General features: G+C 48.0%; 1 pseudogene; it reads right to left on the bottom strand.

Annotated features, from left to right (window-relative positions):
* Positions 1 to 24,214: 24,214 nt before the first annotated feature.
* On the bottom strand, positions 24,215 to 46,530 carry LOC142871539 (histone-lysine N-methyltransferase SETMAR-like; annotated as a pseudogene).
* Between the last annotated feature and the right edge of the window lie 14,679 nt (positions 46,531 to 61,209).

The following is a 61,209-nucleotide window of genomic DNA, read 5'->3' as shown; positions in this document are numbered from 1 at the left end:
CCCGCAAGGGCCTCAGACTCAACGTGTCCAAACCTTCCCTAAGTCCCCGCCTCCATATCCCCACCACCACCAAAAAAAAAAAAAAGCCTATCAAGTTGATAGAAGAAAGCACCATAACATTTTATTTTTATTACTTTATTAGCGATAGCAAGATTTTTCTTCATATTTTAGTAATTAATTGTGCATGTGTGTGTGTAAATCCTTTCACCACTTGACATTCATTATACCCCTTCCTCCCTCCCCTTTCTCTCTGTCTTGCACCTTAGTTTGGGTCCCCAACACTCCCCAACGACACTTTTCCAAGTGCACCTTCTGCCCCCAGTCTGCTGGTTTGTGCACTCAGACTCAATTCTTCAGTCGTGTGAAATGTTCATTGACAAGTCTGATCATGTCATTCCCTTGCTTATAATATTTCGGTGGCTTCCTATTGCCTTCAGGGTGAAAACCAAGCGGCTGGCGTGGCCCACACAGAGCCCTTCACACCCCTGCCCCTGCCTCCTCTCTTGCCCTATTTCTCCCATTCCACCTCCACGTTCCTTCTGCCGGCTTCTGGGAAGGGCCTGCTCCCTCCTTGCTCCAGCTCCTGCAGCTCCGCCTGTTTTCTGCTTCTCCTCTTTTGTCACTGGCTAACTTTGATTCTTCAGAACACACCTCTGATATCGCATCTGAGACGCCCTCCTGCCTCTACCTCCCCAGGAGTGTTGGCTGCCCCGACTGTGTGTGTGCCCCCACTGTCACTGTGTTCAGCCAACCTGGAGTACACCCCATCCTTTCATCATTGTCTTTGTATCTCTCTGCCTCCCTGCCAGGCTGTGGGCTCCTTGAGGCAGGCCTGCATCTTGCTCATCTAATTATATTCCCAGTACTTAATGCGTACCTGGAACATGGCAGACATTCAGTACTCATTTTTGAATGAGTGACTATGTGATAAAATGAAATGCCCTTGCTACAGATTCTTTCTGAGGCCTCCTTTCCTGACTACAGGGTTTTCTCACTGCAGGGGGAGTAATCAGTTTCATGCCAGCAGCCCCCTCTGCCCGGTGAGAGATGATGCTCCCCTCGGGAACTTTCTCCCTCCCGGTAGTATTTGAAGGGGGCTCCCTGTATCTGTTTATCTTGCAAAACTTCCCTCTGTCTTTGGCTCTGGCCTTGCTGAGCTTCCCATTACATTTCTTGTGGGTGGGGGGGGGTACAACTAACACCAATGTCTTCCCCAAAAGGCTGTCCCTGTTTCCTAAGAGGCCCCAGACGCTACAAAAGGGCAGAAGTCCCAGGGCCAGTCAACTCTCAGAGGGTGACCTGTTGACACTTTCTTCCCCTTTCTGTTTCCCATTGCCTGGTTCTTGCTGAGTTTGGGGTGGGCTCCCTATGCTGAAACTGCAGCCTCCTGATAGAGTGCTCCAGGTTGTTTTAGAGGAGGGCCAAAGGCTAGAATGGCCGAGAGCCCAGTGCCCCAGAGCCAGTGACCAGAGGCGGGACGCAGGCCGGGGCAAGGACATGGCTCAGACTCGTGTGGGAGTGTATTAGTCAGGGTTCTTCAGGGAAACAGAAGCAATAGGGTGTATATATAAAGAGATTTATTATAAGGAGTTGGCTCACACAGTTATGTGGGCTGATAAGTCCCAAGATCTGCAGGGTGAGTTGGCAAGCCGGAGACCCAGGAGAGTGTTGCTCCAGTCCGGGTTCCAGCAGCCTCAAGACCGAGGAAGAGCCCATGTTTCAGTTTGAATCCAAAGGCTGGACATCCCCACTCGAAGGTAGCCAGGCAGGAGGCATTCTCTCTTACTTGGGGAAGGGTCAGCCCATTTGTTCTATTCAGGCCTTCAACTGACTTTATGAGGCCCACCCACATTAGGGAGAGCAATCTGCAATACTCAGTCTACCAATTTAAATGTTAATCTCATCCAGAAACACTCTCACAAACACCCCCAGAGTAACGTTTGACCAAATATCTGGGCACCCCATGGCCCAGTCAAGTTGACATAAAATTGACCGGAACAGGGAGCAATGAGGTGGTCAGATGAGGTGACTCTTAACTACACCTGTTGGAAGACTGGAAGACACACCTAACACACACACACGCACCTGCCCTCTCAGGATTCCTAGTGAGGGTGATTTCACCCTCTCAGAGGCACTTTTGGAAATTTATGAAGGCATTTGTCACAACGACCCCGATGATAGAAGTGGGTTGCCACTGACATTGAGTGGGCAGGGGCAGGGATGTCAGATGCTCTGCAGTGGTCGGGACAGTCCACACCACGAGGGACTTTCCTGCCTGACTTTCCAACATCCCCCTGGATGTTCATGTCTGTGGAAACCTGTCCATACTTAGCTGGGCCTAGCATCTAACTCCATTTCACACATAAACACAAAGGATTTTTTGAAGTCTTACCATACACTGAAATTTTTAGGAATGCAACATTGAGCAAAGGTGGTACATTTTTGTTCGGGACTTGACTGAGGTTTGGTCACCATTCTGGGAACCGTGTAATGAATGGCAATGCCAATCACAGTATCTGAGCCATCCTTAAGACACAGGTGAATCTGCGTGCATTTATATCTATTGCTTTCACAGCGATTCTACACACAGGTGCAGACATCTAACTGCCTGTTAGGTCCTCCAGGGTAGCTGTGTACAAGTTTTTTCATGAATTGAAATACTTATTTTTCTATAAAATTGCTTTTCTTTGTTCCTTGATTATAACACAATAAGCGTCTTATATTCATTTTTTTTATATTATGAATTTTTGGGGAAAATTTTGTGTATAGGTAGATCAAATTATCTATGGGTTTCACTGAGGCATAACAAAGAGAGAGTTGCAAATTATTTATTATAAAAAGGGGCACTGGGCCTGATGTGGCTGAGAGCCACTATTCTGACTAAACCGGTGCCTGTCAGGGGACATTCATTTGTGTGTTGGGCTGGATCCTGGCCCCAAGGAGCCTCGGTACAGTGAGGGTCCTGGGTCCCCGATAACCTAATCTTTCAGTTTGGGGAAACTTCAGAAATTAACAAATTCCCAGGCAACTGGCTGGCGCGTGCTACTCCTCGTTGTAACTGAGATGTTTCTCTGTTCGACCAAGGAGTGAAAGGGTCAAGAGGCTTCACACCTAGGTCCTCCCAGGAGCTTGTAGGCTCTGTCTCCTCCACGAAGGCCTCCCTGATCAGCTCTGTCTTGAGGAACCCATCTCCCTCTCCTCTGTTCTGCCTACACTGGCTCCACCTTAACAATTTTCATGAGTTCATTTCTTATCTCTTTAAATGGACTATATTCTCCTTGAGGGGAGAAATTGATTTGTTCTCTGTCCAAATGGATAGGTGGATGGACGGATGGATGGATGCATGCATGCATGCATGACTTAGGGGAATAGTAGATCGATCCACTAGTTTAATCCCAGTGTCTGTGGAAATCAAATAGAGGGGACCACTTTGTGCTTTCTACCCAGCCAGCTCGCCAGCTGAGCCCCTTGCAGTGCCTTGGGCTTTAATCAGGAGTTTAATTAGCCCTGGCGCTTGATTCTGGAAGAAACGGAGAACAGCGATGAACACAAGCAGGAGAGATCTGGGCTGTCACCAGCCCGACATAAGGGATCACCCACTGGCTTCGTTTAGGGCTGGACTGAGTCCTAGGTAACTTTACTTCTAAATGTTACATGTGATTATTCTTTCAAAATGTTAGATGATTAAGACCTTTTATTGACTGTCCAAAACCAAAAATATGGCTGTTTTGGGATGATTAATAGTGTATACAAAGTAATTGGGGATGAGCTGGGTGTAGAGGAAAAAGTTCTGGGCTTGGGTCTGGAGTTGACCCCTGACTTTTCCACCAACCAGCTGTATGGCCACTGACAAACCAGTTCATACTTCCCGGTTTAAGAGTCTGTGATTCACTGAAATGCAGGTAAACTGTTTAAAGGAACTACCTAACGACGTGTTCGTGGTAGATACCCCGTGAAGGTAAAAATGCTGAAACTTCCAGGCTCCTCATTGCACTGGCCCCTTCCAAGGTCCTGTGCCTCATTTTGTCAGATGACATCACTACCCTAAACCTGTGACTCATATTAAGGTTTCTTCTGGGTTCAAAATTCTATTCTGGCCAATGGGCTTGGGAAAGGGCATTTTTTTTTTGTTTGTTTTGTTTTTGAGACAGAGTCTCACTTTGTTGCCCAGGCTAGAGTGAGTGCCATGGCGTCAGCCTAGCTCACAGCAACCTCAAACTCCTGGGCTCAAGCAATCCTTCTATCTCAGCCTCCCGAGTAGCTGGGACTACAGGCATATGCCACCATGCCCGGCTAATTTTTTCTATATATATTAGTTGACCAATTCATTTCTTTCTGTTTATAGTAGAGACGGGGTCTCGCTCTTGCTCAGGCTGGTTTTGAACTCCTGACCTCGAGCAATCCGCCCGCCTCGGCCTCACAGAGAGCTAGGATTACAGGCGTGAGCCACCACGCCCAGCCGGGAAAGGGCATTTTTAATGATACAACTCTATTTTGTAACTTGTGATTTTTGAGTTTCAAGGACACCATTGTGTCATATATACATTGTTCCTTTCTTTCAGCACTTAACATTATTTTGGGCAAATCTGATAAAGAAAACTGAAAGTCTAGATCCCTGGGATTCCACTAGCATAATATTCAAAGTTGAGCCGCATTCTACACTTTATTGTAGTTGAAAATCCTACAGCAAGAATTGACTGCAAGCTCCATGTTGGGTTACTATAAGTTTTGTTCCAGACTCATTTCCCACTGTCCAGGAGTTCCGGACATTTGATGCTGCAGATGCACTTCTCTTCATTCTCCTGGAAGAGTTTTGGAAGTCGAGCCTTGGGAGGTACAGGAATAAACTATGCATTTAGCTGACAGTTCTCAGTAAGACAAGTCCTTACTCTGTAGTCACCTGGTTTGGACACCTGCCCTAATCAAATGGGGATAACTGGGCGGTTGGGGTGGGGGACTCAGAAATTCTCAATTACAGAAGTCCCTGACTTACAATGTTTCAACTTACCATTTTTCAACTTTATGATGGTCGAAAGTACACTTTGAGTAGAAATTATGCTTCAAGTACCCATCCGATCATTCTCTTTTTCACTTTCAGTACAGTATTCAGTAAATTACATGAGAAGCTCAACAATTTATCATACAATAGGCTTTGTGGAAGATGACATTGCCCAATTGTAGGCTAACGTAAGTGTTCTGAGCATGTTTAAGGCAGGCTAGGCTAAGCTATGGTGTTCATTAGGTTAGGTGTATTAAATGTATTTTTGACTTACAAAATTTTCAGCTTACAATGGGTTTATCAGGACGTAGCCCCATGGTAAGTTGAGAAGCACCTGTACTTGGTAGGTAAGTACAAGGCATGATCTCCGTGGTTAGTGTCATACTCTGCTAGCCCAAGAGGACAGAGCAGAGAAGGCAGAGGGTGGAGGAGGCAAATATCTTTAGGCTGCAGTCCTTACAATGGAATCTTTCTTCCCAGCCTTCTTGGTGCTCACAAACCCTACACGCTGCCAGCACAGGGCATCTGTCTTCAGCTTGCTTTTCAGAGCCACTACAAGGGCCTACCCCTGTGACAGCTTGGTTTGGATACCTAGCCTAGGCAAACCAGGAAACTTTATCTGGGCTCAGGAATTCTCTTAAGTACTTTGTTTTTCTTGTAACTGGCACTTTGTTCCCTTTTGTGGAGAGAAGAGAAGGAGGGATTTTCTTTCTCCATGGATTCTTCTTGGTCGTTTTCACCAAAAACGAGGTTATAGTTCTAACTTCTGACTTCAATTTGCATCAAACACAAAACCCAGAATTTTGTTATATATATATATATATATATATTGCCTCTGACTTTCGTTTTCCCAATATAGAATCACTTCCACCTCAGAATCATAAAATGCTGGGATCCCTACATCTGATAGTAAAAACCCCAGATGAGTGGACAGCTTGGATGGATTTCCAGTAAACATTTACCCCACCTGTCTGAAATTCGCATTTTCCATTTATGCTTTTTCTCATTTAAGTTTAAGTTCCATGCGTTTGCTTGTTAATTGGATTTAAATCGACATTTCGTTTTTAACCAGTTTTGAAGCTGACTTTTATTTGTTGACTTGTAGTTAAGTTTTAGTTTGTGTCATTTTATTGCCATTTCATTCTCAACCATCCAAGATCTGGATTAGAAGAATTGGGTTCTAAGCCAACTCTGACCAATGTGTGATCTTGTCACACAGATGCCTTAATTCGTCAGACTGGGGCTTAATAAACGTGTCAATGCCTCTCTTTATAATGTCCTAGTAGCCTATGAATTGACTTTGTTTTATTCACTCTTATATCTATGTTAGCATCTAGAAAAACCGTATTCAAAAATAAATTCCCAAACGTATTAAAAAATAAATGTTATCATACGAGCCTAATGACAACTAGGAATATCTAGAATTATTTCCAGGAAGCTATGGCTTTATAAAATATTAATTTTTGGAAGTTGCCAGAAGAGTCTACACTTAAATAAATCAGCGTGTCTACACTCGCAAAGGCTGGCAGACTGTCTTCTGACTGGCCTCTGTGTGTGGGAATAGCCCCGTTCCAGGTGCTGCCTGGCTGTAAAATAGGGGCTGTCATCATGCTGCCCAGTCCCCAACGGGGCTGAGGGATGCTGTGAATATCATCAGAAGGGGGATACATCCTTGTGTAGTTTAAAAGAAAACCAAAAGCAGGATCCATGTCCCTAATTCAATCCTTGACGTAGAAAAGCTCCACACAGACCCTCCTCCCTTCTGCCCTGGCCGTGTCCTGTTGTCCTGCTACAGGCCGCGTCGTCGGAAACCCTGTGGTGAAATTCAGCCTGCGAGATTCCAGAAATTTGGAGTGTTTCCTGGGTTGGGGGATGGGGGGAATCCGCATACACAAAACAACATTTGGAATCCCTGTGGTGAGTTAGGAGGTGGGGAGGGGACGCAGCGTGGGGAAGGCTGGCAGGGAAAGCTGTCGGTGGGGTGGCGTGTGTCCCTCCCTTGTCTCAGCAGGGCTCTGCGTGTCAGAGCTGGGATGGGGAAGCGTGGGGACACGGGGAGTGGGCACTGCGGACGCCCTGGTGGAGGAGGGGGGTGCTGGCGGGGGAGCTTCACGGTCGGCACTTTCACCTCATCTCCCGGGAGTAGGTCAGTGGCTCCATGGCTGTGTTACAGTTACAGAAACTGAATTTCAGAGTGGTCAAATAAATTCTCCAAGACCACATGATTAAACAAAAAGTAGGGACACACCCAAATCCAAAAATTGGTGTTGGAAGCCTTCTAGGCCATAAAACATTTCCCTCTCCATTCATCTTTGACGTCTCAAGTTCTACTATTTAAAATTAAGTTCTTTGGGAACTTCATTGGTTTTTGTTCTCCTAGACTACATCTGCACTTAAATTCTTCGGGAAGCCTCGTGCTGGGCACGGCTGCTCCCTACCTGAGAGCAGCTTCGTACAGAAGAGCTTCCCGGCAGGCAGGGAGAGGGCTGGAGAAAGGCCAGGCGGGGAGGGCACCCGTGGGCCTGGCCCCTCAGGGTGGGGAGGACAGTGTGGGAAGGGTTTGGGGAGAGGTCCAGAGACAACAGCCCTGGAGGCCACTGGAAGGGAAAGCAGGAAGAAGGTAGAAGGTCAACTTCCTGTCCAGGGCCCTTGTAGCTCCAGCATTCATTTGGGGCAGAAGAAAAAAAATTCCTTGGAGCCATTACTGAAGCCTGACAGTCTGGAACCTCTGTGTTAGCAGCAGTTTAGTGACAGTTCAGCCAGAAGTGGATGTGTTTCCTGAAGACCTCAAATTCTGGAAGATGCATTGTTTCCTAATGGGATCACTAGTTATGGACTCACGGAGCTGAAAGGGACTCCACGGCGGGAGAGAAACTTAGAGGTCCTGCATTCAGCTGGTGAGACCCAGAGGGACCGGGTAGGGACTGGCCCAAGGCCACAAGGTGAGTTAGTGTCACCCACCCAAGGTTGTTGCAATCAAATGCACCTTCAAATCCCTTTGGGGAGGTTGGGCGTGGAAGGCTGGAAAACATTTTGTCAAGCATCAGATTATGACAAGGATTCTTCCAGAAATTTAAAAATGTGATGACTGAAAGGGGCCTAGGATATATTTTAAAGCTATTTGGTTGGTGTTACTGGCATTTGAGTTTGCTTTTATTGTTTGGGAGATTAGCAACAGCAACAAACTCTTACATAAAATTCATCTCTAAATGCCAAAGCACTTCCTTTCTCTAAATGTAGTATACAAAAAGAGAGAGGCATCTACATAAAGAAACTCTCTATGGATGTTCCCTTGTGCTTCCAAAACAGGTGAGGGCTGCTCAGTTCAGAGCAAAGCCTGCTTGTTGCTTGTCCTCTGCTCAGCTCTTCCATCAGATCCAGGCAAGATCATCTGCTTTGCCTTGGGATTAGGACACCTTCCCAGAAGAGGGCAGAGGTCTCCAAACTCCAACAGGCTTCTTTAGCCCGACACAGTGAGGAGGGAAGGGACTAACAGGTTTTCACTCAGTTTCAAGTGCTGGAAAAGCAGCCCCTTTGTCCGGAGAGTCCAGGTCCCACCTGTGGCCCGAGGCCCATGGCAGGAAGGCCACACTGGACAGGGAAGTGGGGACAGAGCTGGGACTCCACCTTGCCATTCTCTTGCAGAAGGGGATGTGCATTCTCCCTGACTTAGCTGCTGTGCTCAGAAATTTCGTGAACTGTGTTTCTTTGCTAAACAGTGTTTCTCTCAATTTGGTTCACAGTATGTCAGTGGGTTTCTCTTTGAGCTCTTTCCCTCTCAATGAGGGCTTAGGCCTTCCCTCTTCCCAGGACATGGTCCAGCCTCCCTGGACACTCTTTCATGAGCCACTTGGGCCAGATGATGAGTCCCTCATGGTGTCCGTCTGCTCTGTTTATGTCTGCTCAATTCAGCAGACCTTAATTTTGCAGAGCGACTCTGGGAGGGATCCAGACTAGGCCTGGAGGATGTAGCAGTGGATGTGTCCCATGTCTGACCTTGTGGAGCCTGTAGACCAGTGAGGGAGGCAAATGGGCTCATTAAAAAATCATATATATATATATATATATATATATATATATAAAATTAGCCGGGCATGGTGGCGCATGCCTGTAGTCCCAGCTACTCGGGAGGCTGAGGCAGGAGGATTGCTTGAGCCCAGGAGTTTGAGGTTGCTGTGAGCTAGGCTGACGCCAACAGCACTCTAGTCCGGGCAACAGAGTGTAAAAAGAAATCATCCACGATACTCTCATGATTTTCTGAAATTAAAAGAAAAATCATCCATGAGAAAGAAAGAGATGTGACCAAGTTGGGGAGGACTTTCTGAAAGACCCAGAGATCACCTGCCCACTTGATCTATGGAAGAAATGAGGTTCAGAGGGGACAGATGTACTGCTTTGGGAACTCTGAGGATGGTACAATCAATTTCAAATCAGACAATGGGGGAAGGAGGTCTCGGAGAAGGTGGCTGCTGGGCAGGGCATCGTGGGGTGCATAGGATTCTGGCAAATAAAGGCATAGTGTTCCATGCAGAGCGGCCAGATGAACAGAGGCTGGGATGAAGGAAGCCTGAGTGGGCTGCAGGAACCACAGCCAGTCATAGGGGTTCGGGGTGTGGCTGATGGATGGATAGAGATGCTTGTAGGGTCCATCAGGGCCAGTTGAGAAGTTGCTTTTTATGGGAGGCTTGGCTGACAGGGTGGAGGGTGGATTGGAAAAGAAAGAGCAGGAACAGGTTCAAAGGCTATTGCTTGAGTGTGAGCAAGAGACAAGCAGGGTGGCTAGAATGGGGGGGAGGGATGGGCTGAAGGCACAGGCTGGAGAGAAGCAACCACTGGGTTACAGCTGCACCGTCCAACAGTGACCAGGAGCCACAGCGGCTGCAGGCCCTTGAGTGTGGCTCATCTGAGTTGAGATTTGCTCTAAGTGTAAAACACACACGAGACTTTGAGGGCCTAGTGTGAATAACGTAAAATTCTCAATCTTTTTTTATATTGATTACATGATAAAACAATAAAATTTAGGATATATTGGGTTAAATTAAATATATTATTAAAATTAATTTCACCTTCTTTTAACGTGTGTGCTAGAACATTTCAAGTGATAAATGTGGCTCACATGCTGTCTCTGTTGGACAGCACTGGGTTGGAGGGGATGGGAGGAGACGAGGTAGCTTTGGGGACAGGAAGGGACAGGGCTGAGAGAGGGACCTTCAAAGCAGGGTTGAGGGAGGAGGGGTGATAATGCAGATTTGGTGTTTCCCCAAGCTGAGGAGGCTCTTGGGCCTCGTGGAGCCACGGGGAGCTTCAGAAATTGCCAGCGTCTCCATGAAGACCACCTGGAATGTCCCTCTGGCCTTGTCACTCGTCTGTAACCGGACCATGTGCTGCTTTGTGCTTGACTGATGCTTACCTGTGTCTCTGAGTCCTTGCTGCAGCCAGATGGGAAGCCTCTTCAGGACAGTGCCATTGAGTCCTGGCTGCTTCCCCCAGGGCTTGCTCAACCCAGAGCTGTTGGTGGCAGGTGCTCCCAAGGTACTGGCAAACATGCTTTTGTTGAAAGGCTGCAGGTAGGGTGGGCTCAAGGCCAGTGGAGACCTCGGGGACTTGGATGGGTTTCCTCTATCCACCTCTTCCCAGTGTGTGGCTTTTGACAACTGATTTGACTCCGGATGTACGCCCCAGGGCTCTGTGATGTGATGCTCAGTGTAGGCAGACGACACAGCTGTGTGCAGAGATGGGAGCCGCGGACTGTGCCCCAGCACAGAGGGGAAGAGTATCGGATGGGGAGACCTGAGTTTGCACCTCAGGTCCTCAAGTGCTTACTCACTTGAGCCTCCACCTCTGTGAAAGTAGATGCTGGTATCTATCCATCTCAGAGGTTGTGGAAATTAAGAGTTCATGTATGGGGGAAAAATAATGGCTGACGTTTGAGTGTTGCATTATGGCCTGCAGAGGGCTTCACATCCATGATCTCATCTGAATTTTGTGCATTGTTATAATTTCCACTTTACGGATGGAAAGTCTGAGGTGCAGAGAGTGCAAATGACCTAATAGAGATCCCATGACTGTTAAGAGGTAGAGCTGGAATGGAAAAACAAGCACCACATATACTCACCAGCAAACTGGTATTGACTGAGCAGCACCTAAGTGGACACATAGGCACTACAGTAATAGGGTATTGGGCAGGTGGGAGGGGGAAGGGGGGCGAGTATATACATACATAACCAGTGAGATGTGCACCATCTGGGGGATGGTCATGCTGGAGACTCAGGCTTGAGGGGGGAGGGGGGGAGTGGGCATCTATTGAAACCTTAAAATCTGTACCCCCATAATATGCCGAAATAAAAAAATTGATTGAGCTTTCAGTAAAAAAAAAAAAAAAAAAAGAGGTAGAGCTGGGTCTGGAGCCCAGCCTCACTTTTGCCACTGTCCTTTGCTGCCTGTCTAAAAGAACGGCCTGCACGCGTACAGTGATAGGGCTTCACAGTTCTTCAACTGCTGGTTCTTGCTAGGAGGATGTGTAAACCCAAAGCGCTGCTATATATGCACGCTTAAGGCACGATATTCACAAGATTGCGGCAGCCAATGAAGAAGCCTTCGTTAATCATGTGGCTCCAATGGTTTAACTGACTGTCACGTAGGGGTGACAGGTTATGGGTTATGAGGATTGAGTAAGAACTGTTTATAAGAATGTCTATCAGGTATAATGACAAAGCTCTGGTTAGACATTTTGGCCACGCCGCAATGCATGAAAGTGTTCGTAAGAATTGTATGGGCTTCTGTAGCTGACCGAATCTGCTTGTGTCTTCAGAAAACTTTGTCATGAACAAATCTAGATGACTCTTTTGTGTCTGATCTTCAGATGCTTTAAGTAGTGCTTCTGAGAATGAGAATGTTGATTACACTGTTTATAGGGAAACGGATCAAAAACTGTTAAAATCTGCTAGAGCTTGGGCTTAAGCCTAATATAGTCAGTCAGTTGTAATAAAATTGGGTTCCAACTTCAGCCTGATTAGGGGGGGAGAACGTAGGGTGAGAGACTCGGGCTGAGTTTGAAAAGGAATGGAGGGAGTTTGGCCAGTGGGAAGGGAGGCTGTGCCAGACAGAAATGGTGGGGACTGGTGACGACCCAGGGCAAAGCCTGGCGAGGGGCCTGGCCCCTCAGAGCTGGGCAATGAATGAAGAGAGGCTGAGGTCCATCTGTCGCCTTCGGCGCTGCAGCCTGCATCTCAGGGTGTTTCCTGTGGGAGCTCCGGAAGAAAGCGGGTGGCCAGCTTGGGGGGCTATGTGGCTCATGCTGGAACACGGGACATACCACATTATTAAAAAGATATACCCTGGATGACCGATGAAATGAAACCTAACTTTCCAAAATGTTGGCAGCAGTTGCAGATTCAGTTCCGATGACCAGTTGTTTCCTGAAAGAATGTCAGCTCGAATCACAAATGCATTCTAACCATGACAGCCACAGGCAGGACACAAAGAACGGAGTGTCCCAGATCCCATGAAACAGCCTACTGGAATCTGTGAACTCTAGAACCTAGACTGGGAGGGCTCCGACACCCCTTGCCCCCTGCCCAGCCAAGGCTAAGAGCCCTGGGAGGACCGAAGTCGGGTGTCTGAGGACCCACGTGGGGTCATGGACAGGGCGTGGGTGATGTGATTCCAGAACGTGCACAGCTGGACACTGGCAGGAGGTCCCCAGCACTCATCGGCCCATCAGACTAGGTAAGTCCTTGGAGCCTGAGCGGGGACAGGAGCCTGTTCTATGCTCTGGCAGGGGCCGGGACCACGTTAGAAGGTGGTGCTAAGAACTTGTCTTTGGAGTTGAACAAACAGGGCTTTGTACCTCAACTTTGCCATCAACTCACTCACCTTGGGTAGGTACCTTCATTTCCTAGACCCTCAGTTTCTTCATCTCTATCTGCAAACCATGAGTATATCCTCCCTTTTTTAGGCTCTTGAAGACAGTACATTGGATAAGGTGTGTAAATCACCCAGCACCGTGCCTGACACATTGGCACTTATGACATAGTAACAGTAAGATAGCACCCTGGCTGTTACAGCCTGGTGCTGGTGTCTGAGTAAGGGCCCAGGAAAAGTCCTCTGAGTTAAAGACAGATCTAGATCCTAGACTTCTGGAAACTCCCCAAAGCCTCCTCTTGGAGGTATGGGGGTGTGATGGGAGATGGGGGACCATTCCCTGGCTGTGCCAAAGTGCAAGTCCTCCATCCTTACTCCTTCTGCTCCAGGCTCTTTCAAAAGCAGTGCAGAATTGTAAGATGGCACAGGACCAAGTGGCAGGAGAATTGAGATCGGTTCTGCCACTATGTGTCTGGGTGACCCGGGGCAAGTCCTGTAACCTGCTGAGGCTGGGCTTCTTCATTTGCACTTTGGGGGCAAGGTTATCTGCTCTGTTTGTCTGCGACAGGATGAAGTCCAGCCTCATTAGCCTGGCATTCAAGCCCTTTTCCATCATATTTATTCCCTTGTTGCCTGTCCCGTAACTCCCCTTCCCTGCTTAGTCAAACTCTTCATGGCGCTTCCTTCAACCCCAGACAGAACCTTGTTGCCCAAGTCTTTGTGAATCCAAATCCTACATACCTTTGCCTCCCCTGCAGCATCTAGCACAGGGTCTTGCATAAAGCAGATGATTGTTTTGTCAGTTTGGGATTGGATTTAGTTACATTTGATGGGAAAACAGAAATAATAGTAGTTTAACAGGATAGAATTGATTTCTCTTTCATGCCAAAGAAGCCCAAAAGGATAGCCCAGGATGGAGATGGTGGCACCTGGCGCTGGGGACCCACGCTCTTTCTTTCTTGCTGCGTCACCATTCTTGGTACGTCACCTCATGGGCCAGGACGGCTGCCCGGGTTTCACATCTCTTGTTCTCTCATTCGGTCCAGCAGAAAGCATGAAGAGGGCAAAGTATGTATTGTTCTGCCTTGAGGGAGGCTTTCTGAATGCCACACATGACACTTCTGCTTCTATCTTATTGGCTAGAACTTAGTCATATGGTCATATCTAGCTGCAAGGGAGGCTGGGGAATGTAGTTTTTAACTGGGCATATCACCATTTCTAATAAACTTGACAGGGAAGAGGGGGAGAATGGATATTGGCATACCCATATAGTTGCTTCTGCCACAGTAATTAAAAGAATAAAAAATATGAAGACTCACTGCAAAGTTTAATGCCCCGTATAATGTATGAGATTATTATCATAAAACGTGTAACTCACTTCTAAGGAGTTAATTATCCTGATTTTCAGGTTGAAAACAGTTCAATTCGTCTTTACTTCTGGTGGAATGTGGTGACATGTTTTTTCATAGAATAACAACTCAGAGTTGTAAGTGAAGACAAATGACTGATCCTTTCCCTTACCGTATTTTGCTAATGAGGAAAATGAACTCCAGAGAGGCTAAACGATTTGCCCACAATCATTTAGCTGGATGGTGAAGGGACCGGGACTGGAACTCGAGTTCCTGGCTTTCCTGCTACTCCTGGATGAGTGGCCCACTGAAGTTCTACTAAATGTCACATAGGTCAGAGCCAGTGTCAGACCAAAACAACCCAAATGCAAAAGCCTTGAATTCTGTGGGTCTCTCAGCCCTGATTGGGGACCCCGCTCGGCCAGCACCCTGGAAGCAGATCTAGGTCGCTGTGGTGCCAGCCACATTCCCGCTAGCATGTAGTTCAAAAGCCTTCAGTCTGAGCACAGGGAAACATCAAGAAATAGATAAGCATGCTGTTAAAATGATGAGGCCTCTGTGCTAAGAGCAAATAGTAGCTATTTCCTTTGCACCTAGAATCCACAGGGCCCTGAGTTAGGCACTAAAGGGAGATAGAGAGAAGCACCTAGATCCTCAAGCACCTAGATCCTCAAATGCCTTTGAGGATTTGGATGTACAGATTCATTCTTTTTGACATTCAGTCATTCAAAAATTATTTCTTAAGCATCTACTAGACAGAGGCAGACACTGGGCCTGGCTCTGGGGTACGACATTCCACTGCGCAGATATAGTTCCTGCTCTGAAATCACGTGTATTCTGGGTGGACAGAGGCAAGTAAACAGGCGACTACAAAAACGGGAACAAGAAGTGCAGTGGTGGGGAGCGGACAGGGTACTCCGAGTATGTCAAGGCCTAGGGGGTTGAGATAACGGAGTGGACACCTGAGGACCGAGGACATGTGGGCCACACACGCACTGTGTGGGGGCGGGGCTGGGACGGAAGCCTACTCCAGGTGGAGAGAACGTGCAGGTGCTCGTGCACGTAGGTGTGTGACGTGCTCAGAGGGGCTCCTCTTGGCCAGAGCGTGGCAGGCCTCGTGACACTGGTGGAGCAGGTGGGGAATGTTGAGAGACGAGATGGAAAGGTGGGCAGAGGCCAAGGGGTGAAAGATTTCGAAAGGCCTGCTGGGGAGTATACTTGAGTTGTAGCTCAAGTCCAGCGGGATAAAGTGCTTGAAGCAGATTTGCAGGTTAGAAAGAGTCTTCTGGCCTCAGGGCAGAGAGTGGGTGGGAGGGGGCAGGACCCTATCCGGGGAGGCCGGTTAGGAGGCTGCTGCAGTGACGGTGGCTGGAACTAGGAAACAGTCCCGAAAGGTGGGGAGAAAGTTGATGGATTTGGGAGATCTCTGAGAGGTCCAACCAAGGGGCTTTGGTGATTGGTCAGAAACAAGAAATGAGAAAGGTGGAGGAAACCAACATTTTTGAAGGAAAAAATGAAAATAACAAAGACAGAGGCCGACAAACAAAGCAATAGAGTAAGAGTTACCCAGGAAGAACAATGGTAGTATGACCATGTGTGTGTCTTGGGGAAGGGACAGTTGCGGTGGTCGATAGAGGTTTGGGAGGGCTTCCTGGAGCTGGACTGGGATTGGAGCTATATTGGATTTTGAAGGGTAGAGAGGACATTCCAGGCTGAACAGTGATGCAAGTTAGCATACCAAGGCAGAACAGTATGTGATGTGTTTAGCAGTTGCTTTTGTCATGGTTCTGTTGGGAAACCACAACAGGAGCCCCAAAGAGCTGATCCTCCAGGGGGAATTTCTTGTGGAGAGGAGGGAGTGGGTAGATGAATCCCGTCGGCTCTCCCTGAATGGTACAGAGTTAGTTCTTGGTGTACCCCCAGGCCACCTGCAAGGGAACAACGAGAAACCGAGTAAGATTAAATGACTTTGTCCCAGGCTAGATAGCATGACTGAAACCCCGCAGATACTGGCTTCCAACATGAGAAAGACAAAAAGTTCTTCTTTCCCAAAAGGAATGCGTTCATGCTCCTAGGCTTCGTGCTGTGACCTCGTCCCACGTTGACAGCTGTTGTCCCAGGAAGTTGCTTCACTGCTTCCAGGCCCCTGCAGAGCGCTGCCTGGCAGCCTGCATTGGTGAGTGAGGCCCGCACACCCGCCCGGGAGGCTGCGGGAAACCGGGCGGTGGAGAGCACGGCTGCGTAACTGGGTGTGTGGAGCAGCGACTCCAGTCCTGAGGGACGAGTCTCCCACCAGGTGCTGTGCCCTGCCTGCCTGGGCACCCTGCCCCACACCTCTGGGTGCTGGGCTTGGCCTGGATTCTGGATGGTGGCCTGGATGGTGTCTTGGTCCTACATTTATTTTCTGGCTCATAACCCACTGGTGTCTCCTGCTTTGGCCCAGCCCCTCCAGGCTCTGACGCTGGCTCTGACCTAAAGACTTCTGCTGTTTTCTGGGGACTCTTTTCTAGGGGCACTAGCGCCCGCTGGTGACCTCTGAGTTAAGCAAAATTATAGCCATGGCACCTCTAGAGGACCCACCATTGCCCAATGCTATGATGGAGTCTTTACTATGTTCACAATGCTCTTGTAAAAGCACATGTTATTATTCCCACTTCACCAGTGGAGAAACTGGATAAGATTAAATGACGTTGTCCGAGGCTGCCCAGCCTACCTGTCCACTCTCCTACTCATCTTATATGTGAGTTGGGGGCAATAATATTGATCGTGGCAGGCATTGTGCTAGGTGCTTCACAGATGTTATAGTTTATCCTCGCAAGGCCCTTGACCCCTTAACCAAGGATAAGTACTACTATTCCCTTTTGACAAATCAGAAAACCAAGACTCAGAGAGGTTAAGTAATTATTCCAAGGTCACACAGCCAAGAAGTGGCAGTGGTGGGATCTAAACCTAAGTCTGTCTAACACCTAAGCCAGGGGAGGGTTGGACTTCCTTTCCTGAATCCAGGTTCTCATTCTTAAGTAGGAAAACACCATGATTCAGGGAAACAGGTACAGTGAGGTCATCGTCCCAGTCCTTTCCCTGCCTGCTCTAGTGTGATTCTTTTGGGGTTTTCATAGATGGGAAAACCAAGGTCCAGACATGAGCGGGGGCGCCACCTGCTGTCACGCTACCTCTCTATTTCCTCAGTCCCTTTCTGCACACTCCCTGCCACCTGAACATGGCTCCTGGGGTTCAGGCCCAGGCCCCAGTTTTGGGGGTGCTTACTCTGCTCCCCCTACATCCCCCCAGCCTCCTACTTGAAGGCCAAGACCACTCAGCTTTGATTCAGGTTGAGTGAGTCACCAAGGGGAAAACAAAGAAGAGAAGGCCTATTCCCTTGTAGATGAAATGAACCCACCCACCTTTTGACTTCTTTTTGTTCTGAAATGATGACAGTGTGTGGTGACTCAGAATTATCACACTCAAAGAGACTACTTTGCAGTTCTCTTGCAAATGAGGAGGCAATGTGTGAATAAATGAGCTGAAAATGGCTGGAGAAGGGAGGGGAGGATGGCCCCCAGAGCATCCGTGCAGAGTGGGGCCGAGGGTGTGCGAGAATGGGAGGGAACAGCGACGCCTTGGCAGGGAGGAGTGCCAAGGGCAAGGGGAGGTCGAGGCCAAGCCCCAAAACCTGAAGGAGTACCATCAACCCCGAGGCCCTCTTGACTTAAGGCCCAGCACGTTCACAAGCAGCCGGAGGGAGAGGAGGAAAGACGTTTTCAGAAGAGCCGTCATCTGCAGGGCGTGGGGATCAAAACCTTTCTGCGTCTAACCCCAGAGAGCCTCTCCGAGCCAAGCGGCCTGGCTAGGAGCAAGTGAGCCAACGGCAGAGGGACCCAAGAGTCTTGGCGCTGGCTCGCAATGCCGTGTTCCCCTCCGGAGGAATGAGCCCGGAGGACCTGGATCCCTTCTACAGCCCCGTCCTTCCCATGTGGGGTAATTGGTCCCTCGACCGATGGCAGCAGCTCACAGTCCTCGCATTGCCCAGGACTCTGGGTCTTGGCGGTGGGAAGAGAGGACAAAGCTGGAAGCCTGAAGAGCAGGCTCTTGCTCCAGCTTAGTGCTGGGTGGTCTGGTGTAACCCCCCCCCCCACACACACACACACAACAACTCTCAGACAGATGACTGCTACCACCTACCTCAGAGGAGGATGGCGGGGAGACCGGGTGATGCAGGTGGAACTCCTCTGCAAACAGCAAGACGCTACACAAACGGCAGTGACTAACGTGTTTACAGACACAGGCAAGTTAACGTATTCTGACCGGACCTGAAGTCAAACTCAGCGTCTGAGGCAGCTGGGAGCATTGTGTTCCATTCCTTGGCATCTGGAAAGCATGATGAGACTGGGCGCGAATTTAGTGAGAGTGAGAAGGTTGCTACAGAGCTTCCTGTCCTTTCCAGGGAATCCCAGGATTCCCACGGTGCCTGCTGGGCTCTGTAGAAAGCTGCCGGGGAGAGCTGACTTCCACTGAGGCTGCCGTGAAACTCCATTTTTAGTTCTGTCCTGCGGCCGTCTTCATTTGAGTCACGCCTGCACCATCATGAAGGTTGAAAAGACCCTTGGCAGAAAAGTAGTTTCTTGCATTGGGTTCTGATGTTACCGGTTTTGAGCAGAAAACGTTCACATGGGAGCTCATAAAGGATGATATTTTAGAGCTGAAAGGGACTTAGAGGAGGCCACCTAGTTCAACTCTGAAATTCTTTTAGAGGAGGAACTGAGGCCCAGGCAAGGGAACTGGTTTTCTCTGGGTCTCACACTTGAGTCATGGAGCCAGGATTATTCCCGGGGCCTGGGGTCTGACTCCTATTCCTGTGCTCTTGTCCCTTCCCCAGGGGCAAAGCTCAGAAGCCTTGGCAGTCCAGGCAGCTGAGGATAAGTGTAGGTAACAATATAGGGAGTGGGGGAGAGGTTCATTTTCATTTTCTTTTAAGTTTATCCTATTTGGGATTTGCTGAGATACTTGAATTTGTAAATTTATGTCTTTCACCAAATTTGGGAAGTTTTCAGCCATTGATTTTTCAAATACTTTTCCCTATACAAATCCCTTTCTCCTCTCTGTCAAAGGCTCCAATGACGTGCATGTTAGACCACTTCATATTATCCCATAAATCCCCGAGACTCTATTCACTATTTTCCGAACATTTTTCTTGCTATTCTCCAGACTGGATAATATCTATTGCTCTAACTTCCAGTTCTAGGTTATGCCCAGTTTGGGGACCACATCTGGCTTTGGGGATGAACTGAGAGAGGGAAAAAAGCCCAAGATTTTCCCCACGCTCTCTATATTGCAGGGAGTCCCCTTTCTGGGTCATCTGACCAGGAAGATGGGCTGTTTCTTGGGGTTGTTGCTGTTCATGACTTCTGGGCAATTTCACAATTCAGCTTATCCTTGAGTCAAAGCCAGGAGAAAACAAATTCCAGGAAACTCACTCCTGCGATACCTGTCATTCATCAGATTTTGACTTCACTCCCCAATCCAGCTGCTTTTTTTTTTTTTTACTTTTCAGAGTCTTCAGTTAATTGCTTTTTAATATTTTGTTCAGAATATTTAGTTGTAATCAGTGAGAGAGATAGAGCAATAATACAATGCATATCCTCATTTGGTTGGAAATGGAAGTCTAGCGACATACTTGGACTCCATCTCTTCTGGTTTGTGTTCCCCTAGGACTTTGGCCGACAGAGTGCCGCTGATAAGACCTCCATTTGGGAATCCCATATTCCCTGGCCTGGGAGTACCAGGTCTCAGGAGTTTATGGCTCCAAGTTTTCTACTTTATTTGGATAGACGCTTAAAATAGACGTTCACTCCACAAAGATGTAGTAGTGGGTGCCCGCCATGTGCTATATCCTGGAGACACAAAAATGACTTAAACACGGCCCCCACCCCCAAGGAGCTCACAGGCTAGTGGAATAAGAGGGGTTTAAAGTAAAAATGTAGGATCCAAGCTTGAAAGCTTCTTTCCAAAGGCATGTTCTGCGGCCCGAACGACAACACATCCGTCAGAGATCATTTCCTAGCCTAAATTTGGGGCTTTGCATTTCCACAAACATCTTTGATCGCCTTTCTCCTCTGAGGGGAACCAACAGAAAAGCTCTTCTACAAGACAGTATGTAAAGATCTACTTTCATTTTATTATTTTATTTTATTCACTTTTATTTTTGTGAACTCCACAAAATGCCTAGATTATTAAGTGTCGCAGCCTTCTTGCCTGCTAAACATAGCCTTGGAGAACGAGTCTGGTTTGGTGCTCCAGAACTCAAAAGGGGAGTGAAGACATTGGAGAGTGTCCAGAGTAGCACTTGAAGTGGGAAAAGGATTGAATCTGATATTTTTAAAAAAATTAGAGTGGGGGAAGCTAGGGCCATCTGCCAAGGAGATAATCCTTCATAAAGCAGATTAACTATCTCCCTGTCCTAGTCGTCTCAGACTTCTGTCACAGCTACCATGGGGACCGGGTGGCTTAACCAACACACATTTATTGCCCACAGTTCTGGAGGCTAGACGTCCCGGGTCAGGGTGCCGGCAGGGTCAGGTTCTGGTGAGGGCCCCTTCTGGGTTACAGAGTGCCGACTCTCTGCCGTGTTCTCGCATGGCAGAAAGAGCGCTCACGAGCCCTCTGGGGCCTCTTCTAACAGGGGCACTAATCCCGTTCCCGAGACCTCTGCCCTTGTGACCGAATCACCTCCCAAAGGCCCGCCCCTAACACCGTCACACTGGGGGTTCCATCTCAACATACGAATTTTGAAGGGACACAGACATTCAGTCCCTAACGCTTCCCGGGCCCCTGCTTTTCCTCTTTGAAAGCGCTTGCCTTCTCTTTCTGCGCTGAAGTCGTGCCAGAGCGTTGAGCTGGGAAAGGGGGTAGGAGGCGGGAGGGGAGACGAGGGGTCCTTCACGTCAGCAAGGGCGCTCCGTGCGCCAGTCACCTTACTCTCCCCACCACCACCCAGCAAGCCCGTGTGGTGGGCGCTGCGGTTCCCACCTGGAAGAAGAGGAGACCGAGAGACCCAGAGGGGACGTGCTTTCCCCAAGGCGCTAACCAGCCAATCGTAGACGGGGATCCAGGCCTCCCTGCGTGTGGGTCCTGCTGACCCACTGTGCCAGCCTCGAAGGCCGTGGGGTCTGGGTGTGCCCCCTTCTCACACCACCAGAGCCACAGCCGTCGTCGTAGGGACACGTGGGTCCTATCGGGGAGGACTTTGGGGGAAAGAGACCATACCAGCAGCAATGGGGTCTCAAGAGAGGAAGACGCCCACTGAAAAGCCAGATCCCAGGTTCTCTGGACCGATGTCTCCTGGGAGTGTATCCAAGCGTGTGCTTATCCCCCTTTGTGAAACAAAGCGAAACAAAACAAAGAACAAGAAACAAAACACAAAGGAAGTGATCATGACACAAAGGAAGGAAAAGTGAGGGAAGGCAGGGATCGGATCGTTTCCCCGAACATTTTCCTCTGACCAGGGCAGTGAGCTGGGGACAGAGGGCTGACTGCTCGGTGGAGATCAGGGGCAGCCCCAGGGTGGCAGGATCATCCTTCCCAGTTTCCCACCTGCCCGTAGCGCCGGCTCTGGCTCAGGGGAGGGCTGGGGGCATTGACGTGGGAGGTTTCTCCGCTTCCTGAGTGCTCAACGTGGGGCAGGTGGGCAGGTGCATTCATTCGTTTCTAGCGGAAGGCCTGGTATACTGTAGGTGCTCAATAGATGCTAGCTCTTACCTGTCGTGTCTCCATCTCCTTTATTTCCATACTCTCCGGGCACAAAGCAGAGGGTGATCACTCAGCTTCACAGCTGCTGCAGAGAGGAGGCAAGAATGGTGTCGGGATGGTGACGGGGCCGGGGGGGGGGGAGGGGGGGGACACATTAACTAGCATTAGGGCTGGCCACACGCATTCTCAGGCTGCTCCCCTTTTGCAGCACTATCTCCATGAGGAGTGAACTTGAGGCAACTTGGACACTGGCAGCTTAGCTGGGGACCAAACAAGGAGACATGTGGAAGCCTATGGAAACCCAGGACTCAGCAGTGTAGTTTGGCCCCAATTTGCACCCAGAGGGCATCTTTAAAGGGTGGCTCCTACGTGCCCGGGAGCAGCTTTTTTACACCTTGCAAAGCTCTATGCCAGGTGTGACTAATTTTTAAATCTCTGACATTCTCATTAGTCATGAGCTAATTCTATGAGAATGTCAGAGTAAGCCCACTGCAATTTTTCAGTATATTATATTTTAAATACGACTTTCTCCTCTCCTTTCCACTGCCACTGCCCTGGCTGGGTCCCCTTCACTCTGCCAGAAACTCTCACCAGGCTCTCTGCCACCAACCCAAACCAAACACTGCTGATCATGGATCTTCCTCAAACATTTGCTGTTGTTGGATCCAAAAGCCTTCAGCAGCTTTCCACTAGATGCTGGAAAGATCTAGAGCCAGCAATCAAAACTTCCACCATCGGTTGTTTTACCAAAGATTTCCCTGTGATGAATCCAACCTTTGACCCAACTGTTTTGCTTATTATTGCTACGCACAAATGCCTGGACCCTTCCCACCTTCCCGACTTAACCTGCCCCTTTGCAGCCCTCCCCTCGTTCCTCACCGCTGACGGGTTTCACCCTTCCTTCCAACATGGGCTTAGGTCTGGTCAGCTGGGCTCTAGGCAGCTCCTGCTTGGCAATGACACCTTTGATGGCCTGGACTCCTGCCAAATACAATCATCCTGTATTGTTAATTGTCTTGAGATGTCCCTAATTTCCTTCCATGTGTAGACAGGACAGCAGCACCGTACCATGCTTTTCACACACAATAGGTGCTTAATATTCTGTTGCTCAATCTACTAGAGCTTTGCAATTTCCTAAAAATAGCTTTGTCATTTAAAATGTCTTGTTATTTCCAGAGGGGAATTTAGGGCCCTTGGAGTGGTGGAAGAAAAAAAGACAGAGGGTTTTCTTTTTAAAGCCATTTGTCCTTCTTATGCATATTATATAACCTCTAATTATTTCTAACATTAAAGAAATAGTCCCTCTGAACCCTTTTAAATGATTCAGACATTGAAATGATTCACCAGTTCAAAGAAAATAACTGCTGCAACTCTTCCAAAACTATAAAAAAGAAAGAAAACCCAAATATTGGCTCTTTTGGAGGAAAAATAAACTGGCTGTTCTTTTATTTTCTTTTATTTTTTTTCAATATGCTGAAGAAACTGAGAATGCACCACAAAATGGGAGAGCTTATTTTTGTGCCTTTGGGAGCAAGTAGTAAGATGCAAGCAAGTTCTAGAGGCCGGGCGCGGTGGCTCACACCTGTAATCCTAGCACTCTGGGAGGCCGAGGTGGGCGGATCGTTTGCGCTCAGGAGTTCGAGATCAGCCTGAGCAAGAGCAAGACACTGTCTCTACTAAAAAAGTAGAAGGAAATTAGCTGGACAACTAAAAATATATAGAGAAAAAATTAGCCAGGCATGGTGGCGCATGCCTGTAGTCCCAGCTACTCAGGAGGATTGCTTGAGCCCAGGAGTTTGAGGTTGCTGTGAGCTCAGCTGATGCCACAGCACTCTAGCCAGGGCAACAGAATGAGACTCTGTCTCAAAAAAAAAAAAAAAAAAAAGAAAGAAATAAAGCAAGTTCTAGGAAACAACTACATTCTGAAATTCAAAGTGTCAGGGGGCAGAAGTGAAGCATTTGCCTCTGACGGGAACGCACTGTTGAAGGCTCCCTGCGTGTTCACTCCATCTCCACCTGGATCCCATTCTCTCTGCCAACTTCTTGCTCATCAGGAGACGTTATGGAGCTACCCCTGGTACCACTCACCTCCGCATTCCTCTCCCGAGGAAAGACCGTGGGTTTGGACTCAAGCGCTGCTCCCCTGTGGAGGACGACAGGGTTTCTTAATTACCTTTATGTCAGATTGGTGCAAAAGTAATTGCAGTTTGGGATCTTGAATTTTAAATCATTACAATTAGGCTCAAACATATCTTTATTAATCAAAATAGGAACCATTACAATCAACACATTTTTGCCAACGAGAAATAAGTTTGTTTATTCCCGTAGCGTGAAAATCCATGCTTTGGGATTCGATGAATGCGTGGAAAGCATTTTCTGCATCCTGCTGGTTGTGGAAGTGTTTTCCCCTGCGGAAAGTTGTCAAGATTCTTGAAGAAGTGGTGGCCCGGTGGCGGGAGGTCAGGGGAATAGGGCGGACGAGATGACACTTGGGTAGCCCAATTCACCGCGTTGTCGTGGAAAAGAATTGGGCCCTTTCCGTTGACCAGTGCTGCAGGCGTTGCAGTTCTCTGTGCATCTCGTCGATTTGCTGAGCGTACTTCTCAGATGTAACGGTTTCGCCGGGATTCAGAAAACGGTGGTGGATCAGACCAGCAGCAGACTACCCGACAGTGACCATGACCTTTTTTTCTTGGTGCAAGTTTGGCTTTGGGAAATGCTTTGGAACTTCTTCTCGGTCCAACCACTGAGCTGGTCGTCGCTGGTTGTCGTCACATGTCACAATCTGATGGAGAAATGGTTCGTCGTTGTTGCATATGGTAAGAGAAAACGCTTCAAATGACGATTTTTTGTTTGATTTTCGGTCAGCTCATGAGGCACCCACTTATCCAGCTTTTTCACCTTTCCAATTTGCTTCAAACGCTGAACAACCGTAGAATGGTCGACGTTGAGTTCTTCGGCAACTTCTTGTGTAGTTGTGAGAGGATCAGCTTTGACGATCGTTCTCAATTTGTTGTTGTCAACTTCCGATGGCCGGCCACTGCGGTCCTCATCTTCAAGGCTCTTGTCCCCTTTGCACAACTTCTTGAACCACCGCTGCACTGTACACGCAGTAGCAGCTCCTGGGCCACAGGCGTTGTTGATGTTGTGGGTTGTCTCTGCTGTTTTATGATCCCTTTTGAACTCAAATAAGAAAATCGCTCGACAGTGGCTCACATCTGTAATCCTAGCACTCTAGGAGGCCGAGGTGGGAGGATTGCTAGAGCCCAGGAGTTCAAGACCAGCCTGAGCAAGAGCGAGACCCCCATCTCTACTAAAAATAGAAAGAAATTAATTGGCCAACTAAAAATATATAGAAAAAATTAGCCGGGTGCCGTGGCTCATGCCTGTAATCCCAGCACTTTGGGAGGATCGCTCGAGCCCAGGAGTTCAAGGCTGCAGTGAGGCTACGATGATGCCACTTCTGTCCAGCCTGGGCAACAGAGAAAGATCTTGTTTCTTAAAAAAAAAAAAGAAGAAGAAGAAGAAGAAAAAAATTTACAGTCTTCTTTACCCACTGTATTCTTTTATGTTGCTATGTAATTAATTTCCACAAACTTGGTAGCTTAAAACATGAATTTATTATCTCACATGGACCAGGAATCCAGGTCTGGGTCAGCCGTCTCCTCTGCTCAGCATCTCACCAGGCTGAAATCAAGGTGTCGGCCGGGGCTGCAATCTCCCCTGAGGCTTGGGGTTCTCTTTCAAGCTCACTGCTCATCCACAGAGTTCAGTTCCGGCTTCTACAGGCTACCTGCTGTACCCTGTCACGTGGTCTTCTCCATGACATGGCAGGTTGCTTCTTCGAGGACATCTCTGGAGATGCTCCAAAACACTCTGACTCACTTCTGGGAAGGCCTGGGGCCTCTGAAAGGCCAGGCTCATGCAGATATCTATGAAATCCTTTTCCCCATATAAGGCAAGTGACAGAATTGCAGGAGTGAAATCATACTTGCAAGTGCTGCCCACACACAGGCGTGTGCACCTGGGCAGGCATCTTGGGGGCCACCTTAGAATTCTGCCTACCACATCTACTCCCCGCATGCCCTAGGTCGAAGCGCTCGGGCTTCTGTTCAGTGTTTTTTGCAGAATAGACCCCGGATAACCCCCTTCATCCATCCTGAGCCTTTCTCTTGACGTGGTTCCCTGGCTTTCTTCTACGGCTCTCCCACCCCCACTAGCTGACCTGGTAAATCAGTGCAAGGGCTCTCTCCTTTGGAACCCTTTTCCTTTGCTCCTTTCCTCACCGCCCTGTCCCCAGAGCAGAATTAGGAGCTCTCTGTGCTCCCTCGAACTCCTTGTGTGTGGCTCTGTGCCAGCAGTAATCTGCTGACGGTGACACAGATGTGGGTCCCCTCCTCTTAGCTCAGAAGGCTCTTTGGTGGTGGGGAGGCTTCTGCCACACCAATTTCTGTCATCTCAGAGCCAAAGCACCATGCAGGCCACGTGCCAGGTGCTCAGGAAGGGTTGGATCAGTGAATGGAAGTTCTGGCAGCAGGTGCGCGGAGAGCGTGGGGTACACAGGGAGAAATCATCTGGCCCAGAGTGTGGAGGTGAGCAGTGGAAGTGTGTGAGCTGCACTTTGTGTTGCACAGGTCAAGTTCATATTGTTGGCGTTTGGTTCTGTGGCAATCGTGACCTTACAACTTCTTTCTCCATGCTTCCGTGCTAGCTGAGTTTCTCCTAGGCACATGACATAGGCCACACTCTTGACAGTTCTATTCCCAGGCATCTTCCAAAATCACATTTTCCTGTAATGCATTGAAGAGCTGGTGCTCGTGAGTGACACCCTACGTGGAAAGTTAAGAGATGTGGCCATTTGGGGGACAGTACATGATCTATTTTGAACACAATCCTAAAGCTCACCTTGTAGAGCTTCTTGTCATGCATATTTTAAAAAATAAATAAGAAATCTTGAATATTATGTTGAGGATTTTCTCTTGCAAGAGACATAGAGGCACTGTCGAGTCACTGGGAGTTTTGTGGCTTAGGAGTATTGTCTTAGAAGACTTTCTGAAAGTAATAACTCCAATAATCTACAATATGCTTCTCTTTCTTTGAAACAAACAAAATTAAATATGGAAGTAATATTCGGACAATGCAGAAATTGTTAAGGAAATGAACATTCCCTATCATCTCACCACCCACTGAAAACCTTTGTTAACATGGCCTGAGAGTGGGCTTGTGTTGGGACAAAAAAAATAGAGAGTTTTACTTCTGGAAAGTCTTGCTGGCTCCCTTCTAAACTTTACAGTAAATGTTAACTTAGTGACATGGGTGGGGGGGGACAAGAAGCACAAGTCATGTAAAGATGACTTTATTTGGCAAGATTTACTGCCTGGCTGGCAGATAAAGGGAGAAGAATGGGGAGAAAGCAATGGTTTCCACAATCCCCCAGAGACAAGGGGTGCCACTGTGTAAAGCCAGTACCAGGAAGAGGGGCTAAGTGGGAACTTCAACATAGAGCCCTCAATGTATCTCCCAACCCAGAAAAATAATACAAATGCTAATTTCTGGAATCACTAAATAAACATAATGGCAACATTTCTTTTAAACAAAGTTGTCCTTGGAGCATAAAGTTTCTAATGACTTCCTCCTCTCCCATTCTATATTTTTCTTGCTGGCCTTATCTTTCCTGACTCTTTTACTGCAACTGGTGAGCTTGGAAGAGCTGAAACCTCTATTGCCACTATCATCATCCTTTGAATACTCCACTGCATCCTGCACCTTGCCTTTTCCTTTGCACTTGCTGCTTTGGATGATCTCCTCATATCCTGTGGCCACAGGTCCCACCTCTCACCCTCAGCTTGGGATTTTCAGGCTTCTGGAAGACATTTCCTCTTAATGACCCACCAACACATGCAATTGCAGCCCAAAGTTCAATGTATAATTTTTTTTTATTTTTTTATTTATTTTTTTTTGAGACAGAGTCTCACTTTGTTGTCCAGGCTAGAGTGAGTGCCGAGGCGTCAGCCTAGCTCATAGCAACCTCAAACTCCTGGGCTCAAGTGATCCTTCTGCGTCAGCCTCCTGAGTAGCTGGGACTACAGGCATGCACCACTGTGCCCGGCTAATTTTTTCTATATATATTAGTTGACCAATTAATTTCTTTCTGTTTATAGTAGAGACGGGGTCTCGCTCTTGCTCAGGCTGGTTTTGAACTCCTGATTTCGAGCAATCCGCCTGCCTCGGCCTCCCAGAGTGCTAGGATTACAGGCGTGAGCCACTGCACCCAGCCCTGCAACGTACAATTAAGTTCAATTAAATGTCCCTTCAAGTGGGCTCTTGTCTCCCTTCCGACTGCCTCCTGCATGTCGTTCTCCTAGACGGCCCATCTCTGCAGTCATTAGCCAGCCCTGTGCACACACAACCTGCTGGTTTTCACCTTGCCTTTGCTTTCAGACTGTTTCTACCACCAGAGAGGCAGATGCCTCAAAACCCAGATGGACACTGCCTTGCAGAACCTCTGCCTAACAAAACCCACCTACATCTCCTACTTGGCATCTCCAAGTACTCACGAGTTTAGGACAAACTATGTATGTTTTCCCCTGTTCATGTCCTTGACGTTATAGTCATGACAATAACAAGAACAATTACTATTTACTTAAGTACTACCATGTGCTGGGACATACAGCTTTTTAGGAAGGGCCTAGGCAGGCTAGGCGCAGTGGCTCACACCTGTAATCCTAGCACTCTGGGAGGCTGAGGTGGGCGGATCGTTTGGGCTCAGGAGTTTGAGACCAGTCTGAGCAAGACCCCATCTCTACCAAAAATACAAAAAATTAGCCAGGCATGGTGGTGCATGCCTGTAGTCCCAGCTACTCAGGAGGCTGAGGCATAAGGATCACTTGAACTCAGGAGTTTGAGGTCTCTGTGAGTTAGGCTGGTGCCATGGCACTCTAGCTGGGCAACAGAGTGAGACTCTGTCTCAAAAAAAAAAAAAAAAGGAAGGAAGGGAGAGAGAGGGAGGGAGGAAGGAAGGAAGGAAGGAAGGAAGGAAGGAAGGAAGGAAGAAAGAAAGAAAGAAAGAAAGAAAGAAAGAAAGAAAGAAAGAAAGAAAGAAAGAAAGAAAGCAAGCAAGCAAGCGGACCTAGGCAGAAGAAGAAAAGCCATTCAGAGTACTAAGCATCTATGAAGGGCTGTTCAAGGACCAGCTCTCTCTCCCTCCAAGTGCTTCTTGCCCAGCCTGTTCTGCCTAAATCCTCTAATAGGAGCACATATCGTTTCAACCCTCCCCCGACCATCTCCACCATCCGGTGCAAAGACTCCTGGGAACTGCAACATTCTAAGCTGTTAACAGCTGAAGCCTTTCCAGAGGACTCTGTCCCCCAGTGACAGTTGGCTGAAGACAGTGTCAGAGAAGAGGTCCTTTAGAAATGGGTTGGGGGTGAGAAGGAGAGGGAAGGGAAATGAACAGCCGTAGGAAGAGGTAGACTCCCCGCCCAAGTGCCTTCCAGCCTAACTGGCCCAGTTAGAGCCTCGCTCCTCCCAGCCATTCCTGTGTACCTCTGAGGAGGCCTTGGTGGGGCTCAGCCCCGGGGGATCCAGAGATGAATCAGACATGGATCCTGCCCTTGAGGAGCTTACTGTCTAGTGGTAAAAAGTGCCAAGTATAGAGCAGAGGCAATTCTAATTTAGCCACGGACTTCAGAAGAGAGAAAGATGCAGGCCGGATGTCAAAGAAGGCCTGCAAGACGAGGTCGCATTTGAGCTGGACCCCGAGAGATGACAGGGAACTCTGCACAGGCAGAGATATCAGAGGTGGTTCCAGTTATGGCATCAGACACCTTCAGTCGGAGGCTGTGATCTGTGAGGGGGGCTAGCTGGAGAAAGTCAGAGGCTAAGGAGACCCCGGCACCTTCTCTAGGAAGAGGACACCATGGATAATACTTTGCATTAGCGTTTTGCCCGGGGTTGCCGTGATGAAAATAGGCTGCTGTTTATGGGAAGCAAGGTCTAAAAGTTGAGAGCCCAGACTTAGATTTGACAAGTGCCCTGTGACCAACCCTCGGCCCCACTCTTCTATGAGTTTGTGATTCACAGGTGCAGCCAAGGACACACCCGAGGGCCTAGGCAAGGTCTCTCGGTCAGTGAACTCCTCCCTCAAGTGAATAATGCTCCTGCCGAGTTCAGGACTGCTCAGTTAAATTGGCTATAGTTTCAGATCAGTGTTCAGTTCATGTCTGCCAGAGGAACCAGTATGGTCACATATTTTGAACAGTATGTGGGCAGGTAGAGGTGAAAAAGAGGACTGGAGGTGACACTGAGTGGGGAGGAGATGGCAACAAATTATTTGATAAGAACCAAAAAAAAAAAAAATTCAAAAAGGGGTGATAAAATGGGAAACTTTTAAGAAGCCTACATTCCATTGTATCCAGTTCTTCCTTTGCCTCTTTTTACGAGGTTAGAAATGTAGCTCTACCATTTTGTGCAGATTACAGAAGGGATCTTGTGAAATTTTTTCTCTAGTAGGGAAATCATTAGGGAAATCTTAACTTTTTTGATAACAGGTGCGCCACTTTCAAGAAAAATATTTGTTTAATCTTTGGTGGCATCACACCCTTTGGACTCTTAAGTCCCGGCATAACCAGTATTTTTCCTGGGGTTCTCGTCATTCCCAATGGGCTGAATTTGGGCTGCAATAAAAATATGCTTCCAAAGAAAAAGCAACCAAATGATACTTTATGGAAAAGAAGCTGACAGACAAATCAGGTCTAGTCAATCAAAGGAGGAAGAGCAGAAGACTCGGGCCAGAGAGAGCAGTAGCATGTCTTGGGTGGTAGATGAAGAAGGGAAGGAGGCATGGGGGGGTAGGGGTAAGCCAGACGGCGGTCAGTGTTCAGGGCTGCAGCCCCCGACCCTAAGGAGGAGGGAAAGGGCTTTCATTCTCTGCTTGACCTTTTATACAACTGGCTTGGCAGAAGGCACCTTGGCCTTGGAGGTGTAGCCCCTGCATCCAAAGTGAGGTGGAGCCTGCCTCTGGTCAAGTCAGGACCAGAAAGGCATAACAATTAACCTAATTTGGAAAGGAAGCTTTGTGCCATCTCATATTTATGCTCAGTGTCTGCCCTTGTGGGGCAAGAGCAAGCCTAGATGGGTACAAATAATCTCAGGGTATCAGAGAGAGGAGGAAAGTTACAAGGGGCAACATGGCCAGGTCCAGTGTGAGAAACTGCTATCTAGGGGTTTCAACTCAGTGTTCCCAGCTTCTGTCTGCCGCCAGTAGGTAGCCTCAGAAGTCTAGCTTTCTTTCCTATGCCCATTCCGAGAACAAGCAAAACACCTCTTTAACGCTCAAGTGGCAGTTTCCTTTGGATCTGATTTCTCTTCTGACAGCTTCCCCACCACCCTGAACTGGCTGCATTGTCTTCCCTGGGGAGGGAGTCTCCTTTCTTAGCTTTCTGTTCACTTCTCTTCGCCTCTTTCTCCTTCCTGCTGTTTCTCTGATCACACTTTGCCGGCCTTGAATCATATTGGTGTCCAGTTCAGTTTGTGCCCTACTATTGTCTTCTGGGTCTCTGGGGGTGATGATTTTCTCAGGGGAATCCTGTGTCCCTGAGAAATGTCCTTGTTACCATATATTTTTAAACAACAACAACAACAAAAAAATCGACACAAATAGGGATCCACAAGCATTTGCTAGAATAAGAAAGGCACAGAAGAAGGATATAATTTTGGGGGAAGGCCGCCTCTTAGAGGAGGGAAAGGCAGTGGGTGCTGCTGGTTCTCAGTAGAGGACCAGAGGGGAGCTGTGGGGGGGGACGGGGGGTACTGCTCAGACTCTTCACGCTTCTGGCACAGGAGTTCCGGAGCTCCAGACCTGGCAGCGGTGGTCAGAGCAGGCCTTTGGGGTCTTCTTCCTGAAACCCTTTGCCTTCCTTGGCAGTTGACAGGGGAGCCAGGTGTTGGCTTCACTCAATTGCTCCCACAGGTGACTCCAACCTCTTTCAGTCACACCTGGCCGTCTGCCCCAGAGATGATCTCCTGTGAGAACAGTCAGGACGACTTCTCAAGAGTCTGAACCCTCAGTGAGAGGCTAACGAGGCTGCGTGCAGCCCTCTTGTTTGCTGTGGTTTAGGTTATAAGCACAGAACACTCAGTAACTTATGCAGGAAAATGTTGGAAGACTCCAGAGAAGCCTAGAACAAGAAGGTTGAGTTGAGATCGTGGAGTTGCCTTCCTTTTTAAGGACGGCTTAGGAGTCACTTCCCACTCAAAGCCCTTTTCTTATGGATTTCTATAATAGTCTGCATGAGCGTTTTTGCCCAGACTGGGCAAAAACTTCCTCGGGACTCTGGGTGGGCTGGCAACGCCCTGGAGAAGCGCATTTGTGGCGATTTGGTCCTGCCCCATCGGCTGGGGTCCCTCCTCCCTGCTGCCCAGATGGGCTCTGCTTTCTGTTGCCTTGACCCCGGATGTGACCGCGCCAGTGAAAATGCCCCCACCCCCATCCCTGCCCTGTGATATCCTCCCTTTCCTCTGGGCTCAGTTCAAATGTCACCTTATCCATAGTGTCCTCCTTCTATAAGTGTCCCACGGGAGGTCCGTGTTCCTTCCTCTGGTCCCGACAACCATGTGGTTGGGCATTCCCCCCCCCCCACTCTAAAAGTTAGCGTGTCTGCAAAGGTCTGGGCTGTGAACTACAAGTGGATGGGAAATTGCTAAGCACTGAGGTCCTGATAAGCCAGAAAGGTGGCACTTGTTCTCTCAGCCACTAAGCTCCTGCGAAGGAACTTCTCGTGGAGGTTGCTCTCCCGTGGGGAAGTGCGCGGAAGGGCTCCTCCCGGCCTTTTCCTTGCGGAGGCACAGTCGGGTCTGCAGACGGAGAACGCGAGCAGCTGCGGCGAAGCGGCCCTGAGCACGTGGCCTATGTTTTCCGTTCTCCAGCTGACCTGGCCAAAGGCAACTTTGGGAACAGCTGTGTCTTGGGAGCCACTAGATCTGTGGAGGCAGGAGTAGGGGAGGAAAGATAAATGTCAAAATTCTTGGATGATCCTGGGTAGCTACTGGCCAAACGGGGGATGAGAATGGGTGACAGAGCCTTTCACCTTTGGGGTCAGAGCAGCATGGCTGGCCGCGGGGCGAGAAGGCCAACACATCTGTCAGCTGGGCAGCAGCTCCTGCGAATGAATGGCCTTTGTCTCGCTGGGGGCAGGGACGCGTGTGTGTTTACTCGCTCAACAGAAAACCATGTAAACCAGGGATCAGTTGGAAGCCCTAGTGGTGACAAGAAGCCCGGTTGTCCTTCAGGCCGAAGACACCATTAACAATGGCATCTTCAGGAGTACCCAGGCCCTCAGAAGGAACGGTCCTGGATCTTGGCTGAAGGCCCCTTGCCCCTCCCTATGAAGCCCTCTGAGCCAGAGGCTTGAGGAAGCCGGAAATGCCCTTCCGGCTCCAGCAAACCTACACGGAGCTGGCAGATGGGGGTGTCCTGGCCCAGCCCTGCCTCCTTTCCCAACGTCCTACAAGCCACGTGGGCAAGCTCACGTTAGCCGTCAGCTCGGGCCTCATTTTCTCATTTGAGGAAAGGCAGTGATCCCATTATCCCGGGGCAGGGTGTGGGGGGGGTTGGGAATTCTTTGCCCCAGACCCAGCTACCACAGCCCTGCTGGCTCCCTCTGGGCCACAGCCACAGTGGGACTGCGATCGTTAGCAGCTGAGCAGCTCTGAAGTCCATAAATTACCAAACGCCAAGAGTGTTTTGGGAAAGCAGGGATTTGGAGCTTCAGAAGCAAATGCTGCGCATGATTGATAGTCATGGACGGGAATGTTCTGGGCCACTGTTCAATAAAGGAATCCCTGGAATTTAATCCTAGAAATGGCAGAGCTGGAAGAGTCCTTAGAAACCATCTATTCCATTCCCCCCACCCCTTAGGCAATTGCTTCCTTTCTACAGAAGAGAAAGTGCATGGTGATTTATGGACGGGACACTTAGTGTTCAGAGCTGAGCCAGAGCTAGCAGCCAAGCCATCCTAATTCCTATTGGAGTGCCCTTTCCTCCAAGATCAGTAGAATATGTTTCTGGATTTCTTTGTTAGTTTCAGTGAGCTTTTAAAACAGAGGCTCATGACACAATCTCGAGCTAAATGCCTTATCGTAAGCGTGTACCATAAGGTGGTTGTATTATTACTTGTCATCATCACCCAAGGGTATAAATGGTGACGGGATGTTAACATAGCTCATCTAACTCATCAATATAACAGTTAAAACTAGTTCTTACACCTTATTTTTTATAGAATGGGCTCCATAAAACTTAATTGTTCTACAAACTCTAAACAAGGTAATTAAACAAGCCAAAAATACAGAGTAACTTCAATGATGTTTGGGCATTAAATGTCAGTTTATAGGCAATGGAGAGATAACTTTGTAATATCTGCAGGGGGGAACATCCCAGGTCAGTAAGGAAAGACCATCTGGTTCTTACACTACCCCGAAACAGTAGCGGCATCCCAGCTGGTGAGTCCTCCCTGGCTCTCAATGCAGTGCTCCCCTCCGGCCCCTGCTTTGCTCTCTGGAGTTGATTCCATATCTAAGGACAGGGATCTGGATTTGGAAGGTCCTCTGTCCACCTCTAACTGATGCTTCAAAGCCAGGCTCAAATGTCTTCCCTGTGGAGCCTTCCTGGGCCCTTGCCCATTCCTCAGAGTGGCCCAAATCCTCCCCTAGTCTAATGCCCCCTGTCCACAATGTCCTTATAGTCTCATTGTAAGGCCACTCTGCTAGGCCCTCACCAGTCCTAAAGGTGTTTTTGTCATTCTGATCTTTCTCAAAGAATACTATGATGAGAATTTTAGTGCCAATATGAGAGAATCGGGGCTCACACGAGGTAGAGTTCACTGAAGACAAGATGCCACTGCTGGGGGTAGCCACTGAAGCAGGGGGAGGGTGTGCAGGAAAGCCTTGTTGAAATCATGGAGGCTGAGGCAGACTGTGAGAGCCTGGGCCTTGGAACGGAGCCCTGGGTCATTGGAAGAGAAGCCCCTCGTGGAGGGGGCGGAGAGGCTGCACACCATCGGGAGGCATTGAATGTTTGAGGCAAACAGCCATCATTACAAAGGAGGAAATGCACTTTACTGCATGCTAGGCTAGCTAGGCCTGGCATGCTGGGCCAAGGCTGCTGTGGTCTGGCATGGGCCTGTGTTTTGAGGAAGAGAAGGCTGGTGCAGCCCTGAGCTGGGTCCCAGTGTGTGGAGGAGGGGAGAGACAGCTGGCCAGGGTGCATGGAGACTGGGCCTCTCTCTCTCTCTCTCGGCTCTGCCACCAGTTGGTTGGGGTAAATGTGCTGTTGTATGGTCTTGGGGTAAATCTGCTCCCTCAGATAGAATAATCTAGACAAGATGAATCCTCAAGTTCCTTTCATGTCTAAAGCACCCCAGGGCTGCTCGTGAGCCCAATTCCTACCTCAGACATGCTCATTGGTGTCTCTGGAGAAAGGTATAAGCAGAAGTTGTCACTTTTGGCCCTTTTGGGAATAGTCGAGTCAAAAAGTCTTGACTTCCTGCTCACCTTTAAGCTGGGCCTCACAGGAAACAATTCATCATCCAACGGATACCCTAGCATGAGTTATAAATCCTAACCAGGGAGAGCAAACCAGAAATGTCTCTCCTTGGATGTTCAAAAGTACTTCGTTTTTTTAAAATTGTCTTTTAAAACTGTATTTTGGAGGTGTGTGAACATCAGTTTCAGAGCAATGTCTCCCCAGTCATTTATTTTACAGACAGGACAGGAATATGAAAAATAAATGGTGATGGTGGACGGGGGGGGGGGAGCACTCACTAGGAAAATCATTTTTGAATTTCGCTAAGACAAGACACTGAGGGAAAAAACTCTGATCTACCATCATTGTTTCATGTTCTGCAAAGAAATATTTTAATACCGAAAAAAGTGAGTGGAATATAATCTCAGCATAAAGGAAACAGTCCTTTAGACTGAATTTGGCTCTCTGAAAAAAAGTACCTCGTTGTCCGTATTTTAGCGCATGGATGGGCACTGGGGGGTCACCAGTTTAGAGGTGATGGTGTCATCTGACACAGGTCTATGGATCTACACTGTTGCGCATTTGCTCTTTTGAAAGACTAGCCCACGCTGCAGAAGAGTGATCTCGAAGGTCCCCATCCCATCCCTGTCACGCCACTCCCCAACCGGCCCACCCCGTGTCATCGTGACTTGGGAGAGGGATATTCTCGACAGCACGTCTGATCTCCGCCCATCCTTTTTTATTTCCCTCCAGTCTCCAGGGAAGAGTACTTTTCCTCTGCTCCTCAGATTCTTTCTCTCAAGGCCTCTTCTACCATAACCCTCGCCGTGGGGTGTGGGGGGAGGGTGCTGCTAAAATCAAGCTCCAGTGTCTGCCCCTCCCCCAGCCCCAGTTGGACCCAGATGCCCCCTCTCCCAGCAGCTGTCCCCTCCTGCTTTCTCACGGCTGGCTCTGGAAATGCATGGTCTTTGTCCCAGGCCTCAGCCCCTCTTTTCTCCCACCATCTAGCCTCTAGCCGCACCTCTCCGGAAACTATACTGGCAACTTTTCTGAAACCCAGGAGTCTTTCCTTGGTCATCCTCCTCCTCCACCTGGCTGTGGTCTTTGAAATGATCGCACTTCCTTGGAGACATTCTCTTGCCGACTTTCTTTGGTCTGGCGGCGTCTGACTGTGTCGCTCTCTCTTTTCTCACTCTTCTCTCCACTCCCCAAACCACCACCCCTCCCAAGTGCTTCCGAACTGCGGTGCTTGGCTGTCTTGCTCAAAGCCAACCAGACAGAAGCGGACCCGAGGGACCAGGCTTGACGTTGCAGGTCACTTTATCTCCCCGTGAGACGGGAAGATGTCGAGACTGTGCCTCGGTGACGTCTAGCGGGATGGAGGAAGCATCCGTCTTTCTGAGTTTTGGACTTGGTTTTTCCATTTTTATTCTGCAATCTCTTACCGGACTCTAGCTTTCTAAACCCAGTAGCAATGCTTCCCGAGAGCATCCCAGGTGTCAAGTGCCCTGTGGTGTGCTTTTGAGGACCGGGATGCTAATAAGGCACAGTCCCTGCTTTCAGAGGGCTCACAAGCCCACGGGGAGGATAGGTGTTCTGGTAACAGAGAGGCGAGACGATTTGGCAGGAGCTCCAGAAGACAGGGGTACTAGGGAGCCGGGAGTATAGTGGAAGATTCTGGGGAAACTGAGACCAGAGTTGAGGCTGGTTTGGGCTCCTGTTTAACATTCTGGCTAACATTTCAGTTGTCCTTCTCAATCACCCTGGCACTAGCAACAAAGAATGTGTGATCCTTCTTGGAGTAAAAAGCATTCAGCAAGCGCTTCACACACAAAAAAATTCTGTTGTAAAATGTATGTCCTACCTCAAAATTAATTTAAAAAAAAAAGAACGTTGTTAATTCAGTCCAAGCCCACTCAGCGGCTGAAGAATTTTGAGTATTCGGCTAGAGATCTTTGTAATGAACAAGTAGCTCAATTATTCTAGTTTCATTATACAATGTAGCAGACATTCTTTGGCATCAAGGAATTAAAGCACATTTTCTCTGGCAAATGGCAACAAGATTTGATTTGAAGACATATCCTACACAAGTGGTTCTTGACTAAATGCAGTTCCATTTAAAAAGAAGAGTTTTCACTTGATTTAACCTCTTGTGGTCTGGTCTCTGCTGGCTCCTTCAAGGGGGGTTTTTAGCTCAGACTTGCTAATACTGTATTTAAAATGTGTGCAAATTGTGCAGTTGAAAATATTTCTCATCAGGCATTGAACTCTTAATGGCTTGTTCCTACAACTCAGCATGTGATCTCAGCCCCTTTCCCCTACTGTACCGGGTAATCGCCCCCAGAGGCTGAGCTTGTCCACCCAGGACTGACGGGGCCATCGGAGCACTCAGTCTGAGCTCTCCCAGGCATGCCCCTTGGTGCCAAGCAGAAAAACCAGAGCAGCTGGTATTTGGGGACCAGGCTTGTGCCCACTAAAAGGCCCCAATCGCAGAAAATGGCTTCTCTTGAGGAAAAAGCAACTTTCCACCCACCAAGAAGGCCCCTGTCTTCTCTCCCAACACACGCGTGTAGGCAGGGCCCCTACCGGCCTGAGCTCCTTTGTGCTATTTAGAAAAAGGTGCCCCATCTGGGTGGAGAAGGCAGGGGCAGGGTCTCAGCTCCCTTGGCCCGGGTACGAGTGAAGGGCACCTTCCCCTCTTAGCCTTGTTGCCCCCAGACAGCCCCCTCCCTCCCCAGCTGGAAGGCTGAAGACCTTTGGAAGGCACTTGCCAGGACCAACAAACCAGATCTGTGGAAGTCAGATACGATTTGCCAGTTTCTGAAAGCGCCCGAAGCTCCGCACAGATGTTGGATCTACCGGGCACTTTGCCGTCGCGTTCCGAGTTGTTCCCACTGCAGCACCGAGTGGGTCGAGAACAAACCACTTTGTAGGCCAGGGATGGTAGCAAGAGTTGGGATTGAAAGAGAAGCAGCAGAAAAGCACTGGCACTGAAGTAGGGTCTACGCAGGCCCCGCAGATAATCTGGCTGGGGACTTCTCTCTTTGAGAGCTGAGGGACTAAGCCCGTCCCACTCGGTTGTTCTGGGGTCCAAAGAAGACAGTTCCTCCAGCAGCCCTCACCCACTTCTCCCTGTTCTCTCCTCTTTCCTTCACGGCCAAATTTCTTGAAAGAAGAAGAGTCCTCACTTGTCATCTCATTATCATCTCTGCCCACCGTCTGGTTGACTTTGTTCGATGAGAGGTCACGGTGTGCTTCTAACTGCTGAAGCCGGGGCCTTTCCTTGTTTTCCCAACTCACTTGTCAGCGTAAAGTGTTCTGAGCTCATGGCTTCTCTTTCCTTTTTTTTTTTTTTTTAACACTGCCCTCCTTGGACTCCTGGTTTTTCTTCTACTCTCATGGCTTCTTTTCTGCTCCTTCCTTAGTTCTTAAGCCTAGGGTACCTAGCCCTCGTGGTTCCAGCCCAAGATCATTTCCCCACTCTCTCTGTCTTCTTTCTGTGTTGGAGATTTGACCCACTCCCGGGGTTTCCATGAAAGCGGCTCCCAGCTGACTCCCTGTCTTTGCCGGTCTGATCCATTTCCAGTCCTCCCTTGCCCACGCTTCTAACTGCTGCCTGTCCTGCCAGCCCCTCAACGCGTTCGAGACCGTCATCGTCACCCTCTATTTTGTTCCTCCTCCAGCCTCTCTAGGAAGAACTCCAAGGCTTTGGGGTTGCACACCTGCGGTTGGAACTCTGGTTCTACACTTTTCTGTGTGTAGCATCTGAAGCAAGGTCCTTTTTTCTCATGTTCGGTGAACGATGCCAGTGCTCACTGTGAAAAAAGCACTTGTTAGATGCTGGTCCCCTTCCCCATTTCTTATTAGCATGAACACTTCCCCTCTACAGTGGGCTTGGAATCATCTAAGCCCACTGTTGTTTAATGTAACAATGTACATCCCCTTCCCCCTCCACCTCCCCAAATCCGTGTCAATTCTCTCGCACTGGGCCCCCTCCTTTCTAGTTTGAAAGGAAGTCATCTAGGTCCATGCTACCCAACTCTTTGTCTTTAGGCTCTGCCCCTCCCCCCAATCCACTCTGTCTACTACCACCACCTGAAGCACAGTTCTGATCATATTAATTCCCTGTTTGAAACTTCTGACCCTTGATTCCATACCTTTACTTTCAATGTTTTTTTACAGTGTGCCTTAAACCTAGTTTTCTGCCAAACTTAGGCTGGCTCAATCACCAAGCATGCCGGGACCTCAGTGACGTAGAATTTGAGGGGCAGGGTAGCAGGTGTTTATCCAAAGGTATCCAGTCTGGAGGTGGGGCAATGCTCTTGGGCCCTGGTGACACTCAGGGTGAAATGGGGCTTCACCTGCACCTAGGATCTGGGCTTTAGTCCTCACAGCAAGAGCCTAGGCGGAGGATCAACCACTGCACCCCAGCCAAGCGGCTTAAAAGTAAAGGCAGCACTAGAAGACCACGTGGAAATCCAGGGAGTCTTGGGAAATGGAGGCAAAATTCCAACCACTATGTGCGGAGCAACAGGACAGAGGGAGGGAAGAAAGAAGCCAATGCAATGGTCCTGGGCTTAAGGCAGCAGGGTTGATTCGGGGCTCTGAGAGCAGACCTCCAGCTGTTTATCTTTCTGTTCCCTGGCTTTAGGCAAATTTCTTGCAAATAGTGTTAGCGTAATTGATTTGACACACCTCCCTAGACTTACCTCTTCCCATAGAAGGTGCTGGGTCCTCTGGAAACTCTCTACATCGCCTTACTGACTGGAATTTTCACAGCCAAGACAGAAGACAGGTGGGGCTTTGGTTTGTAAATCTCCATCTCAGGCATTGAGCAGGGCGTTTAGTCAGCGTGTGGAAAACCTTTTTCATTCTGCTGGAGATTTAAGAATAATAAGGGACTCTTACCATTATCACCTGGCCAGGAGACATTCTTTCTTCCACTTTAAAGAGCCCAAACTCCCTTCAGTTCGGAAACATTAAATGAATGGTCGCCGGTGTGTGCTGAGACCTGAGCCGCGTGTACCACTGTCCTGGTCCCCTGTCCACTCCTAGCAGCCTCTGGGCCAGCATCCCGTGGATCCCGTTCTGGGTTTATTCTTTTTATGATTAATAGCTAACATTTACTGAGTGCTTACTATGTGCCAGGCACTGTGCAAAAGGAAACACATTGCCTCATTCCCAGGTGGTTCCTGGCAAACTGAGCAGGACCCCAAAGTAAATAGAAACCCTGAGGAATTAGGGGAGCATGGGCTTATGCAGGCCGGCACCACCCAGGGGAGATTGCATTCAAGAGATGGTTTTGCAACTCAGCCTCTGTTTCAGGCCTGCTGTCTGCCTCCCACTGACTCGGCAGTGGGCCTGGAGTTCAGTGGTGGGCAGAGGCATGGTGGGGAAGGTGGGGGCTGCCCAGGCCTGACCCAGGCAGCATCAGTGTTGTGTAGGATATTGGGGAGCTGGAAGAGGGACCCTCCCCAGCTCCTCCCACTTTATCCCAGAGCCCTCCACTCTCCCCCAGGGTTAAATGCTAAAAATTCCCTCCATGGGGTGAGCTTTCGTTCCTTGGTTCACTCCAAAAAGGCTTAAAATGCAAGTAGCTCTAGAGAAGGTAACAGAGTTGCCTCCCATTTACAAGAAGAGATGAATGACTCAGGAAAATTTTCCAGCAAGGGGTGGGGAGAGGAGGTCCAGGTATCCCGGCTCAGCTCGCTGAAGCAGAGTGGGGAGAAGAGGGGGCGCTGTGGGAAGCTGAGAACCCGGCAGGCAAACCCCTGCCATCAAAGCACTGCAGAATGCCCCACGAGGACCCATCCAGCCTGAAACGGGTTGGTTAAACAGCCTTCTGTGGGAAAGAACCCAGAAGGATGACAAACAGAGTCAAGTTCACGTCCCTGTTGATGAGAGCATGACTCCTGGAACGTGGAGCCTGGGGCGGGAGGCAGGGGCAGGGGTCCTGGGAGCGCGCCTCTCTGCCCACGGTTGTCCCAGGAGTTGCACGAGCAGTGGCCCAGTCAGCTACTCCTCCCAAGGCCCCCTGCTCCCACATTTATGATTTGAAAAGGAATTCTTTTAAAATGTTTTTGGAATTTTGTGTGAAGTCTAACAAGGCACTTGAAGTGTAAAGATTTGTGTATTTAGGAAAGCTGAGGGAAATGACCTTCACTGAAAAAAATAAAATCCCACAGAAAGTAGGACTGTCCCAGACGATTCAGCACGCCTGGTTGTCAGAGACCTGTCCCCGCCACCCTCTGCTTCCAAAACCCTAGTTCTAGAGCAACAGCCCGGTGTTAGAACGCCCCACCCCTCACTTGGCTCACCTCCCAATTCTCTCGACAGTGGAAGAAGGAAGTCGGAATAGAGTTGGGGAGGGGGGCGCTGGGAGGGGGTCACCGCCATATTGCAGATGCCTTTACCATGTCGAAGGCCAGGAGACGGAGGGCAGGGTGCTCTCATCAGCAACAGGCCAGACGCCAAGCGCAGGCCAGGTGGGAGGTCGGAGGGCACGGCCGCCCTCCATCTTGGTTTGGACGAATGGCCGGCGCCAGGAGTCCGGGAAGCAGGGAGGAGCAGAGCAGAGCCCCCGGCCAGGGCGGAGGGGCAGCTGCCGTGACTGAGGATGGTCTCTGTTCAGCAGGGAGCCGGCTGTGAGCCAGGGCTCAGACCTGAGCTGAGGGGAGAAGAGGACGTTTCTCTGCGGCGGGCCACAGGAGCGTGCCCTGGGTGAGGAGGGGGCAGCGGAGCACCTGCCGCTTGGCTCGTCGGGAGGGAGGAAACGGAAGCAGAGTAGCCAGGTGCCTAGTGATGAACCCGGAGGTGCAAGACTATCCAGGTTTCAGTGGCCCCAAAGGGCATGGGATGGCGGAGAATCTGTGACTCCAATAGCAGCTGTGGAACACTCGTGGCCAGCTCCCGGGCCCCAGCCCCCAAACTAGACTCCCAGGGGTGGGAAGTGAGCGGAGGCCAAACTTGGGACAGCGGGCAGAGCTGTGGCTGCTTGAACGGGAATCCCTGTCTCGGATGTCGTTGGTCTGGGAATGTGGCGAGACTGAGCGTGCAGACAACTCAGCTGTCAGGACCTGAGGAGGGCCAGGGAAGGTGGGCCAGGACCAGAGGGTGAGCAGTTTCATTCAATCACAACTCACTGCAAACCGCTGAGTGCGACGGCATCAGCAGGACAGGGAGAGGAAGATGAGTAAGACATGGTCCTTACACTTGAGAGGTTCGTGGTTTTTTATGGCAGATACACTGGGAAAAAAATAGAAACTCCAGTGCCTTAAGATGCTTAGTCAAATTCATGGTGTTTTAAATTTATTACACCGAAGCAGCTTTCTAGTGCTTACATTTTACTCCAGTAATACTCTTTAGCTTATGAATATCAAATTTAGTCATCCACGGACTAGTCCATTGAGGCACTGCACAGCACTCCACCTTGAGCTCACCTCCAAGATGCACACAGGCTTCAGTGGCCAATAAAAGCAGCTGGTCACCGGGCACTGCTTTGGGTTGAGTGTCGAGGAGGTGGTGCTTCTGTTTCATTCCATAGTTTTAGCTCTAAATCATTGAAGAAAATCAGAAGTCAGTTTCATAATTACTTTGGGGGTTTTAACTGAACAACAGGAGGGTGGAGCAGCCATTTGAGAGCAGGGTGGAGACTTGGCCAGGTCAGAGTTGGGGGAAAGGTGTTTGAGCCCAGGAGATTAGGAGGGGCCTGGAGGGCCTGTGGGAACAGGCCACCTTCTGCAGAGTGATACCAATGTCTGAGCTGCGGCTGCCCGAGAATCCCAAGGAGGTTTACAACATCCTCAAGGAAGTGGCAGTTGCAGAATCTCAGATGGCACCATTTGGGGGAGGCTCAAATCAGTTTCCTGCAGTTGCAAAGCAGACCTGCCCAGAGAACACACTGGCATCCAAGTTCACGGTGCGTTGGCAGTGCCTCTTGGAGACATCACGCTAACCCTGCCATAGTCTTAGTAGTCTTAGCCTTCTTCTCTCTCTGCTGAAGAGCCCAGGTTTTTTTTTTTTTCTTGATTTCTTAAAGAATATATTTTCTATTCTTTTGATATTATTATTTTCTATTTTTCTATTATTTGTTTGGCTCTGGTTGACCAAACAGTCTATGGGAAGAACACCATGGTTCTTTCTCCAAGGAAAGCAGAGAAATTGGACTGTGTTGGACTGCTTATTAGGCTCTGATCTTTCTTCATGTTCAGTATCACAGAAATTGTAGTCCAAGAGCGTCCTGCCTGGAGTGTCTGGTAACTAACAGGATGAGTCGTGCACTTGTGATGTTCTGGAGCCCCAGGCGGTTGGGGTGCTGTACACGTCAGAGGTGTTTGGCGGATCTTGCTGGGAAGGGGGTTGCTGTGGCTCCCCATGGCCGTCTGGCTCGGGGGAGTGTCGCTGTGACCAGAGCTCTGGGATTTGCTGGGGGTGGAAGCCAGATTGTCTGTGTGTGGCGGGGAGGGTGGGAAGGGAGACGGAGCGGGGAGGGAAGGGGCGTTCGGGCAGGAGAGAAGGGGCAGAGTTGTCACAGGTGACTTCCCCTGGGTAGTGTTGGATCGGGCCCATTGTGGGAGAGAGAGCAAATCTTTCCCAAGACCCAGTGACACTGTCTGTCCTGCCTTCTCTTTAGGTGGTTATTGGAGAACTGGTGGGTGAAACGGTGGGCATGCACACGGAGACAGGTAGCCCCGACAAAGCCAGGATACAATCTGGAAGGGGGGACCAAGGTGGTCACAGGTCTTTCTATGGAGTAGGGCTGTGGTGACTGGTGCCAAAAAGAGAAGATGGATGTCATGTCTTCAGGCCGCTGTGCACAAGCATGTGGCAAGACTAGAAGAAGGGGTGACAGCAGCCACGGCCGCTGTAACCGTGCGCCTCGAGGGCTGCTGCTCCTTGAGCCTGGCCTCCCTGTCTCAGGTCTTAGAGCTCCAGAGGTCCTGTGCACTGTGACAAAGGTTTTTCAGAGTTCAGAGAGGCAACCAGCACAGGGGGTAAGCTTGGCCGCAAGGACCTCTGGCCAGCCCAGCAGCCAGCTGTCCCCTGGGAGGGCACATTCTCCTCCCCGCCCCTCTGCCTCCCAAAGTCACCCTCGGATTCAGCTTGAGGCAGTTGTGCTTGGCTGCCCTCTGCTGCCCAAATCCTCCTCTTCAATAGTGGCTGTTAGGCTGGATGGCTGGGTGTGACTTTTCAGGGCAGGCCCTCCTCTCCTGTCCCCTGGTGCTCTGGTCTCTGCCCAGCCCATGGCATCTACCAGATGAAATGGCCTGGAAAAAGCAGCCTTGCATGGTATCGGCCGAGCTCCCTCTTGCTGCCCTAGGAACCTCTGGAGGGAGAGAGGTTTGAGAACACCTGGCACAGCCTGCAGCCTTACCTAGTAGGTCACGTGTCTCCGTAGGCCACTTGGCCTCTCCTGGGAGCAGTTTCCTGGAGAAAGAGGAACATCTTCAAGGCTCTCGCCTCCTTTGCAAAACTTCTTGAGCCACCACTGCACTGTCTGCTCGTTAACAGTTCCCGGGCCACATGCGTTGTTGATGTTGTGAGTTGTCTCTGCTGCTTTACGACCCATTCTGAACTCGAATAAGAAAATCGCTTGAGTTTGCTTTTTGTCTAACATCATTTCCACAGTCTAAAATAAATCTAAAATAAACAGCAAATAATAAGTCATTAGCAAAAAAACCTAAAGCATCAAATGAGCATTAAAATGATGTACAACGTCACCACGTTTATTGAAGAATGTGTTCCAATATCTAAGGTAGAAAAGGCTGTGCAGTGAGGAGGCTGCAGGAGGCTTCCTAGAAATGGTGTCTGTTGAATTTTCAGCCAGGAGAAGCCAAGACCTGCGGGATTTACTGGCAGCTGGACAGGAGGCAATAGACAGCACCAGGGTCTCTCGGGAGTTCAGTGAGGGGTGGTACCAGATCGCTGGTTTCCCCCATGAGAGGCACCTGCGGTGGCAGTCAGTTCTATAAGGACTGTCCTGGGGCTCGGATTCTCTCACTGTACCATCTCTTTGTTCTGGAGGCCAACACCCACTGCTCTTGGTTCCCCCATCCCTGCAGCTGGGACATGGAGCTCACATGGGCCAGGCAGCTTCCCGGCAGTGGTGGGATCAGACTGTGGGAGCTCTGTGGTCCGGGTACCTGTGGACAAGTGGCCTGCCACAGTGCAGGACCCAAAATGACCCCGGCCACATTCCTTGGCACAAGTGGATATATCTGTGCTAAAAACATTTTTTCCAAGCTTCATGTTGGAACTTTTGTAAGCAGAGCCCTTGTGGGTCCAAGCCTATTTCCTTCAGCCACACTGAGTGGTGACAAGGGGCCTTCATCGACCATTGCATCTGCCCACCTCCTCCCAGGCTGATGAGAGCCTGGAGCCTGCCAAGGTTGAGTAGCCAGAGTGGTGCCCAACCTACCTTTCCCTACATAGAAAGTGGCCAAAAGGCAGGCGTGGGGCCTCCTGTCCTACAAGTGGGAGCTAAGAATCCAGAGCAAATGGCTACAGGCAGAGAAAGCGAAATCAGAGCTGGAAGAGTGAGAAAGCAGGTGGATGGATAAGAAGGATCGGCTTTTGGTTTTAGATCAAAGTCCAAAGCACCAAAGTCTGCAGAGCCCCAGTCACGTGGGGTCTGGGGCCAAGGAATAAATAGTTCGACCCCCATAGGCCCATGAGGTCTCTCTCCTTTTATCCTTTGACTTAGAACTCTACAAAAACATTTGATTGTGTTTTAAATGCGAAAGCCCTGTGCAAAGTACTAGGAATTGGGAGCAGAATGAGGTGCTTTCTGTGGCATTCACAGCCTCTTCCTCCCTCTCCTTCAGCCAGCGATTCCTAGGCAGCGGCTGTGTGCCCAGACATTTGTATTTCTCTTGCCTTTTCCCACCTCTGATTCCTTCTGTCTCTGGTCCTTTCTGTTTCCATTTCTATCCCAAAATATAAGCAGCAAAGAGAAATTTGAGGGGTTAGAAGGAAGAAAGGGACTTTGAGAGAAAACGTATGCTTTGTTGGCGCACCTGAGTTGACTCTGTGACACCCAAGCGCTCTGTGACCATCCCCACCCATAGCTTGGGGCAGAGGCAGTCAGTGTTTTCTTTCCTCTTGCCGTGAACTTCTGCTGGATATTGGCCGCATCCCGCTGGCCCGGGGTATCAGCTTTTTCTCTCTTTACCGGCACATATCTCTATCTAAAGAAACTCAAACTGGTCGTGGGGCTTTCTCGCCTACTTTGTAGGTGAGAGTGATGGGTTGATGCCGGGCTGACAGGGCCCGTGCTAAAGAGTAGAATGAGAACCACGATCTCGTCTCTGCACCCTCCTGCCCGCCCCCCGTCCCCGGCGCCCAGGGCCTGTCCTCACCTCTCCCTTACAGTGGGTTCAACCCCAGATGCCTTTCCCATCACGGGGAAGGCACGAAGTTTTCTATAATGGCAAGCACTTTGAGGCTAGGAAAGGAGCGAAGCTCTAAGGTCTTAGGTACTCTTTTTTACCTCTTATCTTGATTTTAACTCCAAGTCTTTGGTCTCTTATTGGCTTACCTTCTTCTCACCCAAGACACAGGGGTCACAGGGACCCTGAAGGATGGGGGAGGTGGTCGAAAAAGAAGAGATGCAGGAGGGAGTCGCATTAGGGAGTACATAGTGAAGGGCTGTGTCCAGCTTTATTTTGCACCCGAACATCTCTTATCCTACCTGTGAAGAAGCTTGGAGTGCCACCATTCCTTTGAATCTTAAAGGCACTTAAGATTCTTTCATTTAAAGGTATATTCCTAAAATGTAAATGTCCCCAGGAGGGAGAGTATTTAGCCATGAATTTGAGTGTCTCAATGGACAGTGTTGCCACAAAAGGGGAGAGGAAGACCCCCCCCCCCAAGCCAAACCCTGCATACTTAGCCAATTGTATTATTCCTGCCTCTTGGCTAATGCTATTTGTGAGCACAGGGAAGAAGATAAAAGGTAGAAAGATTTTTTTATTCAAGCACACACACCCCCAGCCCCTGCCATGTACATACCTGGACCCGAAGCAGTGACAAGTGACAACTTAATATTCATTCGCACATAAAAATACCTGGCTGAAGGCTAAGATTATCTCAGATTTCCAACTTACATTTTCCTAAGCGTAGCATTTTTACCTAAATTTTCCTTAGGAAAAGACTAAAGTAGCTCCACAATTCCCATGTGTGTTCATACACCAAACTGCACTCAAGTTTGCCTGGGACAGGTGTCTGTGTGCGTGTGTGTGTACAGCCACACTCGCAGCATACCTCTAGGACCCCCCCGTGAGGAGCCAAAGTTTCAGACAGCCTAGCGACAATGCAACTCCCATCAAAGGGAGAATTGGCATTACTCTCTGTCCATGGGAGCGTACGCACAGATCTTTTCTCCTCCTCATGGTCAGTTTTCTATTTGCGATTAATAATTGGCTTCTCTTGGTACGTACGCTACGATCTATTACAAAAGCCAAACGTTCAGAGGGCGAACTGAAATGACAAAATTTGGTTATAATTTATGTTGGCCCCTGACATATATATTTTTTTTTAATGATTTGGTCTCTAAGCAACTGATCTCTTAGCAACAAGAAGCACCTTTATAAAAGATGGCACACAAAGAGTGATTGCCAGAAAAGCCACCCGCTTCTTAAACAGCCGCGCATCATTAGCAAAACTCACCATCTTCAGGAGTCCAAAAAGTAGAAGTGACCAGCCGACTCAGGTAACCTTGATATTTGCACATTTTCCTGAGGGGAAGATAAAAACTCATGCAACTATTGAAGTGAAACAGAATTCTTTGAAATATGTTCATTTTTGAGATCTTATTAGTTGGTCTTGGCTAACTTTTAATAATAGAATGTATTCTTTTAAATAACTGCTTCTTGGTTTTAAAAAAAAAAACAACTGAATATGAATTTTGTGATCAGAAAATAGTTCACTCAAAATATTTTCATCAGCATGAGAATAGAAAGGGGGGAGCAATCTATCCTTTTCAGAGTTTATTTCTGTAGGTTTTCATTTGAAGGGGAAAAAATCCACACTGTGGCAAGATAGGAGTGTGCAGAATGTCACCGCAAGTGGTGTGTACTGTTAGGGAGAGACTTGTATTTAATTTTTAGTGTACTTTTAAACTGCTAAAATGTTTAAAGAGTAGCAAAATTGTTTTACTTCCAAACTTCAGCTTTTTAATCCGATGTCAATTCCAGAAGCAAGTGATGATCTTTTGTTGCAAATATTCAAGGACTGGTTTTTCTGTTCTCTCTTTCATAGCACAAAAGCAAGCATTTTTCTATTCTTTTTCATTGCCGTAAGAAAAGATCCATTCGGAAACTAAAAACAGGAGGAATTACAGCCATATGTACCTTATTTGCTTTTCTCAGGTACCTAGGAGTAGAAAATTGAAGTTGGAGATGAGAAAAAAATTGTTATTTCATCCGTACCCCTTCAATTAAGATTGTGTAATTATAAACCCACTTAGGGTACTCAAAGTGCATAAAAAAAGGAGATGTTTTATGAGAGTAAAGTAAAATTCCTCCTAATTGATCTTGGAAATAATGTTACATAGGGCTACTTCAGATATAAGAAAACAGACTTTAAAAAATTGCAGTTTTAATAAAGACAAGTTCGGATGGTGATACCTACTTTTGTTTTTTATAAGAACTGCTTAAGCCATTTTTCTCTTTCTTTTTTTCTTTTCTTTTCTTTCTTTCTTTCTTTCTTTCCTTTCTTTCTTTCTTTCTTTTTCTTTCCTTCTTTCTTTTCTTTCTTTCTTTCTTTTTCTTTCCTTCTTTCCTTCTTTCCTTCCCTCCCTTCTTTCCTTCTTATCTTCCTTCCTTCCTTCTTTCCTTCCTTCCCTCTTTTTCTTGGTGCCCTCTCTGGGGTGTGAATGCCACTTTTCTTTAAACTATATGTTGACTCTTCTTAGAATCAGAAAGTGGGATACTTTGAATACAAAGCTTGGGAATGGGTCAGGGCATTCAAAATCAGGACAATCCCAGAAAATTTGACATTTATGATTACTCTGCTAAGAAAAGGTACCTCAATAGCACAATACAATTACATTCGACTTCAAAAGCTGCTTGTGCCTTGAATTTCTGTTATCGTTACCAGTTTAAGACAGAAAGAATTCCTTCTTGTGATGGCTTTGCGTGGAAGTTAGCAACTTGGGTGTTTTAGGTTGAATTGAAGAAACTTTTTTTTTTAAAGCAGTGTATTATGAAAGCACAGAGAAGTATGTAGTTTTGTCCTTTAGAACTAAACATTTTATGTACTTATATTGCAGCATGGTAATTGTTGTAGAAACGTGTTTGTGGCTTTAAAGTTAAGGATCTTGGGTGAATAACCTTAAGATATAACTTGTATTGGATGTGTTTCCAGTTTTAACTATACTTTAGACTTCTAAACTATGAAGGAGAATTAAAATGAAAGCAATTTATATTGCAGGTGGCAGCTAAGTTTTTGCAGTGGTTCTTTTTCAAATCCAGTCGCTATGTCCTTTGAGGTTCATGTCTTCTGAGATTTATCTGTGCATAAGGAAACAAAGGGGCCAACTGAACTGTAGAGCTTATTTTGGTTGGCTTGATGAGCCATCTGACCAAGATGGACAAACAATTGCAAGATTTGATATAGACTATGAAATATTCTGAATAGATTAAGACTAAGCCAAATCAACCTACTGTGTTGGGATTAGTTACTTCTGAGACACACACACACACACAAACACACACACACACACAAATGGTCTCAATATAAATCAGGAAATCAAAACAAGCCATTCTAACAGTGAGACCTTCCCAGGAAAACAGATAGTTTTAATTGCATAAATGATAGTTTCCATTATAATCTTTATTTGGTGTCTAAAGGTCCTAGACAAACTTGATGGCTCTTTTCCTTCAAACCTGAGGCTGCAATCGGGGTTGGGGTGGGTGGAAGGGGGTGCACAGCTGAAAGGCCCACTATGAGGCAGTCCTGCTGCATGAGAGATCTGTGCTGCAAATGGATCTGTCCACTCAATTCAGGTATTAAGGACACCTTAATACCTGAATTGAAATGATCAGGGAGGAACTTCTTCAATTACTGTATTGTTGGCCTTTTACAATTTTTTTAAACCCTCCTAAACGAGCTATATTTGGGATAATTTATCCTTTGTCTGGTAAGAGTGAAGCAAGAGGAAAAACCTTGAGCAGCCACTCTAGGCTAAGCACTTCATAAGTGCTAGGCAATTTACAACATGCAGTATTATTTAATCTTTGCAAAAACTGTGCAAAGGTATCGGTATCTCCATTTTACACATGTGTATGCCCGGTCCAGCAGTTTGCCAAGATGTTACCTAAATGGCGAATGGCAAGATTGGGATTTAAGCCCAGGGACAGTCTGACTCCCAAGCCTGTGCATTTTCCTTGTTCCACGATGGCACAATAGCTATTTTAAACTGACATTTAAATAGTCCTCTGGTCTTAAGGCAAAACCTCTGTGTAGTTGGTCTGGAGGTGAACATTCAGGCATCTTTTCATAGAGGAGACTCGTTAACCCCTGGCTTTTTTGGTGGGAGTGACTCAGGTCCTATGTTTTTAATGACTGCCATCAGCTGTGAACTGGAGGTGAGCGCTCAGTTAGGCTGCAACAGTGGTGGCCACAGGGCGTGTCGTCATTCCTTGCTGTGATGCACATCCCAAATGAAGGTGGGCTAGGGCTCTTTGAGGTTCCTGTTCTGTGCAAGCAGTGTCTGAGACAGAGCTCTCTGGAGGACATCTGCAGGCCACAACTGTTAGGGACTACACAGGCAGAGAAGAAGCCAAACCGAGATCCAGAATGGGTCAAGTGACATACCACCAAGCTAAGGTGGAGGAGAAGAGAGCTGGGGTTTTGCTGGGGCAAGTGTGGGAGTCAGGGTGAAAGGAAGGTAGAAAAAGCAGAGCTTTCTTTCAAACATGTCACTTCAAAGCAGCTGGACTACAGCGCTCTGTCCCCTCTGGCTTATGGTGTAGCCCACTCTTCAAGTACCCCGGACAAAGGGATCAGCCTTACAGCGTTCACTTAAAACTTCTCTGGGACAGTATTTGGGTAGGAAAAGATCTGCAGAGGAGTGAGGGACAGGGATGCTGTGAACAGCCCTGGGATGAAACACTCTATGCATCTGTGTCTTTTGATCCTTACGTCAACCAGCTCAGAGCCCTGGTGCATCTTGCCCACAGCCAGACAATTCGTGTAGGTGGGACTGAAACTCGGGCCTTTGATTGGAAACCCTGTGGCTCTTTCCTACAGTTGGGAAATACAATGGTATTTGTAGGCAGATGCAGATTCTAAGGTGCCATGCGGATCCAGAAAGGTTTGGGGCTGGAGGTGGCCTGCCTCGAACTTGGCGTGACCATCAAATGAATATAGAGGCAGCTCTTCACCTGCTATGCTTGGGTCCCTCCCAAGAGAAAGGACTAACATTCCCAAGACAACCTCCCATTTCTTTTTCCAGTCTCTCCCTGCTGAGGCATACCAATGGGTAATTCCTCCACCCATGAGTCAGAAGGCTGATGGTAGCTTAGGAAGCCTGAAAAGAATGCCTAATAGAAGGCTCCATTTTTGTGCTAAAATTGATAATCCTTGTGTGAAGGTATCCAGGTCATCTGCATACCTCTACTTCCCTAGGGTTCTTGTTGCCAACTGGATACACTCACCCTCTTCAAATGTGTGGCGTGTGGTGCCGTGACATACATGGTGGGTACATCGATACCACATACCTACCATGGGCAGCACGTGCCAAATTCCCCTCTCTGTGTAGTGCACGTGGAATCTCATCTGGCAACTCTGGGTAGAAGAAGAGGGCCACTTAATTCATTGCTTAAAAAGCTTATCATTCTTAATCTTGGAGCTGACTTAAAGGTTGCTTAATTTGGACTTCTCATTTTGGAGGGGAGGGAGCTGAGGTGAAGTGATTTTCCCAAAGGCTGTGCAGCTATTCACAGGTGAGGATAGAGCTCAGTTCTCTTGACTCCCAGTCCAGTGCTCTTTCCTCTGTATCATAATAGTCAGGCTATTCCTAAGAAGATGGTGAGACCATTACCCCTATTTTACAGATAGAGAAACTGAGGACATCGTTCAGTTTAGGGACAAATGCCACTCCAAAAATATGAAAACTGTTAGGTCTATGAAAGTGATTTAACACTACCCCAGGATTAATAACTTTCATTCTCCCTGCTCAATACAAATGTGCAGTTCAATGTTAAAATGAGCACCTCAGAGTGCCCAACGCCTAATTCAGCCTGTTGATCATATAGTTTCTCTCCTGTATGGAGAGTGAGAAAGGGGAGGAAAAAAACGGCCCCTACCATTATGAAGCCTAGTGTTCAAAGAGTACAGATTTATGGAATCCCTGAAAAAGACAAGCCTGTGTGTATCTGTACGTCTAAACTGTCACAGCCAAACCCCACACCAAGTATCATAACAAAGGACACTGTAAGCAGCAGTCCTTGTGGATTTTTCTCCTATTGGACCAAGGTTTCTCCCCCCTACAGATTATTATACAACTTCCACACTTGAGTTTGCTACTACCCCAGAGGAGGCTTTAGCAAAAGTACCCTGCTGCAAAGGAGCAATTATGGGGACTCTACAATTCAGATGACAATTTTAAAAACTTAACGGAAGGTGTGAACTCAGCATGTATTGAGTTGTCTGTGCCCAGTTTTGTGCCAGAACCTTTACGTAGCTTTTGTTATTTAAGGGGTATGATATCAATATTCTCTGCACACCCTTTTCCAGGTGAGGGAGCTCAAACTCTTCTGCACTTAAAAGAACCTGCCAGAAAAGGGCCACACCATAAAGTGGCATTTGTTTATTCAACATTTATTTATGGTACTCAAATGATGTGCCTGACACTGGACTGTATGCTGGTGCTGTAAAGTTAAATAAGACATGATCCTTGCCCTGAAGAAGCTCACAGCCTAATGATAGTAGTTCCCAGTTAATTGGGGGAACTTCGGCTCTTCAGGGCTAATTTAACAGCATGTAAGATATTTGCTAAGTAAATCCTAAGAGACTAAGTAAATCCTAAGAGATTCACTCAAAAATACATATCTTGAAGGTTTAGGGAGGGTTAAAGAAGAAGACATACTAAGATGGGAAAATATAGGGCTAGGGTTTAAAATGAAGAGAAAAGTTAAAGAGGGACAGAAAGCTGGCCTTTCTGGCACGTAGAATACAATGGGCAAAAGCGTCTGGGAGAGAATGGTCAGGCCACATAAAAAGGCCAGCAAGCCTGAAGTTTCTTCTCATGGCTCAAGGATCTCCGTATTGAGGAATGATATAAACAATGAGCCTGGTGATATAGGGCAGAGGTAGGAAATCCTAAAGACCAGACAAAGGAGTTTGGATTTAGTGAACAGAAAATCTTCTGCTGATGCCGACTGCTGGCTTTTTAATATCACCTGACTATGAACACCTAAGACAGAAACAGTGCCAGAAGAAAAGATTTTTGTCCATGTAACACTGACCCTGACGGGAAGGATAATACAAATCAGAGGATCGGTGTTTTGAAATCCCTGAACTAATCAAGAGTGGCAATAGCCGCAGAAGATAGAGCCTGACCCAGGGCTAATTCAGAGACAACGGATGGGCTACGCTTCCTGATTAGACAGGAGAAGGGGAGAAGGAAAGAAAACAAAAAGGAGGGTGAAATCCCTAGAAGTAAGGGGAACTTTGGGGATTACTGTTTGGGTAGAATTCGGTGGAGCTTATTTGTCAACAAGGTTGAGATTTTGTAAATGTGCCCATCCAAGTGGGAACATTCCTTGGAAATGTTAAATATGTTCCATAAACTATAAATCAAGACACATTGGATCTAGGAGAAGATGTGTGCTCTTCTGAGGGCAGAGGAGGAGGGGAGAGCAATCTGGAAAACACCATTTAGATGCTAAACTATTAGAAATGGCTAGCTATTGTAATGGTTTTATGGGGACATCAGGGCTATCCTGGAAGAGCCAAGAAGCCTGGCTTTTGGCAGCTGGCAGACTTGGGGAGAAGGGTCTCACACCTACAGGTGCTTGAAAGAGCATATCTAAGAATGACTGTCCAGGGGTCAAAAGAGAAAACCTGAAGATGGGTGACTCTGGGGGATCCATGAGAGGAGGATGTACAAGGATTCAGGACAGAAGACAGATATAAAAGGGGACCAGAGATTTTTAGAAGAGAACCATGAGCAAACTGAGTCACATGGTTCCAAGAAGACATTCCCTGCAAAGGCAGCAGAGAAGTAAAAAAAATGCTTAGACTTGCAAACAGTTCGTCAGACAGGGTGAGAGAGAGGTCACAGATACCCTCAGAGAGAAATGTGGGTGGAACAGGAAGCCGGGAGACTAGACTGGTGGCAGATGTCATAGAGGGGGAACCCCAGAGCCTGGTCAGGCCTCCAGCCCCACATGTCCACGTGTTGGATGAATGCAAGACAGTCAGTCTAAAGACATGGGCCTCAGCAGAGACCCATTTTGGCATCTGTCTGCCTGTGTGGCCTGGGATAGTCAGCTTGAGGTGTAGGAGGAAAGAGCATGAACTCTGGAATCAGACAGATGGATTGGGGTCCTTTCTCAGAAAGAAACCGACTGTGAGAGCAAATGAAGGAGATTTAATCTCTATTTCTTCATCTTTAAAATGGATCTCCTTCTACTTATCAAGTGGTTTTTTTTGTTAAACTTTTATAGACTAAAATGAAATAAAATGTCTATAAAATATGGGAGGAAGTACTCAGGAATACCAACTTCCCTAGAATAATGGCTGGTTAAGCTGTGTTATGTGGAGTCTTAGAGTTGTTCAGAAACTTTTAGAAACTGCTTTTAACGGTGAAGGGCTTCCAGGCAGGGAGTTGGATGCTGATAGGAGGAGCTCCAGCTACCCACACCCCACTCTTACCAGAGCACTGGGATCCCATGAAAAGTTTTTGTTTTAAAGGCTGAGAGGTGGGGAGCAGAGAAAAAACAACTGAATTAGCAACAACTGAATGAATTTAGCAAGGTTTCAGGACGCAAGATTAATATACAAAATGCAGTTGTATTCTTGTACACTACCAGCAATCAGTTGGAAAATAAAAATTTAAAAATAATTCCGATACAGTAGTACCAAAAACCAAAAAATATATACTTAAGAATAAGCCCAACAAAAGACGTCTAAGATCTCTACACTGGACATTGCAAAACCTTGCTGAGAGAAATTAATGAGGACCTAAATAAATAATGAGATATATCATGTTTGTGGATAAGACTCAATATTGTTAGGGTGGCATTTCTGCCCAAATGGATCTGTAGAGCTGAAGAACTGAGGCTTAAAATTGTAGCAGGCTTTTTTGGGGGGTAGAATTTCACAGGCTGATTTCCAGAATTTATAGGGAAATGCAAAAAAACTGGAGCCATCAAAGTCTGTCTGTTAGGGACCTTTGAGAAGCGGGTGGGGCAAGACCACATTAGATATACAACTGGTTTCTAGGGCCAAATTACTGGGAAGGGTAAACGAGGAGGGAGTAGGAGTAAGCAAAAAAACTTTCAGATCCCAGTGCAGGTTTGAAACCTGTGAAAGAACAGAGGGAAGGAAGAATTATGCAGAGAGCGCCTCAGACTGCAGTTGAGTTCTGAGAAAATTTTGGCCAGCAATGGGGACTTCCCAAGCAAAGATTGTCTGTTGGAAGAGTCCTGCATTGGCTGGAATGGGCTACCACTGGTACTCCGACCATACTTAGTCTTTGGTGAGGAGCTACCCAGAGGGATGTAGCCTTGCTGTGAACATGGTGGTGAATCCATAGGTTGGGGCTATCAACATTGTCCCAATGACAATTTTTTTAAAGGACATCTGAGCAGCAAACCTCTATGACTACCCCATAAAGTAAATTTTTAGAAGAATAAAGCTGAAGAACTTATTCTCCAATTCCCTAATCTTACCTTTATTTTTCAAGACTTACTATAGCTACAGTAATGAAAAAAGTTTGGTGCTGGCAAAAAATAAACACATGGATCAATGGAACAGAAAAGAGAGCCCAGAAATAGCCTCCCATATATTTGGCCAGTTTTTAACAAAGGTACCAAGGCAATTCGATGGGGGGGGGGGGGGGGAATGGTCTTCTCAACAATGGTGCTGGATCCGATAGATAATCATGAGGGAGGGAAATAAAAACTCTGCCAACCCTTGTGTCACACCATTCTCAAAAATTAACTCAAACTGGATCATAGACCTAAATATAAAACCTAAATTTAAACCTACTAGGCTTCTAGAATAAAACAGTAGAAAAATCCCTGTGACCTTGGAGGAGTAGGCAAAGGTTTCTTAGAACACACACAGAAAAGCATGGACCATAAAAGGAAAACTCGATAAATTAGATTTCATTAAAAATTTACAACTTTTGGGTCTCAATAGACACAAAGAAAATAAGGCAGAGAACAGACTAGGAGAAAGTATTCAAAACATATACATCGGACAAAACTTGAATCCAGTGTGTGTGTGTGTGTATATATATATATTAATTCGTAAAAGTCAGTAAGACAGGCAGGGCATAGTGGCCCATGCCTGTAATCCCAGCACTCTGGGAGGCTGAGGCGGGTGGATCCTTTGAGCTCAGGGATTCGGGACCAGCCTGAGCAAGAGCGAGACCCCGTCTCTACTAAAAATGGAAAGAAATTAGCTGGACAACTAAAAATATATAGAAAAAATTAGCTGCGCATGGTGGCACATGCCTGTAGTCCCAGCTACTCAGGAGGCTGAGACAGAAGGATTGCTTGAGCCCAGGAGTTTGAAGTTGCTGTGAGCAAGGCAGACGCCATGGCACTCTAGCTGGGGCAACAGAGTGAGACTCTGTCTCAAAAAGAAAAAAAAAAAAAGTCAATAAAACAAAGAACCCATTTTTTTTAAGTTGGCAAAAAATTTGACTACACACTTTACAAAAGAAGACATAGGAATGGCCAATAAACTCATTAGAAAATGCTCAAAATCATTAGTAATCAGGAAAATGCAAATTAAGACCAAAATCGGATACCTCTAGAATGGCTAAAATTCACAGACTGACACAAACTAAATGTTGGTAAGAACATGGAGCAACTGGAACTGGCATGTACTACCAGTGGGAATGCAGAGAAACTTTGGAAGGCAGTTGGGCAGTTTCTTAAAAAGTTAAACACATACTGTACAGCACAGCCATTCTCAGGTGTTTACCCAAGAGAAATGGAACATGCCCACACAAAGACTGGTACACTAGTGTTCACAGTAGCCTTATTTAAAACAGCCAAATATCTGGTAACAACCAAAATGTTCATTAAAACATGAATGGGTAAACTGCAGGATAGCTGTAAAATAGGATAGTACTCTGCAATATGGGATAAACTATTGGTGTGAAAAACACGAATTGAATCTCAAAATAAATATGCTGGGTAAAACGAGCCAGGCGAGAAAGAACACAGACTGTGTAATTCCAATGGCAGAAAACTCTAGGAAGTGCTAACTAATCAATAGGGATATAAAGCTGACCAGTGGTTGTCTGGGAATAGGGATGGAAGGAGGGATGAAAACGAAATGTCATCTTGATTTGGGTGATACTTTCACGAGTGTGTGTATGTATATATGTTGAAACTCATAAAATCGTACACTTAAAATATTTGAGTTTATTGTATGTCAATTATACTTCAATAGAGTGGTCTCGAAGGGTTGAGGAAGGTGGAGTCTGATGAGATGAATGCAACCCCACCTCTACAATAAAAACGTATGAAAAGTACCCAAGAGGAGCCCTAGTGGGAAGTGAGTCTGGTACTTTGCTTTCATATTTATCTACTGTATTTAGTATCCGCCTCTTCCCCAGGCTGGGGAGGGGACGATGGCCAGAGCAGTGCCTGGCACTAGCCAGCTGTGGCGTTCTGGCTCCCTTGAGCTGTCTCCTGCCTGCCTGGCTGGGGTCCATACAGGGGGACCTTTCTCCGGGAAAGGGGAACAGAGCTGGCTTCAAGGGCGATCTGCCAGTGCAGTCACAGAGGCTCAGCGCTCAGAAGCTGTCGTGCTTGGGGTTTAATGCCCGCAGTCACCATGTTGAAATTCTTTGAATTTGCGTTTCCTAAGTGAAGTCATAGGGAACAGTTCCCCGCCCGGGTGAATGCTGCTGCCCCTGCTGCTCCCCGCTGTCCCCATGCTGTCCCCACCCCTAGCAGTGGCCCGGGCACGGACATGGGGGAGAGGAAGAGCTGGGCGCACAGACAGGGGACTGAACCTCAGGGTGGGGTCGCCTGTGAGGGTCTGCATGTGCCCCGGGAGCGCAACATTAAACAGCAAACTAAAAACTACCCTGACAGGTGGAGAGAAAGATGGTGGAAGAAAGGGAGAGGCATTTTTCCTGCTTTTTGAAAAGGGGGTTGAGCATTTTTGTTTTGCATCGGGCTGCCTGGCTGCAGGGCAGCCTGCTTGAGATCGCAGCCCTCATTCTCAGCCTGGAGCAACACTGGGGCTCCGGCTGTGTATTAATGCAGAGGAATGGGTTTAGCTCCTGAAAGCTTCCAGCAACTCCCAGGGGAACAATTTAGCTCAAAACACCTGGCCCAGGAATGACAGAGACCCGGGAGCCTTGTAATGAGAAGTCTGGAATGCAGGGCGGACTCGTCCTCTGGAACAAGGAGGCTTGTCAGGGTAGAAGCTGGCAAAGTCCTGCTCTCATCAGATTTTCCTCTGGATGCAGACTTCCTTGTTCTTTGATTTCTTCTCCAGTGTGGAATAAGGGTGGAGGTCCCAATTTGGTGGTTTGAAAAAAGTAACCATGATAACAGCCAAGTCGGCAGAGAGAGTAGTAAAATGCAGAAAGCTCACTTTCAATGCCCTGCCTTTCCTTCCAGAATGAAAGCTCCTGGTCAGACAATGACCCGGCAGCAACAAAAGAGCAAAAGACAACACCAAACTTGGAAAACCTTCCTGTGCCTGCCCTCCCGCCCTTCACAGAGGAGTGGAAGCCCCTTGATTTGTCAGTTCTTTGCCTCCAGCTATCTCTGCATGGTCCAGGGCGGCTTTCCAGAGCTTATCCTAAAAGGGCAAGAGCGGAGATGAGCTCTTTTTAAGAAACACACTCTACTAAACTCTATTAAACTCATGGAATCTAGAAAAAAAAGAAATTTGGAAAGTCCTATGGAAAGTGTCAGGGCCTGATAAAAATCTTGCACTAATCCTTGACTCCAAGGGTTGAAGAATGACTGGCAGGTGCTTGTCCACCTGCATCTAGGTGAGGAGGGAAGTGCTTTTCCTGCCACTCCCAGGTCTTCCCCTCTGCAGGGCAAAGCGATGTCACCTTCAGGGGCACTGGCTGGGAAGAAAGGCAGGTGGCCTGAGTTCTACATTCTGTCACTATTGAGCTGTGAGACCTTGGGTGCATAGTTTAACCTCTTAGGGTTAGGATACTGCTCTATCAGTGGACATGTGACACACTGTGCACATAAACATGACGTGTGGGAACATCGTCATATATTCCCCTTTGCTCTTCTCCCAGCCTGGCAGAGAAGTGTTGGACCTACCTGGCAGCTTTGGCGAGGCAAGAGCTAAATCGTTCCTCGGCTGGATCTAGCCTGCACACCCGGGTGGCCTTTGGGAGAGAGCAGAGGCTTATTTTAACCTCTGCTCAAATGAAACAAGTGAGCCATTTCCAGCAGGTTTGGAGGAAGCTAGATTTGCCATGTCTCCAGGGCTGTCACTGTGTGTCAAGACCAGTCATACTCTCTTGCCTGTGGCCTGACACTCGGCTCAGCTGGGATCAGGGGATCTGAATAAAGTCCAAAGAGCTAAAAAGGGCCAGCAGTTGATGATCAGAGCAGAATAAACAAAGGGGAATGGGCCAGTTGTCGCTCGCGGACAGGGGTCGCTGCTGCAAAGTCCGGTATGGGGAGTCCGGAATGGCCAGATCTCCCGATTTTTTTTTTTTTTTGCAAGAGAGACCTGCAATCTGGACTTTTAAAATTTAAGATATCCAAAATGTTAAATAATGTCTATGAAAGCAAATTTAAAGCGCAGTGTAAGCCAAGATGAGAGAGAGTTTAGCAGGTTGAGTGGGTTAGTGGCAGAACTGCAGTCAAGACTGGAAAACAGCAGCGGTGCAGACTTTGGCTGGGGGGGTCCCCCAAAGTCCTGAGAGGAGGCGAGATCCTAGAGGGTCCATACCCGGTGAACCACCTCCCATCTCAGGCTCTCCTCCTCCTCCTCCAGCGTTAGGAGAGTTTATGTTTGTCCTCCGTTCCTTTTTTTCCCAAGCCATTATTGTGGCCAATCCCTGCCTACCCCTTGCAGGGCCTGGATTTTGAAACTCAAAAGTCAGGAAAATACCATTTCCTTCTGCATTCTGCTTCCCTGAGGCAATGAAAAATGCTCAGCTGACCTCGCTAGGAGAGGGAATGAAGGGTGGCCGGGTGTAAACTTCTTGGAGGGCAAAGAGGACACAGGAACATAAGCTGACCTGCCCCCAGTGTGGAGGAAGGTGAGGTCCAGGTTGGGAGGTTATACTGGGGTGGAGGACACACACAGCCTCAGGGGCCCAGATGGGGTCATGTACTCAGGAAGCGGGGCCTAGTTAGGGACAAGTGGGTGGAATGTAGAGCAAGTGGCAGGGGATGAGACTGGAGAGGCAAATGAAAGAAGATTTGTGTGGCAGAAGAAAATGGAATGGGCTTGGATGTGATTACTTAGGCATTATTTTTGTAAAATTGGTGGCCCAACCCTACACTTGTTTTGTGTGATTTATCATCTGTGTACTGTCAAGTGACATG

Source organism: Microcebus murinus, chromosome 6, assembly GCF_040939455.1.
Source record: "Microcebus murinus isolate Inina chromosome 6, M.murinus_Inina_mat1.0, whole genome shotgun sequence".
NCBI lineage: Eukaryota > Metazoa > Chordata > Mammalia > Primates > Cheirogaleidae > Microcebus > Microcebus murinus.
Note: the sequence above shows the minus strand (reverse complement) of the source record. Positions and strands in the feature narration are given on the sequence as shown.